The sequence below is a fragment of the Budorcas taxicolor genome, chromosome X (assembly GCF_023091745.1).
Source record: "Budorcas taxicolor isolate Tak-1 chromosome X, Takin1.1, whole genome shotgun sequence".
Classification (NCBI taxonomy): Eukaryota; Metazoa; Chordata; class Mammalia; order Artiodactyla; family Bovidae; genus Budorcas; species Budorcas taxicolor.
This window is the reverse complement of record NC_068935.1, coordinates 62,620,142-62,682,034: the sequence shown is the minus strand read 5'-3', so window position 1 is coordinate 62,682,034 and position 61,893 is coordinate 62,620,142. Positions and strand designations below refer to the sequence as shown.

General features: G+C 58.0%; 5 protein-coding genes across 15 annotated transcripts in view; 4 read left to right on the top strand and 1 right to left on the bottom strand.

The window, feature by feature from the left end:
* Window positions 1-1,736: 1,736 nt before the first annotated feature.
* Window positions 1,737-2,769, bottom strand: TMEM187 (transmembrane protein 187). The gene has a single exon (XM_052663865.1). The coding sequence runs from the start codon at window positions 2,767-2,769 to the stop codon at window positions 1,945-1,947; it is 825 nt and encodes a 274-aa protein (XP_052519825.1). The 3' UTR covers window positions 1,737-1,944.
* A 4,428-nt stretch (window positions 2,770-7,197) lies between these two features.
* HCFC1 (host cell factor C1) lies at window positions 7,198-29,943 on the top strand. Of its 9 annotated transcripts, XM_052663853.1 has the most exons (27): window positions 7,198-7,963; window positions 8,210-8,354; window positions 13,487-13,635; window positions 13,789-13,949; window positions 14,498-14,706; window positions 15,582-15,666; window positions 16,163-16,269; window positions 17,369-17,548; window positions 17,631-17,990; window positions 18,220-18,380; window positions 18,777-18,974; window positions 19,303-19,527; window positions 19,621-19,725; window positions 20,083-20,338; window positions 20,662-20,804; window positions 20,945-21,083; window positions 21,220-21,440; window positions 21,918-23,265; window positions 23,463-23,626; window positions 24,122-24,698; window positions 25,061-25,381; window positions 25,592-25,710; window positions 25,796-25,933; window positions 26,227-26,412; window positions 26,991-27,291; window positions 27,681-27,744; window positions 27,962-29,943. In XM_052663853.1, the coding sequence occupies exons 3-27, from the start codon at window positions 13,591-13,593 to the stop codon at window positions 27,999-28,001; spliced, it is 5,853 nt and encodes a 1,950-aa protein (XP_052519813.1). In that variant the 5' UTR covers window positions 7,198-7,963; window positions 8,210-8,354; window positions 13,487-13,590; the 3' UTR covers window positions 28,002-29,943. The 9 variants fall into 9 exon arrangements, with proteins under 9 accessions (XP_052519813.1, XP_052519812.1, XP_052519808.1 ...); XM_052663852.1 differs by having other exon boundaries at window positions 7,198-8,354; window positions 20,083-20,302; window positions 24,254-24,698; window positions 25,064-25,381; XM_052663848.1 differs by having other exon boundaries at window positions 7,198-8,354; window positions 20,083-20,302.
* Window positions 29,944-32,783: 2,840 nt separating this feature from the next.
* RENBP (renin binding protein) lies at window positions 32,784-39,648 on the top strand. 3 transcript variants are annotated; one of them, XM_052663393.1, is made up of 11 exons: window positions 32,784-32,868; window positions 33,174-33,283; window positions 33,451-33,526; window positions 33,699-33,774; window positions 33,973-34,061; window positions 35,463-35,687; window positions 36,381-36,462; window positions 36,690-36,865; window positions 37,386-37,517; window positions 39,336-39,423; window positions 39,513-39,648. In XM_052663393.1, exons 1-11 carry the CDS (start codon window positions 32,842-32,844, stop codon window positions 39,644-39,646), a joined length of 1,215 nt encoding a protein of 404 aa, XP_052519353.1. In that variant the 5' UTR covers window positions 32,784-32,841; the 3' UTR covers window positions 39,647-39,648. The 3 variants fall into 3 exon arrangements, with proteins under 3 accessions (XP_052519353.1, XP_052519352.1, XP_052519355.1); XM_052663392.1 differs by having other exon boundaries at window positions 33,973-34,145; XM_052663395.1 differs by lacking the exons at window positions 33,699-33,774; window positions 33,973-34,061.
* A 275-nt stretch (window positions 39,649-39,923) lies between these two features.
* On the top strand, window positions 39,924-44,612 carry NAA10 (N-alpha-acetyltransferase 10, NatA catalytic subunit). Its single transcript, XM_052663227.1, has 8 exons — window positions 39,924-40,107; window positions 40,581-40,679; window positions 41,096-41,154; window positions 42,062-42,107; window positions 42,190-42,305; window positions 42,499-42,543; window positions 43,633-43,717; window positions 44,265-44,612. Exons 1-8 carry the CDS (start codon window positions 40,087-40,089, stop codon window positions 44,499-44,501), a joined length of 708 nt encoding a protein of 235 aa, XP_052519187.1. The 5' UTR covers window positions 39,924-40,086; the 3' UTR covers window positions 44,502-44,612.
* A 4,301-nt stretch (window positions 44,613-48,913) lies between these two features.
* The window catches only part of ARHGAP4 (Rho GTPase activating protein 4), a 16,300-nt gene continuing 3,320 nt past the window's right edge, over window positions 48,914-61,893 (top strand). Inside the window, exons 1-17 of the mRNA XM_052663293.1 lie at window positions 48,914-48,980; window positions 52,832-53,039; window positions 53,146-53,308; window positions 53,520-53,582; window positions 53,836-54,015; window positions 54,631-54,759; window positions 54,848-55,069; window positions 59,027-59,128; window positions 59,281-59,472; window positions 59,573-59,657; window positions 59,902-59,929; window positions 60,150-60,252; window positions 60,786-60,846; window positions 60,958-61,035; window positions 61,117-61,251; window positions 61,360-61,465; window positions 61,570-61,803. Coding sequence (XP_052519253.1) covers window positions 48,914-48,980; window positions 52,832-53,039; window positions 53,146-53,308; window positions 53,520-53,582; window positions 53,836-54,015; window positions 54,631-54,759; window positions 54,848-55,069; window positions 59,027-59,128; window positions 59,281-59,472; window positions 59,573-59,657; window positions 59,902-59,929; window positions 60,150-60,252; window positions 60,786-60,846; window positions 60,958-61,035; window positions 61,117-61,251; window positions 61,360-61,465; window positions 61,570-61,803 — 2,156 coding nt within the window. The remainder of the gene's footprint in view (window positions 48,981-52,831; window positions 53,040-53,145; window positions 53,309-53,519; window positions 53,583-53,835; window positions 54,016-54,630; window positions 54,760-54,847; window positions 55,070-59,026; window positions 59,129-59,280; window positions 59,473-59,572; window positions 59,658-59,901; window positions 59,930-60,149; window positions 60,253-60,785; window positions 60,847-60,957; window positions 61,036-61,116; window positions 61,252-61,359; window positions 61,466-61,569; window positions 61,804-61,893) is intronic.

Genomic DNA, 61,893 nt, shown 5'->3' with positions numbered 1-61,893 from the left:
GGAGATGTCCTGGCCACTGTGCTCTTGTAGGACATATAGAGCCTTCGAGATAATCGTTGCAGAACAAAGTTGCTTCCTGAGGCAAATGCTGCCCAGTAGGCCCCGCCTCGGGCCCCATTCCTGGGGAGAGGGGCAGAGGTGACGGTTCTCGGCTGGATCCTTCAGGTAATGACTTGGTTGAGACCCACCACCCACTGGGGATGTGCCAGCTGGGACAGAACATCCAGCACCAGGTATCTGGTTTCAAAAGGACCTCGGTAGTTATGGCAACGGTCCACCGGCCAACCCTTGAGGCTCTAGGGACACTCAGGGGACACTGAACAGATGCATGTGGGCTGGCCATCACAAGGAGCCATTTGGCAGGGACAGGGTATCCTCTCCTCTCCACCTTCACCAGTGTCTTTAAAGACCAGATGCCTTTCAGGTGACAGGGGAATGAAACCAGTGTCTAAGGAACATGTTAACAAGCAGGAGAGAGTGCAGAGAGAGTTGGTCTCCACAGGGCAAGCCCAAAGCAGAGTCCTCAGCATCTGTCAGGGTCTCCCACCCCTGGGTGGGCCCGCTGGTTCAGACATCCTCATCTGCACAAAAAGCGTGTTTCAGGGCTCAGTTCAGTTCAGTTCAGTCGCTCAGTTGTGTCCGACTCTTTGCGACCCCATGAACTGCATGCAGTACGCCAGGCCTCCCTGTCCATCACCAACTCCCCGAGTTCAGTCAAACTCACGTCCATCAAGGCGGTGATGCCATCCAGCCATCTCATCCTCTGTCATCCCCCTTTTCCTCCTGCCACCAATCCCTCCCAGCATCAGAGTCTTTTCCAATGAGTCAACTCTTCGCATGAGGTGGCCAAAGTACTGGAGTTTCAGCTTTAGCATCATTCCTTCCAAAGAAATCCCAGGGCTGATCTCCTTCAGAATGGACTGGCTGGATCTCCTTGCGGTCCAAGGGACTCTCAAGAGTCTTCTCCAACACCACAGTTCAAAAGCATCAATTCTTTGGTGCTCAGCCTTCTTCACAGTCCAACTCTCACATCCATACATGACCACAGGAAAAACCATAGCCTTGACTAGATGAACCTTAGTTGGCAAAGTAATAAAAGAGGCCAACTCCAGGGCCCGTGAACCTGAGATCCCATCAAGGGAATCATGGTTCCTAAAGGCCCTGGGTTTATCCATGGGTGACAGACACTTGACACTTCAGTAACCCTAGCTGCTAAGGACATCTGAGCCATCCCCTGGCTCTCAGGGAAGAGCCACCAAACAACATTCTGTTGAGAACTCAACTTTTGTATTTCTTGTGGGTGTTTGTTCATCTAGACGCACCCTGCCTTGTTCCACAGAGGATCTGAAGGGGTGTGGCTTCCATGTGACCTGCTGTCAGCCTGGCAGTCACAGATGTCATGGTGAATTAGTGCTCTGGCCTTTGGATTTCCCCATCAGTCTGCTAGGTGTGTGTTTAATATGACTTTGTCTCCTTGAAGCCAGCTACCTCTGGGGACACTCACTGGTAACCCCAGTGCCTTGCCCGGCACACTGGGCAGAAGCTTGCCCTTCCCCCCAGTCGCCCGCCCATGCTTGGAGCCAACATCCCAAAGCAGACAACCATTCTCTGGCCAACTGTGAGTGTGATGGATTTCTTGGGGGTCACTTCCCCCCAACACTTTATTTTGAGTAGTTTCAAACCACAGAAAAATTACAAGACTAGTACAATGACCCCCACATCCCCAGCCCCTAGATATTTGCTCTAAGCCTTTGAAAGTAAGTTGCAGAAAGCATAACATTTCACAAAATTGAATACTCATGTTCATAATACTGAAGCCTGTAACTTCGAAGGCAGGGACAGTCTTCCGTGTCATCACCCTATGTCATCACACCAAGGACACTGAGCACTGATGACAGAATGCCATCAGTTAGTGCATGTAGACGCTGGGGAGAGGGTTAGTGGTCATAAGCCCCTTCTTCCCACACTTGAACGCATCTTCTCTGCAGGTGGGCACCTTCGGCAGGTATGTAAGCTGGTCAGGAACAGGAAGGCAAAGTGAAACTGAAGCACGTCACAGACTTTGGACCAGAAGTGCCCCGTGAGCTGCTGGAAGAGATGCCACTGTGCGAGCTCATGGTCACATAGCTTGAGGACCACAAAGCCCAGGCAGGAGAGCACGCCCAGAGCCAAGTACATTCCCGAGGAAGAGTTGCCGTGGCGCACCTGGGTGCGCAGGGCCTGGCCCACGGCAGCTGCAATGTGCAGGCCCAGCGCCAGCTCAAACCCACGGGGGTGCAGCAGGGCCAGGCTGTAACTGCACAGGGAGAGGCCCTCGACAGCCAGGAGAAGCCAGGGCTTCCAGCCCCCATCCAGGCAGAGGCACCAGGCCACCGGCCACGCGAAGATGGGTAAGGTGAGCCACTGGTCCAGTACGGCGGTGGGCCGTGTCTGCATCCCAATGCGCAGCCACTGGACCGGGCCATAGACCAGGGCCATGCCTGCGAAGACGTCCTTCAGGTAGCGAGCCCTCCACTTCTCTGCAGGGCCTCCTGGGGCACGGGCCTGGCTCCGCAGCCAGTACACCCCCAGGAACACATAGGCCATGTTAACAAGGGAGTTGAAGGGCATGGCCAGAAAGGCAGGGAGGCTGGTGACCGGGGCTTCCGCATAGTGCTCATAGCCCACTTGGACAGAGACACATTCGAAAATACCAGTGTGGACAGTGGCCACGCAGAAGCAGCTGGCCAGGGCCACATGGAAGAGGGCCTGCCCCGACTCAGGCTTCATCTGGAACCTTAGGTGTGGCCCCAGGATGGGGAGCTCCACAGAGCAGCCGCCTCGGCTATTATTTCAGAATTCGGATAAACGGTTTCTTTTTTTCTTTTTTGCAAAACACTCCTCAGCCTCCCAGCTGAGCCAGCAGGAAGAAGTCCCCGTGATTTCCGACGCAGATGCTGCGACCTTGCCCCAGTGGAGGTAGCGGCTCCGAGGAAGGCAGCGGTTCTGCTGATTGGTTGGCACCAGTGGAGGCCCGTTCTGCCTTCTTCCTTTGTGGTTACAAAAAGAGTGCGGGTAGAAAGAAAACCATCCAAAAAAGCGCCTTCATCTTCCCAATTCTCAGCCTCAGGCTCTGCCAAAGTTTTTATCATGACCCTCTCTCCTGACACCTATGCTGTTCTTCTTTCATCTGCGTATTATAAAAAATCCTGCTCCTCGTCTCCGCTCCCCTAGAACCACTGCATTTAGAGACTTAAATCTTTCCTAGGTCTGTTGTTAAAACCCAGGATATGCTTTCTCACCTCCATGGTACTACAAATGTGGAGTTTTCCAAGCCAGTCCCAAAGCCCTTTGAACTAAATTCCCAGTTAAATTAGAGACATTAGCTTTGGGCCAGATTCTGGAATCTAAGGCAAGGGAATGGTGGGGCGGGTTGGGGGTGGGCAGAGAGGAAGGGCTCAGCTGCTTTGTGGGTGTGAGGCCAGGTAGCAGAGGGAGCCATCCCCCAAGGCCTGCCAACCTGAGTCACCCCCTCTTCTGCCCTCCCCTGAAGTGCCACACCTTCCAAAATCACCTTCTGTCCTTGGCTCACAGGAAAACCTTCCATTTCCTGAAGTCACCGAAGCAGACAGATAATTTAAAAACAATGTGGACTTTTCATGGATTGTCAACTGTTCTGGGGCCAGCTGTGGTATGAGTGGGCCTCATTGCCAAGAAATGTATTAATATTAACAAGAGAAGAGGTTCGGTGCCCTGAAGATGACTCAAAGCCAAGCTGGCAGGCAAGCACACGGGCGTGGGGATGAGAAGAACTGTCTGTGGTCAAATCCAAGCTCCCCCACCTACTAACCCTGTGATCTTGGGCCTTAACCCTTCCAGGCCTCAGTTTGCATACCTGTAGAATGGGGATGTACATCCTAGCAGAGTTGTTGTGTGACCTACATGAGTTCTTAGGTATGCAGACCACTGTTTACTTTTGAGGCCCCTTGTCCCCTCCTGCAGTTTAGGCCCTGAAAGGGCAGGGCCCAGTCTGATCCTGGCGCCTCTCTCCCATGCTTAGCAAAGACCTGCTAATTTTGGTTCAAGCACAAAGTTAGCATCTCTCCTCTGTTGTCATCCTGTTTGCCATTTCATTGCTCTGACTGGCCCTAGGGCCCACCTGTAAGATCCAGGAAATGGCTGGCTGGGCCTCATGGTGACCCTCTCAATCCCCTCCCGCCTCCAGGGAGCCTGTTGTTAAGGGGAGCAGCATTTCCCCAAAGGAAGTGAAGCCCTTGTCCTGACCCTCATCTCAGCCCGTGCCACTGTCGTGCACCTCCCCGTTGCAGCCTCTGGTGAAGGAAGAGTCTTTTAAGTTAGAGGCTGTCCCTCCCCCAGGGTTCCCACTTCCAGGCTTGCCACCGCTCACGTGGTCTGCACACAGCAGCCCCCAGCAGCCCCCTCGAGGACTGCCCCTGTTTAACACCCTTCAGTGGCTGGTTCTCTGCTCACACGTGATCATGCCCCAGCCTTTTGGCCAGACACCAAAGTGCCATGCTCATGCAGTCCTGTGAGTTCCCAGGCATAGTCTGTCTTCCTGCCCTCCTCTGCCTGGCCTGCTGAAGCCCTCAAATCAGCTATCACTTCCTCTCCAGCACCAGCACTTCCCCACTCAGCTCCGAGTCCAGCGGGGACACCAGCTGAGGCCTCACCTGGTGTCTCCAGGTCCTTCCCTGACCCTACCCAGGGTCTGACTCCCTGGTGTGAAGAGCCAGGCTTCCGGGGCCCCAGGCTGCCAGTGCTAGCCTGATCCTCCTGTCTACCAGCCAAGCATGGAGAAGAGCTGCGGACAGGCAGTCTGACACTGTCCACTTGCTAAAGGAGGAGGTCCAGGAAGGGTGTAGAAAGGGACTCCTCTCTGGCCGCTGGGCAGAGGTTGCTCGAGCCCTTGCGCAAGCTGAAAGTGACATGTTACCTAACTAACTTCCCAAGTCCACTAGAAAGACCAGGGCAGGTCTCTTATGGCCTAAGTCCTAAGCTGCTGTGACCCTTGTGATGTGACTCTCAAAGTTCTTCCCAGTTTCCCCTGCTTGGCACATGAAGGTCCGAGGGCTCACCAGCATCACCCTTTCCCCTGCTCTGGTTCTGGGCTCGCTGCGGGGGGGAAGTCCTGCAAAACCCGACAATCCCCGGGCTAAGGGGTTAAGATGTGTTCCTTAAACTCTTCTGCTTTCTCAGTCTGTATGCAGAAGCTACTGTCGCCTGTCACAGTGGTGGCTTCTTTAACCTGTATCCCTTATAACAACTGTTTGCTGTGCCCGGGACTACCCTGACCACCATTGTTCCCTTTCTGCAGGTAAGGGGATGCCAGTCTGAAGGCTGTACCATGGGACACCAGCAGGAGAGCTCAATCTACGCCACCTGGATGCCAAAGGAGCTACCATAGCAATTCTTGAACTCTGAGAACAGAATCCCAGCATGTGGGCAAGGCTGCTGAGAACCCGCAGCTCAGTTTCCTTATTTGAGAGGGGAAGGACTTGGCCAGAGAGGTGACATGAATGGCCAAGGTCACTTAGGGCAGTTGGTGGCACAGAAACACAGGTGAGGGTTGTCCCTTGACTGTGTCACAGGACTCTTTGGCCTCTCCTCAAACAAATGCTTCCAAATCCATAAACTAAAACAGAATTAAAACACAAACTTAATATGTTCAAAGATAGTTATTAAAATGTTTTTTATAATGTATGATATAGTAATAAGTGTGCTTCCTTACTAACATGTTAAATTACACGATCTATGGGCAGGTTGAATAACTACAGTAATTTCAAATGAGTTATTCTGTAGTAACTTGCAGTTTAGTTAACTTTCAGGATATCTAAAAGAAAAGCTATATAATCTCAAATGATGTCATTTCCCTTGGTGACACAATCACCAGGTTAACGCTCTGTGCTTTGTTACCTACACTTTAGTGGCGGGAAAGGCCAAATTTTGGCTAGAGGCTAATGAATGTAAAGATCAAATAAAAATGAGAGAAACTGGAAAAACCGTCTGTTGTCATTCTAAGATCCTGGACAGCAGCGCATTGCACCCTGCATCGTCTGGGCGTGAGCTTGGAGCAGCGACCAGACAGGCTCCTGCAAGATTTGGAACATCAGGATGATGTACCCACCTCTCAAGATTGTCGTGAGAACTTACAGTATTGGCGCGAAAAGGCCAGCGATCACCATCCGGGTATTTTGCCTGTCTTGCTTTGCTGGGGGAAATTCAAATCTTGAAAAAGGGCGGACCCTAAAGGTGGTTGTGCGCCTGCGCGAGGGGCTGGGCCCAGGGCTCTGGGAAGCAGGCGGGGCGGGGTGACGCGAGGTGACGCGGGGCGACACGGACCTTTCCCGCGCCCGGCCGCTCGCCTCAAACACCGCCAGCCCGGCCGCTCGCCCGGCGGGCAAAGGGGCAGGGGCCGGCCCGGCGCGCCACAGCCCGGCTAGTTTCCTTGGGGCGCCGGCGGGGTCTTGGCGGCGCCACCACCTGGGGGCGGGGCGTGAGGCCTGGGAGCCTGGGAGGGCTCCGCCCCCGGCGTCGCGCGCCAGGCCGCGTTATCGCTCACGCTCGCCCCGCCCCCGGCTCCCCCGTGGCGGGCTTCGGGCTGCTTCCCTGGAGCCAGCTGCGTGTGGGGAGAGGGAAAATGTCCGCTCCCTGATCCGAAGCCTGATTTTAGTGTCTCCTGTCAGCCACTCTCTGCAACCTGTGCCCTGTCCCCACTGCTAGTTAAAACGATTCCTCTGGCGAGTGTCCCGTCAGCGACCCGGGGGGCAGTTCCAAAGGGGGCGGGGCCAACCGCGTCTGAGGCATCCTCATCCGGGCATTCCCCAGATGCCGCAGCCGCCATCTTTGTTTTGTGCTGAAAGTCGCTATTGACGCCCGCGGACGGCCGGGCGAGGGGAAGTGGCAAGATGGCGGCTCCCAGGACGGAGGCGTGGAGGCGCGCTTCGGCAGCAACAGAGCTGGGCGCGCCTGTGCCTGACCCGAGCGCAGCCTGACCTCAGGCCGAGCGTGCAGCGGCCCCAGTCTCTTGCCGCGAAGCAGCGCGGAGTTCCTTTAACGGGCCTCGGACGGGAGGAGAATCCTGCGAGGGCGGGGTGGGGGGGGGGGTGAAAAACAGTGACGTATACGACTCCGCCCCCTCGCCCGACCACCGCTGCCGCCATGTTTAGTTGTTACTTCTTCACACAAGATGGCGGCTCCCAGGGAGGAGGCATGAGCGCCCTGCCGTTACCGCTCCTCCTGCCGTACAGTTGCCACTTCGGGGCCTAACTCTGCCTTTTTGAAGCGGCTCCTGTGGAAAGGAGTCATAAAGAGGAAAGCGAGGATCGGACGCTGCCTTGCGTTTGGTTTGCAGTGGAAGAACTGACCCGGGAGGAAGAGAATAGGGGGGAAGGGGGAGCTAGTCTCAAGATGGCGGCTCCCAGGGCGGCAGGCGCAGCCTAAGCAGCAGAGGCGGACTAAGGGTAGACTCTCGAGACCTCACGAGCCATACGGGGCGAGTCTCTGAGCAGCCCTCAAAAACTCAAGCTCGTTTCACTGGCCTCTGGCGCGCCTCTATTCCTTACGAGTGTCGAGGCTGTTAAGGGAGCGGCCTCTACACTAAGCGCTGGGCGGGGAAGCGGGACGGTCTCAAGATGGCGGCTCCCACAATTGTGGTCTGAGCGCCGGCGGGGCTGAGACAACCGCTGCGCTTGTGGCTCCTTTCCACCCGCCCCGGAAGCCGGCCAGTACAGGGGACTCGGGGGGTGTGGGAACCGGGCCGGGGCTCCGCCATTTCCGGCAGGGGAGGGCTACGACTGAGGAAGGGAGGAGAGAGAGGCGGCTCAAGATGGCGGCTCCCAGGGCCTCCCGCTCGAGCTTGTAAGTGGGAGCTCCCAGGCAAGTAGTCAGGGCGGCGGGACTCGACGGCCTCCAGCTTCTCGGGTCCAGGCGCTTGACAGTTTCAAGAGGCTCTCGACAAGACGCGGTAAGCGAGAAGAAGGGGAAGAGGAGAAGGGAAGGAGAAAATAGTTAAGATGGCGGCCTCCATGGAGCCGTCCACCGCTGTGTGAGGATCAGTTTCTCAGTGAGAGCCACCTTAGACGAAGAGGGGTGTGTGTGAGCGGAATTGGGGGGCTCCCTTCCCACTTGGCGACTTTTCTCCACCGCGCCCTTTCCCGGAACTATGGCTTCGGCCGTGTCACCCGCCAACTCGCCAGCAGTGCTCTTACAGCCCCGCTGGAAGCGAGTGGTGGGCTGGTCGGGTCCAGTGCCCCGGCCCCGCCACGGCCACCGGGCCGTGGCCATCAAGGAGCTCATCGTGGTGTTTGGCGGCGGCAACGAGGGGATAGTGGACGAGCTGCACGTGTACAACACGGGTGAGTGCAAAGCCCGCTGGGTCCTTGGATCTTTCCCTCCCTCCATCTCCTCCCTCTCCCTCCTTTCCTCTTCTCCCTCCTCCTTCCCTCCTCCCTTTTTCTCCCTCCTTTTTCTCCCTCCTTTTTCTCCTCCCTTCCCCGGCTGCCTTCTTCCCCCCTCCTCCCATTCCTTCCTCCAGCCGCACGGGATTCCCCTCCGAGATCCTTTGCTCTGCATGGCTTGTCTGTTCTGCCCTGCTCTTGTCCCCATCCTGACACCCCTGCTTTTCCTGTCTCCGAAGGGGGTGCCTTTCAGTATTGGAGAGGAACCCTCTAGGCCGGCTGGTGAGGGAGCGGGGGCGGCGCCCGCGGTGGTGACTTCAGATAAGACACCGTTACCCCCGCCAACTAGGCGGGCGGATGCGTCCCTTTGGCGCAGAGTCCCACCCCCCCCCCCATTCCTGCTAGGCTCTTCCTCATCTCTGGTGCACTCTGGGAACAGTGGCAACTTTTCGATGACAGATGAGGTGGCCGTCTCGAGAAAAGGGGCAGAGTTGAGCGGCCTCAATCCTGCCCCAGGGACGGGGTGGGCGGGCGGTGTGCCACGCTGGGGAACTGTCGTCCTGGGGCCCCACAAATCCGACGACGCTGCCGTTCCCCACTTGCAGCGTCGACTCCTGCAGTGTTTCCCTTCCCATGGCCCGTGGTCTGGATCTGGGGCCTTTGGCTGGAAGAGAGAAGGATTAGTTGCAGTTATCCCACAGTGGACCGAGGAGGTTACTCTGCCCATTCCCAGGCTGCCCCTAAACCCGAGGCTGGGTTCTTCAGGAGGAGTGAGGTGCAGTCGCCTTGGGTCTGTTGTCTGGTACCCCTGCTCAGTCTCTAGAGCTTCCCGGCATCCTCCTGCGGCCCCCTCCCCCATGGTGGCCAGTTGGTACACCTGGTGCCTTCGTGGGCCCCAGCTGCCTGTTGAATGGAGGCTGGCCTGGGGAGAGGGACTGAGCGTTCTCACTGGGTGCAATGGGCCTGGGCGCGTTCCGTTCCAGAGCCTGAGCGGCGGAGGTGGAGCTGCTGCAAACCCCCTCCTGGCTCATAGTGTGCTTTTAGGAAGCTCTTCTCTGCAGTTCCAGGTCACTTTGGGGTCAGCCGCAGCCAGGGGCTGGCTTCTAACCCTTTCCCCCCACGCCAGCTCATCTGCCAAATGCCTTTTGCCCCCAAGCTGTCCTGTCCCAGGGTTCTGGCGGGCCAGGGTCCTTGGGTCTGGGCACCCCGTGTCCCCCCACCCACCCCCCCTGCCTCTGCCCCCAGCTCCGTGGTTGCTCTGAGCTAGGCTGTTGGTCCGTGCGCTGAGGGTTGGAGCCAAGGTTTCTCTCAGTTGAGTGCTCCCGGCCCGTGCCTCCCCTGAGGCACAGAGTTCAATATGCTTGCGTCTTATAAGTGGTTGATCCTACAGAGTTGACTTTCCGAGGCTGGTGGGTTGCCGGTGACCCTTCACATTCTGGGTCGGAGCACCTGTTGCTTCTGGGGAGGCTGGGCTGGCTGCTGAGGCTGGGCTGGCTGCTGGAGCTTGGTGCCAGCTTGGACAGCTGCGGCGGCAGCGATTAGCCCAGTAAGGGAAGGCTGAGGGGCAGGGTTGTTTTTAGAGAGGCCAGTGCGCTCAGCAGAACCTCCTCAACCCCTTGGACCACCTTCCTTCTTGTAAGGCCTGGAGCAGGTTCCTTGGCAGGGAATGCCAATTTTAGAAAGTAGGCCAGGGGCCTAATTACCATCAGCTCCAAAGGCCACTGCTTCCTGGGGCCTCCGTGTCAACATGCGTTGACCATTTCGGCATTCACTTGTTCCCCTTCTGGAAGGGTACGTTGTGTAGTAGTGGGAGCCAGCCTTCCAAAGGGCCACAGCCCTGGATTCCTCCAGGGTACCAATTCGGAAAGTGCCCCACGAACTCCCTTGGCGACTTCTCACTGCTAGTAGACGCGGCTCCCCAGTCCTCACCGCATGTTAGTGTTTCCTGTTTGACGGAGCCTCGAGCTTCTGCTGTTTTCAGAGAGCCGGGCTTGGTGTGGCCTATCTCCCACCAGCCGAGGCACAGATGCCCAGCATCCTTAGGGCATCTTTAGTGCTGCCTTGACAGCTGGCCTCCTGTTTACTTTGTGTCTTGTGTCTTGTGTCTTAAATGAGGTCAGAGCATATTCTCTAGCTTCTCCTTCTGTAATAGGAATGCTCAGAGAGACTCATCGTTGAGAGAGAGTTCCCCGTTGCTAAGACAAAAGACCCTAGGGGGCACGTGCCTGCTTTGCCATCTCAGGCAGCTCAGAGATCGGGGGTGACAGGGCTAGGGGTGGCAGGTGTGCACTGAACTGGAAGGGGGTGCATGAGGAAGTGTGTGTCCTTCCTCCCCAGTGGCCGTGGAACACTTCCCGGGCTTTTGGGAGACCCATCCTTGACCTCAGGGAAGTTTCTGGCAACACCAAAGTGGATCACCCAGGGGCCCTGGCCCTGACACAGTGGGGTGCGCCCTGGTGTGGGGAGGCTGTGGCTGTTGGGCGAGGCAGCGGTCGAGGCGAGTCTGCCTCAGTGGTTCTCCAACGTCCTCAGCTGATGACGCCAGTTCTCCAATGTCCTCAGCTGATGACGCCGGAAGGAGCCTTGGAAAGCGGCTAGTGAAACTTCCTTGTTTTTGCACACGTGGACCCTGGGGTCTCAGGCGGGACGTGCTGGGTCCAGGGTCACCCTGTTGGCTGTCTCGGCCTTCGGTTTGGTTATCAGGCGCAGGCCCCCGCTTTGGGGACACCTCCCGGGTGTGCTCTCCCTGGAGCTAATTGGTTACTAAGTTGAGCTTATCTCCAACCTGTTCACCCTCTGTTCTGGGCCTTTCGCATTCTCACAGGCACTTCCTGCCTGACCCCACCGGTTTCACTTGTTGGGAAGTCCTGTTCAGCCTTCAAGGCTCTGGGTCCCACGTCACCTCTTCTGAGAATCATCTCCCCCACTCCGTGCCTCCTGGCACCTGCCACCGCCTCCACCATGCAGGAAGCGGGGCGGGGGGGTTGGGGGCGCTGGGCCACCTCTTCCGGGGTATAGGCGTCTCTTCCTAGCCCCCCTCCCAGCCGAGAGTGGTGACAAGCCAGAACTGAGGGGGGAGGAGGGTCCCGCAGGGGTCGTGCACCACCCACCCCCCTAGATAAGTGAGTGAGGGGTGATAGGATTAGGGGACAGCTGCCATCTCAGGGCAGAACCAGGCTTCGGCCCAGAAACTGTGCTGCCTGACAGCCTTCTCCTGCCTGGAGTGTTCTAGATCGAGGTCAGCCCCTCCTGGGTGCTGCAGAATGAGCTCTTGGGATGTCACCAGTCCCTCTCGCCCAGTCCTTGAATCAGGTGGCAGGTGACCTGACACCTGTGGGCCTGTCCCTTTCCTGTGTAGCCTCCCCCGGCCCTCAGGGAGGCACCTGGCGGTCCCTTTTACTCAGGGACAGGGTTCTCGTCTCATGTGTTTGTTTGACCCTGTGACCTCTGGTCAGTTACTTCCCCTTTCGGCCTCTGTTCCTGTGTCCAGTTTTTAAAAGTTTGGTGGCTCAGATGGTCAAGCATCTGCCTGCCATGCGGGAGACCCAGGTTCGATCCCTGGGTTGGGAAGATTCCCCCGGAGAAGGAAATGGCAACTACTCTAGTACCCTTGCCTGGAAAATCGCATGATAGAGGAGCCTGGTAGGCTACAGTCCATGGGGTCACAAAGAGTCGGACGCTACTGAGCGACTTCACTTTCTTTTCTTTCCCGTGTCCATGGAGGGAGATTCAGAGATCTGTGTCAGCATTTATCCTGGGAACTTGGATGTAGCTCCTTAGGGCACTGCATGAGCCATCTCCCCCCAGTTTGTGTAGGGCCGAGGGCTCAAGCCTGGAAAGCTGCTGCTCTTCTCAGTTTGTTTTTGTACCTCGAGAAAGGGTAAGGCGGACCTCCGGACTCTGGGGCCAGGGTGCACGTTGCAGGCAGGGGAGACGGAGGGGAGTGCTGGGCGTCCCTGAGGCCTAGTGACTCCCCTGAACCGAGGGTGGGACCCACGGCCCGTTCCAAGGATGTGTCCACCTGGGAAGTGGCCAGCCAGGGTGCCTTTATGCCGGGAGGTGGAATGTGCTTTGGGGTGTGGGGGCAGGCCTCTCCCCCCTTGAGGGTGACGCCGTGGGAGTCCGGTTACCCAGCATGGAGAGGGTGGTAGGGACCGGTCCCTGTCATGCCCTGGGAGGGGCTCCATTGACGCTCAGGTCCTTGTCCTGTCCACTGTCTCCTCAGTCCCGATTTGGTCGCCCATGTTTGACCAAAACTGATGGAGGGGCGTGGAGTCAGGTTTGCAGCTGGCTGCTGGTTTGAAGTGTCTGGTGAGAGTTCAGTGTGTGTTTCAGGAGATAGCCCTTCAAATAACACAGGACAGGAGGAGTCCCTCCAAAAAGGGCAGTGTTTTCTCCGTGACTTTGCCAGGAAGCCCTGGCAAGGCAGGCAAGGGACTGGTTGCCTGGGAGGGACGGGGTGCCAGGCGGAGCAAGGGCAGTTGAGGAGCTCCACCCTGGCTTGAGGCGGCAGTCTTGAGGCGGCTTCCAGGGCTGGGAGGCTGCCCGCCACCGCCTCTGCCTGTGTTCTGGAGGAGGGAGCTGTGGACCGTCGCCGGGGAAACTGCAGCAGAGCGCGAGCGTGCCCCCACAGCTTTCCTTGGCCTGTACTCGGATTGTTGCCCCTGGCCTGCAGCATTCGCTCTTTCAGCCACTGAGATGTGCAGCCAGCTGTGGGCCTCCGGGAGGGTAGCTTGGGTGTTAGATGTTTCTTTCCAAGTCCCCATAGAGTGGCGGGAGGTGGTCCCATCCCCAGAAGCTGATGGATTCTCTTGTCAGTGACTTCCTGCTTATTAAGATGACTGTGATGAGAAGCAGGGTGACTTTGGGGTGGTCTCTGAGGCCAGAGGGTTTGGAAAATGGCTTAGAGGGTTAGCAGTTGGATGCTCAAAGGAAGAAGTCCCACATCCTTGGGAAAAGAGGCGCTGTCTTAGCCTGTCCTTTCTTGGACTATATTTGAAGGTTGGTGGGTTTAGGAAGGCAGAGGGGTGGTGGTTTTGGTTCTGGTGGCTCCCAGGGTGTTCTGACTTCTGCTAACTTTTGTCCGCCAGCGACCAACCAGTGGTTCATCCCGGCTGTGAGAGGGGACATCCCTCCTGGGTGTGCAGCCTATGGCTTCGTGTGCGATGGGACACGCCTGCTCGTGTTCGGAGGGATGGTGGAATACGGGAAGTACAGCAACGACCTCTACGAGCTCCAGGTAGTGTCCTGCTTGTCAGAGCGGGGGCAGGCCCTGCACCACCCAGACCTTCTTACTCCAGTCAGGCGCCCCCTCCCACCCCCAGCAGCCCCTCCGTATATGACAAACGACCCAGCTCACCCTCGAGTTAATCACTGAGCCTTGATTTTGCAGGCAAGCCGGTGGGAATGGAAGAGACTGAAAGCAAAGACACCTAAAAATGGGCCTCCTCCGTGTCCTCGGCTTGGGCACAGCTTCTCCCTTGTGGGCAACAAATGTTACCTGTTTGGGGGTCTGGCCAATGATAGCGAGGACCCCAAGAACAACATTCCGAGGTGAGGCTTTGTCCTGTTCATGTGGAATCCCATGAAGGCCGGGGTGTTCGCCCACACAGCAGTCAATTTTGCAGTACCAGGTCCCTTTCATTTGTGAAACAGGAGAGTGGGCCTAGACGCCATCTAAAGAGCTTTCCAGAGCTGAGGGGTCTAACCCCCAGGAGGCGTTGTGGGAGGACGGTTGGTTCCTCCAACCTTGCCTTGTGCTGGTTCCTGCTCCTCAGACCCAGTTTAGAGCTGGTCCTTCTCAGTGCTTACAGGCTTCGTGATGGGTATTTTCCAAGGGCCTTTCTAGAGTTAGCAGGTAGTCCCAAGCTGGTGCTCCCTTTTCACCTCAGAGGTCCTCATGTCATGTTCAGCTTCGTGCAGGGCAGCTGAGCACACCCCATCCTGCTGCTCCCCTTCCACTCGCACCCCTCCTCAGGGGTGAGGACAGAGGTAGAAGGATTTGGAGTCCGTGTAGCCTTAGCCCTGGCTTTGTCTCCCCAGGAGTCTGCCATTCCCCTGTCAAAGTGGGTGGCCTGCCCTAACCTGACATTTTTATTCAGGTACCTGAATGACTTATACATCCTGGAACTGCGGCCGGGCTCTGGAGTGGTAGCCTGGGACATTCCCATCACGTACGGTGTCCTGCCTCCACCCCGAGAGTCTCACACTGCAGTGGTCTATACTGAGAAAGACAACAAGAAGTCCAAACTGGTGATCTATGGAGGGATGAGTGGCTGCAGGCTGGGGGACCTCTGGACCCTGGATATCGGTATGACATGGGTGTGGCTGCTCCTATGGTCTAGGAGTGCAGTTGGTCTGCGGGGCAGCTGGCGTGGGGTGTTGTGGTGGGGCTCTCACAGAGGAGGCATGTCCTGCCTAGCACCCTACTTGTGACTGGGTCAGGATAGGACCTATCTGGGGCTGTTCTCTTTGCCCTGAGCTTGCAGTGTTTAAGAAAGAGCAAGGCTCTGTTGGCCAAGTCTGTCTGCTAGCTTGCAGTAGAGTGAGGGGAGAAGAAATGGCCTTTCTAGAATGACATTGTGTGGGTAAGGTAGCACAAGTCCCTGTCAACTCGTCAGTGGTCATGGTGTGCTGGGAGCAGGGCCCCCTGGTCTGTCCCAGCCAGAGGGGTTGCCGAGACGCAGTGAGAACCCTGGGGGCTATATGGGCAGGTCGACAGGCAAGGAATCAGGAGTTCAGGCTTTTCACCTGGAGAAGGTGGCCGACTGCACAACTATAGAGGGTTAGGTGGTCCTGTAGCATTGCATCAGCGTTCCAAAGAGAGTGTATTGGGCACAGAATTCCTAGTAGCCCTGGGTCTGTAGATGACGGAGCTGACGGTGGGTGAGTGCCTCTTGAGGAGTGGGAGGTGCTATGGCGCATCTGGAGGGTATGGCGACAGCTCCTACCCCCAGCCCCAGCCCTGGTTCATAGCAGGTGCTCGGGAAAGACCACTTGGGAAGTGCCAGAGCCTGGTGATCAGGGGGTCTCTCAAGGCCTGTTGAGAGGCCAGGCGTGCAGTTCTTGTGCTGTGTTAATAGTTGCTTTCCAGAGCCTTCCCCACATCTGGGACACAGCCTCTGGGTCAGAGGGCATGTGTCCCACCTGGTGTGAGTAACCTTCTCTTCCCACCCCTCCACACAGAGACTTTGACGTGGAATAAGCCCAGCCTCAGTGGGGTGGCACCTCTTCCTCGAAGTCTCCACTCGGCCACTACCATAGGAAACAAGTGAGTAGCCAGCCGTGGCTTTTTTCTCTTTGTAGCCCCCATCTCCCACCCCCATGGGCTCACAATTTCGTTCCAGCAATCCCTGAGGCCTGAGGAGACCTCTCTTTGGCTGGGCTGGCGTTCAGCAGCCTTGTCTTCCCCTTATGACCCTGGGGGACCAGGAAAAAAAAGAGGGTAGAGGGACACAGATTGTTCTAGATCCTCTGCAGCAGCAGCTGAGTGTCTTTGTCAATGCCAAGGTCCCAAAGTGAACGTAAGGATGATGGGGACAGAGTGGAGCTTTGGGTGAGCTACACCGAAGCTCCGTGCGCTGGAGGTGACACAGTTCTTGTGAGGGCTGAGCCACCGAGGCAGAGAGGGCCACGTTCAGAGCTTTGTGCATCCCGGGGAGAGCTTAGAGGACCCAGTGTGTTCAGGACGTTCTGGATGGAAGAGGTGGCCTCGAGCTTGGCACCTCGTCCACAATCGTCTCCTACTCTTCCCTCCCTCGTCCCAGAATGTACGTGTTTGGTGGCTGGGTGCCTCTCGTCATGGATGACGTCAAAGTGGCCACACACGAGAAGGAGTGGAAGTGTACCAACACCCTGGCTTGTCTCAACCTGGGTATGGCCTCCTTGGGCTCAGCGCGGCCTGCAGAGGGCTGCGGGAGGCCGGCCCACCTCGGCCTGCGGGCTGTGTTGGGGGCGCAGGGGGCCAAGCTGCTTCTAGGCCGTGCCTCTAGAACTCTGCGAGGCGTAGCCAGTGGTCCAGGCGCCCTGAGGGACGCTCCTTGGCGTGTTTTGAATAGGCTATTCCTCACCGGCGTAACCACGCAGTGCCTCCCTCTCGTCTCCTGTTGGTGGTTTCTCACCCACCCTGCAGGGACCGTGCCATAGATGTGAGCGTTGCCTATAGGTTCCTTAAAAACGGAGCACACAGGATGGCGGCCTGCTCTACGCAGCGCAGTGCCTGACCCTTGTGTTTCCTCTGTCCCGGAGACCATCCCATCCCCGCAGGGCGAGTGGCTCATTCTTTTGAATTGCGCTCGTGGTGTCAAAACTTGCACCGACGCTGCTCCGTGAGTATCCTCGCACCGTTCTTGCCACGTGCAGGTGTATCCGAAGGGGAACAACCTAGAGGTAGCCTTGCCGGCAGGGGGATGTTACCGGACATGCAGATGTCCCTAGTGGTGTTCACCAGGCCGGCAAAAGCATACACTCTTCACCAAGCCCCGTAGGTGCTTGACTTCCCATGGGCCAGCCCCAGGTCCCCTCCCCTGGCTCACCCTCAACCCTGGCTGCAGCGAAAGGAACATCAAGCTGCCAGGCACCTTCTGGGTTAAGTTTGCCTTTCTCTTATCTTGAGTGAGGGTATGTATTTTTCTTTTCTGAGATCTTTTGTCACGTTTTCCATAACTTGCGTTCCTCTTTGCCCATCTCTTTCTAGAGGCTTTTGTGTTGCTCCATGTGCAAGAAGGGGAACCTTTGACTGTCTTTCATGTAGTTTTCCCAGTTTATAGTTCGTGGTTTCTAATTTTGTACGGTCTTTTTGCCATACGGAATTGTATTTTTTTGTTTGTTTGTTTTTGTCTTCATCTTACTTTAGTAATCTTGGATGACTTCCTGGTTTTAATTCCCCATCCCTGACAGCAAAAGGCCAAAGAGCCCCTGAGGGTTGTCGGTTCCTCTGTCCCCCGCTGACCTTCACATCCTGTCCTCCCCAGATACCATGGCTTGGGAGACCATCCTGATGGATACGCTGGAAGACAATATTCCCAGGGCCCGTGCCGGCCACTGTGCAGTAGCCATCAATACCCGCCTTTACATTTGGAGTGGGCGTGACGGCTACCGAAAGGCCTGGAACAACCAGGTCTGCTGCAAGGACCTCTGGTACCTGGAAACGGGTAAGGCTAACTGGACGAGAGCTGCCACACCCGCCCCCGAAGTGTCTGCCTCTTCCTCCTCACCAGTGATGCTCTCTTACAGAAAAGCCGCCACCTCCAGCCCGGGTACAGCTGGTGCGAGCCAACACTAACTCCCTGGAGGTGAGCTGGGGGGCCGTGGCGACAGCCGACAGTTACCTTCTGCAGCTCCAGAAATATGACATTCCTGCCACGGCTGCCACTGCCACCTCCCCCACACCCAATCCAGTCCCGTCTGTGCCTGCCAATCCTCCCAAGAGCCCTGCCCCAGCAGCAGCCGCACCTGCCGTGCAGCCGCTGACCCAAGTAGGCATCACGCTCCTGCCCCAGGCTGCTGCCGCGCCCCCGACCACCACCACCATCCAGGTCTTGCCGACGGTGCCTGGCAGCTCAATCTCCGTGCCCGCCGCAGCCAGGACTCAAGGTGAGCCGGGCGCTCGAGGGCAGGAACTGGCTCACCCGGAGGTGGCATGCCTGAGCGGGGGCTGCTAGACCGCACGCCTGGAGGCCGTTAGTGCAGACCGGAGGCTGAGTGTTGCTGCGGGTGCCTGGTCCTGACCCGCGGAGACTGTCCCCGAGCAGTACTGGAAGGGCGGGAGCTGAAGCCCAAGCAGGTCCCGGAAGTCGCTTACTTCGGCCCCTTCTCTGAGCAGGTGTCCCGGCTGTGCTGAAAGTGACCGGTCCTCAGGCTACCACGGGAACCCCATTGGTCACCATGCGACCTGCCAGCCAGGCTGGGAAAGCCCCCGTGACTGTGACCTCCCTTCCCGCAGGCGTGCGGATGGTTGTGCCTACACAGAGTGCCCAGGGGACGGTAAGGAGCCAGGGCAGGGCGCGGTGGGACTTTGCTGGTAGTGGCGCACTGGAGGGGTTTGACTCCCACCCTGTGCTAACACCTTTCATCCAAGGCCTGGAAAGTGCTGATGAGGCAACCTCTCATCACTAACTTCAGGATTAGTAAGCTGACAGCTCAGAATGGTCTCCTCGCCGTCTGATCTCAAGGGCATTTTAAATGTGTATTTTCTGAGGGGAGAAGCTAGCCAGCTGGGGTTTGACACGGGCCTGGTCTATGGTGGGAGTACAGGTCTGGGGCCAGTAGAGCAGCGCTTGGCCGTCCTCAAAGCCAAGAGGTGCTGCTCCAGGAAGCAGGGATTGGGGCCACCTCAGGTCTGGTGCTCCCTGTGGGCTTAAGCTCCTGTGTCCCTTGCAGGTCATTGGCAGCAGCCCACAGATGAGTGGCATGGCTGCATTGGCAGCCGCGGCTGCTGCCACCCAGAAGATCCCTCCTTCCTCGGCACCCACAGTCCTGAGTGTCCCGGCTGGCACTACCATCGTCAAAACCGTGGCCGTGACGCCAGGCACCACCACGCTCCCAGCCACTGTGAAGGTGGCCTCTTCGCCAGTCATGGTGAGCATCCCTTGGGGCTGGTTCTGAGCCCACAGCCTTGGGGCCAGGAGCTTCTGGGCACCGTCATTAGACAGTGGTCACTGCTTCTGGCCTTTGGACCAACCATAGAGGATGGGGGTCCGTGGTTGGTGCTTAAGTGGTGGCTGGGGAATAAACTGGCAGCCATGGGGGTGTGGCAGCCTTGTGGCCAGATCTGTGGCCCAGTGACCTCCCTTGTTTCGCTAAAGGAGAGGTGAACGAAACTGAGCTTGGTGGACATACACAAATGCACAGGGGCCAGCTCTCCTCCCCCCCACCCCCACCCACCACTCTTCTTTGTGATCTCCAGGTGAGCAACCCAGCCACTCGCATGCTGAAGACTGCAGCTGCCCAGGTGGGGACCTCCGTCTCTTCTGCCGCCAACACATCTACCCGTCCCATCATCACTGTACACAAGTCCGGGACCGTGACAGTGGCCCAGCAAGCCCAGGTGGTGACCACAGTGGTGGGTGGGGTCACCAAGACCATCACCCTGGTGAAGAGCCCCATCTCGGTCCCAGGAGGCAGTGCTCTGGTGAGTGACCAGCACCAGGAGCGCCCAGCCCAGTCCATGCCCTTGACCGGTCTCTGGATCACTTATTTTGGTGCGCTGTCGTTTCATTTTTAGATTTCCAATCTGGGCAAAGTGATGTCAGTGGTGCAGACCAAACCGGTTCAGACTTCGGCAGTCACAGGCCAGGCATCTACAGGCCCGGTGACTCAGATTATCCAGGTGAGCTCGTGGACCCTAGACTGGGACCCTGCCTAGACAAGATCCCATGAGTTTGAGTGGCTCAGAAGGTCCTGTTGCTTGGTTCTGTCACTTGCAGTCTTCAGAATAGTCCAAGCTGTTTGGGCTGGCAGTGAATCTGGCCAGACCAGACTCACCATTAAACTTGCAGTTCTTTTAAAAAATGACAGATACATATGTGTATCACTGACTGACTCTGTTAAACACCTGAAGCTAACACAGTATTGTAGAGCAACCAGACTTCATTTAAAATTCAACGACGACAACAAAGCCACACTTTGTATCCCGGTAGTGATGCCCATTCATCTCAGCCTTCCCCCATGCATTTTCCCCTTACAGACCAAAGGACCCCTGCCAGCCGGGACCATCCTGAAGCTGGTGACGTCTGCAGATGGCAAGCCCACTACCATCATCACAACCACGCAGGCCAGCGGGGCAGGGACTAAGCCTACCATCCTGGGCATCAGCAGTGTGTCCCCCAGCACCACCAAGCCCGGCACCACCACTATCATTAAGACCATCCCCATGTCGGCCATCATCACACAGGCGGGCGCCACGGGTAGGGGCCTTCCCCGGTGTGCTGGGGAGAAAGCAGGTGAGGGGGTAGCCAGTGTGCAACATCTTTCCGTTGAGGTTTTTCACTCTCCACTGCCCTCTCTGCCTCTTAAGATTTTCCTCTCTGCTGTGCCCTCTCTTTGCCTCTTGTGTAAGATTTTTCCATCTGCTCTGCCCTTGCCTCTTGTTTACGATTTGTCAGGAGGTAGCAAGGGTATGGCTGCAGTTTGTACGTCTTTGTTTTAATTGAGGGGTAACAGGCATAACTGTTTGAAAAGAGGGTCCGAGAGAAGCGGGCCTGGGTGGGAGGCCAGCACTGTTGCCTGGCCCTTCCTGAAGCCAGGATGCCCCCCTCTCCTCTAGGCGTGACTAGCAGTGCCGGCATCAAGTCGCCCATCACCATTATCACCACCAAGGTGATGACTTCTGGAACTGGAGCCCCCGCCAAAATCATCACGGCTGTTCCCAAAATCGCTACAGGCCACGGGCAGCAAGGAGTGACCCAGGTGAGGTGTGCCTGGCCCTATCCTCCCCGAGGGTCCAGCCTGGGACCTCAGCAGGCCACGTAGGGCCTGGGAGAGGCAACACAGGGTCTGCTCTGGCCAGCCCCCAAGTGACATGGGGGCCCTTTTCTCCGGTTTTCCAGGTGGTGCTGAAGGGCGCACCTGGCCAGCCAGGCACCATCCTGCGCACCGTGCCTATGGGGGGCGTCCGCCTGGTTACCCCCGTTACTGTCTCTGCTGTCAAGCCGGCCGTCACCACACTGGTTGTCAAGGGCACCACAGGTATGGAGGCCTCGGGGTACGGGGCCGCGAGGGCAGGGTCGGGGTGTGCCCCGGTCCCACTCACCTGGGGAGAACAGCCGCACCAGCTGCTGACCTCCTCCCACACCCGCCCGACCCCCCCCTTCCCCGCCTCCAGGCGTCACGACCCTGGGCACGGTGACAGGCACCGTCTCTACCAGCCTGGCCGGAGCCGGGGGCCATAGCACCAGCGCCTCACTGGCCACGCCCATCACCACGTTGGGCACCATCGCCACCCTCTCAAGTCAGGTGATCAACCCCACTGCCATCACTGTGTCGGCGGCGCAGACGACGCTAACGGCGGCCGCTGGGCTCACCACGCCCACCATCACCATGCAGGTAGGGCAGTCGGAGCTGCAGTGTGCCGCCAGGCCCTTGGTTTCCTTCCTGCATGTGGCACCTGTAGGTGCATAATTGCGATTCTTAGTCACTGCCTGCTAGCCTGTCGGGTTGAGACGATATATCTCAGCCATGTTTAGCATTTGAGCACTAGGTTCTTGCATCTTGAGCTGAATTTCTGGTGAAGTGGTGAAGCTGGCCTTGGCACAGCACGGGGTCAGCCAGGTTTTCCCCTACCCCTGCTTGACCAAGGGCTTGCCCCAGCCTAGGCCCTGCTCCTCCACCTCTTCCTGGTTCCTTTTTTCTGGTCCCTGAGCCAGTCAGTGTCTTGGAGTGAGGGTGAGCAGGTCCTAGACTTGCCAGGGTTTTTGCTTTAGGTGCTAAGTCGCTGGTCCCAGGGGGTACTGCAGGTAGGTGGCAGGGGCAGACACAGGAGGATGGGCAGCAGCACTAACTCCCTGTGTGCCCTCTCCCCAGCCTGTCTCCCAGCCTACCCAGGTGACTCTGATAACGGCACCCAGCGGGGTGGAGGCCCAGCCTGTGCACGACCTCCCAGTGTCCATTCTGGCCTCCCCTACTACAGAACAGCCCACGGCCACGGTCACCATCGCTGATTCGGGCCAGGGTGACGTGCAGCCCGGCACCGTGACCCTGGTGTGCTCCAACCCGCCGTGCGAGACCCATGAGACGGGCACCACCAACACAGCCACCACCACCGTCGTCGCTAATCTCGGGGGGCACCCCCAGCCCACCCAAGTGCAGTTTGTCTGCGACAGACAGGAGGCCACTGCTGCTCTCGTGACCTCCACGGTGGGCCAGCCGAATGGCAGTGTCGTTCGTGTCTGCTCCAACCCGCCGTGTGAAACTCACGAGACTGGCACCACCAGCACAGCCACCACCGCCATGTCTGGCATCGGAGGTGGGCCGCGGCGAGACATCCGGCTCGCCTGCGCAGCCACCACCATTCCCACCGTGGTCCGGGTCAGCGTGACTGCCGGGGCGTCAGAGGGAGCCCAGGTTTCCATCAAGCCCGCGTGCCAAACCCGTCAGACCAGCGCGACCAGCACCACCATGACTGTGATGGCCACCGGGGCCCCGTGCTCAGCCGGCCCGCTCCTCAGACCAAGCGTGGCCCTCGAGGCCGCTGGCCGCGGTGCCACTCTCTTACAGCTGGGGCCGCTGAGTGCCCAGGTCAGGCCCGGTGGTGAGGAAAGGTCCCTTGCTGGCCTGGGCCCGCTGGTGTCCATGGGGCGCCAGCTGGAGGTGCATCACACGCACACGACCAACACAGCCACTGTGGCCTGCTCTGCCATGGGTGCCGGGGAGCCCCATGAGCTGCTGGGGGCCCCCACACTTGTGTACGAGAGTTCAGCCAGTGCCTCTGTGACTGCCGCGGCCTTGGAAGCACTGCTGTGCCCCTCGGCCACCGTGACCCAGGTCTGCTCCAACCCCCCGTGTGAGACCCACGAGACGGGCACCACCCACACACCCACCACGGCCACATCCGGAGGGCCTGCAGGCCAGCCAGAGGGCGGGCAGCAGCCTCCTGCCAGCCGGCCCTGTGAGACGCACCAGACCGCTTCCACTGGCACGACCATGTCTGTCAGCTTGGGCGCCCTGCTCCCGGATGCCGCCCCCTCCCACAGGACCCTGGAGTCCAGCCTGGAGGTGGCAGTGCCACCCGTAGTTGCCCCTCAGGCCGGCGCTTCGTTACTCACTCCTTTCCCAACGCAAAGGGTGTGCTCCAACCCGCCCTGTGAGACGCACGAGACAGGCACTACGCACACAGCCACCACTGTCACCTCCAACATGAGTTCCAACCAAGGTAAGTGGAGGCAACCAGCTAGGTCCCCACAGGCTCCTGGGCTCAGGGCTCACCGAGAGGCCCGCAGTTCAGTTCTGTGGAGCCCAGTTGCCCGGTACGGGCAGGTCTTCCAGGCAACCGTGTTTCTTGGTGGCAGAGTTGGATGATAGCCCTGCTGGAAGAGGGCCTGTCACCCTACTCTCTGCTTGCCCCACCAGACCCCCCACCGCCTGCTGGTGACCAGGGAGAGGTGGAGAGCACCCAGGGCGACAGTGTGAATATCGCCAGTTCCAGTCCCATCACGACAACAGTGTCCTCCACGCTGACGCGGGCCGTGACCACCGTGACGCAGTCCACGCCAGTCCCAGGCCCTTCGGTGCCGGTAAGAACCAAGGAGGGTCCCTGTGACCTGGCGCGCCTAGGCCCATGTTCCTGAACTGGACACCAGGTGGTGCTGTTGCTCCAGGCATGCGCTGCTCCCGGCTCCTTTTCCAGACCATAAAAGGGCAGTTTCTCGCCTGACAGGGCAGGGCGCAGTAGGCCCCAGTCCTTGGTGGGTGTCCTTTGGGTGATTTTATTGTTGTAGCTGGTTCCTGTGGCTCATCACTAGGCTATGGTGTGGCACAGCAGGAGTTGGGCCCCTTTCGTGAGACCAAGGGGTCTCTATCGGGATGGGTTAAAATGGGCTGGCAGGTCAGAGGTCTCGCCTTCTCTTGCCATGCGCCCTGCTGCTCAGTGACCTACTGTTCCTGTCTGTCAGGCAGGGTTGTGGCCACCCATTGAGAATGCAGATCCCGGCCCACAGGGAGAGATGAAGGCCTGCCTGGTTTCGGTCTTCCTCTCCTCCCCTCTGACGGGGGCTTCTCTCCCTTTCTAGAAGATCTCATCTGTGACTGAGACTGCCCCAGGGGCTCTGACCACCGAAGTCCCCATCCCGGCCACGATTACAGTGACCATAGCCAACACAGAAACTTCTGACATGCCCTTCTCTGCTGTTGACATCCTGCAGCCCCCAGAGGAGCTCCAGGCCTCTCCAGGGCCGCGCCAGCAGCTTCCACCACGGCAGCTCCTGCAGCCTGCCTCCGCGCCCCTGGTGGGGGACTCCACCGAGGTCCTGTCAGCCTCCCAGAGCCCTGAGCTCCAGGCCGCCGTGGATCTGAGCAGTACAGGGGACCCGTCTTCAGGCCAGGAGCCTGCCAGCTCGGCTGTGGTGGCCACCGTGGTGGTCCAGCCACCGCCACCCACCCAGTCCGAAGTAGACCAGTTGTCCCTCCCCCAAGAGCTGATGGCCGAGGCCCAGGCGGGCACCACCACCCTCATGGTGACAGGGCTCACCCCAGAGGAGCTGGCAGTGACTGCTGCTGCTGAAGCAGCCGCGCAGGCTGCAGCCACAGAGGAGGCCCAGGCCCTGGCCATCCAGGCCGTGCTCCAGGCCGCACAGCAGGCTGTCATGGGTAGGTGCTGCGCATAGGCCAGCTGGCTCAGCAGGCTGTCCTCGCTTGAGGCCAGGGGTAGCCCTGAGGGAGGGACAGGCTGCTCAGGGGTAATGAACCACGCTTCGGGTGCCTCCCTTCAGGCAGCTTGAGCAAAGGGAACTTGTTTGCCACCAGGATGGCACGGTATGGCCTAACTGGGATGGGGGCTGACTTTGGTACGCAGGCAGGAAGCAGGTCTCGCCAGGGGGAGGGCAGAGGAGAGGTCTGGGGGACAGGCTCTGAGAGCTGGCATCCACAGATCCTGCCTGTCGCTCTGAGAGGGCAGTGGTGGTGGGAAGCTGGGGCTGGCATCCCTCTTGAGTCATCTTCTGCCCCTGGAGCAGGCACTGGGGAGCCCATGGATACTTCAGAGGCGGCCGCGGCGGTGACGCAGGCAGAGCTGAGCCACCTGTCAGCTGAGGGCCAGGAAGGCCAGGCGACCACTATCCCCATTGTGCTAACGCAACAGGAGCTGGCCGCCCTGGTCCAGCAGCAGCAGCTCCAGGAGGCGCAGGCCCAGCAGCAGCAGCACCACTTGCCCACGGAAGCTCTGGCCCCTGCCGACAGCCTCAATGACCCGACCATCGAGAGCAACTGCCTCAATGAGCTGGCCGGGGCTGTGCCCAGCACCGTGGGCCTACTGCCCCCCACGGCCACCGAGAGTACGTGGGGCCCTGCCTGGCCACGGGCGGGTTGGCCTACAGCTTTGCTCCCCTAGGGAAGTCAGTTGACTGGGGAAGAAAGTCTTGTGAGTGGGGTCCCAGGTCCCTTGGGGTAGAAATGGGCTCGGTCGTATAGCCTGAGGCAGGGGCTCCTGTGCAGAAGCCTGGTCTCTGGAGCCTTTCCTGCTGACACCTTGTTTTACTTCCCAGGCCTGGCCCCGTCCAACACATTTGTGGCCCCCCAGCCGGTCGTCGTGGCCAGCCCCGCGAAGCTGCAGGCCGCGGCCACCCTGACAGAAGTGGCCAACGGCATTGAGTCCCTGGGTGTGGTGAGTCTGGAGTGACGAGGTGAAGCGGGCTAATGGATCCGGACTCTGAGGGTGTCCTGATCTCTTCTCCCTCTCTGCCTGCCAGAAGCCAGACCTGCCACCGCCACCTAGCAAAGCCCCTGTAAAGAAGGAGAACCAGTGGTTTGACGTGGGGGTTATTAAGGGCACCAATGTGATGGTGACACACTATTTCCTGCCACCCGAAGACGCTGTCCCGACTGATGTATGTATCCCTGGGGGCCAGCACCCTCAGGTGGGCAGGGGCTTGTGAATCTCCTAAGGGGTGCGCTCTCCGTCTCAGGGCTGACCCCTCCTCACCCTATCCCCCTTGCAGCCTTTGAAGCAGTGGCAAAGCTCAGCCCTGGCCCCCCTAGTCATGACAGGGCTGCCATGGCCGCCCTTTGCCCACCCCATTGTCCCCATAGTGGAAAAGTGCTCCACTGACTCCTGCAGCCCTGTCAGTGGTGGGATTCGTGTCACTCTGATCTCTCCTGTTCGCCTGATCTGTCCCTGTAGGATGACTCGGGCACCATGCCCGACTACAACCAGCTAAAGAAGCAGGAGCTGCAGCCAGGCACTGCCTATAAGTTCCGCGTTGCCGGGATCAATGCCTGTGGCCGGGGCCCCTTCAGTGAGATCTCAGCCTTTAAAACATGTCTGCCTGGCTTCCCAGGGGCCCCGTGTGCCATTAAAATCAGCAAAGTGAGTCTTGTGAGATCAGCCTCTGTCCTTAGCTAAGCCCGTGCTTGTGGGGCTTTCTTCTTTGCTGGGCTGGGCGGGGGTGATTTGGGAGGGGCCCCTGAGATGTAGGCAGAGTCCGGTGGGTCTGGGCTGAAGCTTCTGGTTCTCTCCATCTCTGACACTGCGTGAGCCATGAGTAACATGCTCATTTACCTAATCCTCTAATGCCTAAACTCCCTGATGAGGTCTGGGCCTGTGGTTCTCTCCATTTTTCTGATGGGGAGACTGAGGCACCAAGAGGCTAAATGACAAGCCATTTGTTAGGTGACAGAACAGGTCTAGGAAAGTGTTTGGAGTCCTGGTTCATTTTGCCATTGTGTCAGGCTGCCTTCCTGGTGTGGGCAGATGAAGCCATCTCTTTGGAGCTCCTTGAGCTCTGTTGTGAAATAGGTTTGTTGTGTTGGGAGGGGGGTGAAGAAGGAGCTGTCAGTTCTGAAAGCTTTGACTCGGTCTAGGTTGTCTGTTCTCCGATGGGCAGGGGAGGAATAAGTCACAGAGGCTGAAGATGGCCCCCTCGGTCTCTGCTTCCTCTGTTCCAGAGTCCAGACGGTGCTCACCTCACCTGGGAGCCGCCCTCTGTGACCTCCGGCAAGATCATCGAGTACTCAGTGTACCTGGCCATCCAGAGCGCACAGGCCGGCGGTGAGACCAAGAGCTCGACCCCAGCGCAGCTGGCCTTCATGCGGGTGTACTGCGGGCCCAGCCCCTCCTGCCTCGTGCAGTCCTCCAGCCTCTCCAACGCCCACATCGACTACACCACCAAGCCCGCCATCATCTTCCGCATCGCCGCCCGCAACGAGAAGGGCTATGGCCCAGCCACCCAAGTCAGGTGGTTGCAAGGTGGGTGTGTGTGGGGCTCCCTTTGGGGAGGGAGAGCTCTTGCCAGCTGCTGGCCTGGTGAGCTTGACCCTCTGGGGTGGGTGGATTCCTCACCCACTGTGGAGACAGCTCCTTGGGGGACTGTTGGAGGGGGGTGGGCACGGGAAGGGCCAACAGGACCTGCAGCCAGAGGTGGGGGGTGGGCGCCCAGGCTTCGGGCTGCTCTGTCAGTCAGGGGGACAACAGCAGAGGCCTCTAAGCTGTGTCCAGAATGGCCCTGGGGGTTGGCGTGCAGGTGGCTGGGACCCTGGGGCACACGCCCACGGGAGGGGCCGGCACACTTGGTACCTGGCTGCGCTGTGCTGGGTGGCGTCAGGGCTGCCCGCCCACTCCCCCCTCTCTGCTTTTAGAAACCAGTAAAGACAGCTCTGGCGCCAAGCCGGCCAGCAAGCGGCCCATGTCGTCTCCAGAAATGTAAGCAGAGGGTGCCTTTCCAAGAGCCTTCTGGGGCCGGGAGTAGGCGGACCCCGAGAGCAAGGAGCAGTGGGGATAGCCGGGCCCTGCTTCTCCAGAAACGTGGGGGGCCGCCCAGCCTAGGGGGCAGCCGGAGCCCTGGCCGAGTCCCACTCGCTTCGCCACGCAGACCCACGCTGACCCTGTCTTTTTTTGCCTTTGCCTCTCATCTTCCAAGGAAATCCGCGCCAAAGAAATCGAAGGCAGACGGTCAGTGAGAGGCAGCTGCCCAGCGCCTGGCTTCTTCTCCAGCTTCCCCTCTGCTTCAGGACCGCCGCCTGCCCCGCCCCGCCTGCCCCACCCGCCTGGCGCACACTCCACCCTCACGAGCCAGCAGCTGCCCTCCTCCCCCCTTCCCCTCTCTCTGTTTTTACAAGAATCTTGAGAAAGCACATTTTACCATGCCTGCGGGGATGGGGGCGGGGGGCGGGGAGCAGAAGGCAGATGCTAAAGAGAGAGTGAGGGAGCGGGTGCACCCCCTTCCTCCAGGAAGCCCTCGAGCGAGAGACCTAAACGCACCGGAGCAGACGGAAAGCCCACCTCCTCCAAAGTCTGCACACCTCTCGCTGTTGCCCTTGGCTCCAGGGATCAGCCAAGGCCCGAGGAGTTGGTGGGGGGAGCTTGTAGAAGTACCCCTGGCCCCCTTCCCCACCTCTAGTCTCAGAGTCTTGGGGGGCGCGCCCCCCCCCCCCAACCGGGTATCTGGTTCTGTTTTCTTTTGTGACCTTAGCATTTCTTGCCACGTGACCCCCGCCTGCCCATTTGGTTTATCCAACCCTGCCCTGCCTGGCAGTCCCATGGGAAGCTGACACGTTTTCTCAGAGGCCTTCGTTCTCCCATCCCGTCCTCCCTCCCCTCCTCTTACCGTTCAGAGAAGAAAAAGTGAACGAAAAAGCAAGGGGCGGAGAAGGAGCCCCGTGGTGGCCTGAGCAGTGTTCTGTGAAAACCTCCCGACGCCCACCTGGGGCCTCGAGGAGCCCTCCCACCGAGCCCGGCTTCGGCCTCTCTGGGGTCGGGGTTAGGGGCCACATCACCAACTGCTGCATTTGTTGTATTTTTTTTAAGTTGAAATGGATGAAGTTAACAGTTTTATTGTAATTTTAGTCTTAGCGTGTGGGGTTTTGTCCCTTTTTTTGTTGTTATTAGTTGTGTACAGAATGTGTATCTTTTTGTTTTGTTTTTGTTTTTTTTTTCTTTTTTAACCTTTTATCCTTGGCGAAGCCTTGGCAGGGATCTTTCTGGACGAAAAAGTGAGGGGTGGCCAGGGCAGGAGGAGTATGGCATTTTCCCTGTGGGCCTGGTGTCTGCTGCCCAGTGTGATTTTCTTTCTGGCCCCTGTCATGTGCCCTGCTCCCTGTCCCCAGGTCTCTGGGATGACGGAGGGTGAGCGGTCAAATCTTGCCCCCCTCGTGGCCCATGGCTCCAACACTTAGAGGCTTGAGCTTGAGAGTCCTCTAGAACCCAGAGTCAGGCTTCCTGAGGACGATGGTGCAAAGGCGTGGGCACGACCCGATACCCAGCCCTGGGTCCATGGCCCTCTCCACGACCCCCAGGCTCCCTCCCTGGCATGAGTGCTTAGAGCATCCAACACACACAGCCGCCACTTCCCGCGGCCACCCTCTCTGGGCAGGGATGGCACACGTTGGACAGAAACCCAGCCTCTGAGGCTGCCTGGGATGACAAGTCGTGGTACCATCAATGCTATGAAGTTGGGCTCTGGGCTCTGCTGGGAGCGGCTAGTCCAGTGCCAGCTCTGCTCCATGTCCAAGGTTTTTAGCAAGGAGTAAGACTTGCGAGCAAGTCGCACCGAAGGATTTGAACCGAACAGCCGATGTCGTCAAAGCCCCTTCCTCTGCCCTGGAGATGCAGCTGGGGCTGGGAAGACCCCAGCCTCTGCAGACCCCTGCCCCTAGCCCCCACCCTCTGGGGCCTCTGTTGTATTATAGTATATTTCGCTGTGGAAAACGTCACGTTTAGTCACCTTGGAGCCCACCGCCTGATCCCATTGTCTTCCCCCCAGCCCGATTCCTGAGCGCCCTCTGATCTCTCTGTTTCTGGAAACAGTACGCCCATTCATTATTGTAGAGTAACCCTTGTGACTCAATATTACCATAGTGCGATGTCGTTTTGTGCTATTTTGAACAATTAAAAGACTTTTTGAAATAACGACCTGCGGTGTCCGCTGTGTCCGGGACTCATGGGAGGAGGCAGGAAGCTGGGCCCTGCAGGGCTCACAAACCACCCTCCTCCGTCCAGGAGATTTTTGCTCCCAGAATTGTGCTTCCCATCACCTCCGACAGCTCAAAAGTTGTGCTATGAGCTGTGGCCTTGGCAGCGAGCTAGTCTAGGACTGGGTTGCCCCTGGAAGATCCCACGATGGCAGCCAGAATGCAGGGCACAGGCCAAAGGGGCTCACTGAACAGCTGCTGCTGACTCCCTGTGTGGAGGCCATGTCACCTCCCTCCTCTCACTAGAGGACGGGACAACCACCACACTCCTTGGACTGAGAGCTCACAGCCCCCAGGACAGACCAGCATCACTGGAGGGATGCCCCTGTGGTCAGGGGATGCTGCTGGAGTAACTCCCAGCCTGGCTTTTTGTGCACATGGGCCAGGGTCCCCAACTAAACAATCGCACTGTTGGGTTGCGGTGCCAAGGCTAAGATGGTGGTGTACCCAGGGGCAGGCAGGAAGCATCAGTCCTCAGTGCCAACCAGGACAAAGGGCCAAAAAAACCAAGTGGGGTGGCCAGGGTGTCTGGCCACCTTGGTGCCAGACGGTACAGAGAGGACCCGTGAGGGTACTGCCCCGCTGACACGGATGGGTCTCGGACACTCCTTTGGTACCAAAATCCAGCAGGTAGGGATGGAAAGTGGTCGACGCAGTTTGGGAAAAAAACTAGAGACAGAATTCAAGTTTTCAAGATGGGACTGGGGGACTCAAGACCTCAGATCAAGTGCCCTGTTCCTCGGAGCCACATCACGTTTATTTAGTGTCTTGGCAAACAAATTTGTTGTGCTCCAATGAAGTCAGCCTCCTGAGTCCCCGGTCATGTCTCCCATTTTATTACCTTAAACTATTTCTGTTATTTTCTTGTACAAGGGGTATCACCTAGCTGGAGGTCACAGACCCGCATATGCCTCGGGAAAACATCTTGGTGTGTGCACAAGCAGCCTTGTGAACTTGCGCTGACCCAGCATTCCAAGGTCCACTCTATGTTTCTCCTTAGCTTAGCAGGGCATGACGACCCCAACTCATCAACCCAATGTACTTTTATTTGGATTATGCTGTATTGCTATATTTTATTCTTTGCCCATGGGGTTTTCCTCATGACTTAGAGCAACAGGCGGCTATTAACCCCTGCACCTCTCCACTCAGGGCACACCATGGCACCTCACCCCAGCACATGCTCCTCTGTTGGAATCATGGAGTCTTGTGAGTATGGGGTCCTGTCAGTCCCTCGCCATGCCAACTCTGACCTGACTCAGAGCCCAGGCACCTCATGCCTTTGGGGGGCCCGTGGGGGGTGGTGGTGGCAGGCAGGCCCAGGCACATGTCCTTCAGGCTACAGCAGGGGGGGCAATGTCCAGGGGTGGGAGGACATGGGCCAACTGTGGGGTGGAGAGTCCACCTGAGGGACTCCAGAGAGAAGTCACGGGGTGAGGAGCACCACCCGCTTTTACCTCAGGGTTGGCCCATGACTCGACGGCCATATCTGAGGCAGGAACCTCAGAACCTTCCCCGGAGCAAGGCTAATCCTTGGCTAGGCATGTTACAGGAAGGCAGGGGAAGGCTGGGTGGAAGGGACATGCCAGGAATAATGACAGGCATCTGCAGCTGGGTGTCTGATACCAAGCCAGCTGGGCCCCCAGCCGGGAAAACCCCCCCCCAAGCATGAGGTTATATGGGGGACACACAGCGGCTGCAGGGCGCACTTACCTGCAGGGCGCCCACGGTCTCGTCGGGACAAGCACACAGCATGCCAGGCTCCTGTCCCTGGGCTGTACAGATGAGGCAGAGGCCCAGTTACATCTTCGGCAAACAGGGCGCCCCCCCCTCTGAAGCCCAAGCTTCCCCAAGCCCCCAGTGGGAGCTCAGGGTCCCGGAAACGGTCCCTCCACATAATTCTTCCATTGGCTGGGCAAGAAGAGGAAGTTTGACCCGCCTTCTTCGGAGCACCCAACGTAATCTGACAGTCCAGAAAGGCAGACTGGGTGCTGGAAGACCTGGAGAACTCCGACTCTGAGGACCTTGCTCTTCACTTGCACGGTTCCCGCCTGACTGTCGAGTGGCACCTCTGGGGTGAAGAGGTCAGGGGCTGTGGATTCCACAGAGAGAGGACTTGCCCGCCCTGTGGTGTCACAGGTCAGCGGGGCCTCAGCGTTCAGCCATTTCCAGCTATCTCTTCTCTTGGACTTCCCTGGTGGTTCAGATGGTAAAGAGTCTGCCTGCGATGCTGGAGACCTGGGTTTGATCCCTGGGTTGGGAAGATGCCCTGGAGAAGGGAATGGCAACCCACTCCAGTGTTCTGGCCTGGAGATTCCCATAGATGTAGGAGCCTGGCGGGCTACAGTCCATGGGGTCCCCAAGAGTCAGAAGCGACTTCACTGTCACTTTTTCTTCTCCTGGACACTTGGGCTCATGCTCTGCCCTACCCTGCCCTGCCCCGGAGGGGCCCCCCTCAGGCGGGGAGACGTGGCTGGAGGAGGGAAGACGACCCTGAGTTCACTCTTTCCTCGCCCCTTCTACCCCAATCCCAGAACGTCCTGCCAACTCACCCAGCACTTCCCACCAGGAGGGCATTGAATGGAGGGCGCCCAGCAGCGGAGCTCCAGCGGCCTCACCCTCCCTGCGGGAGTAGGGGGTGGGGTCCGCCCGGGGGCGTGGCCTGAGGGTGGGCGTGGCCGTGAGCCAGCCAAGCCCCGCCCCCGCTGCAGGCTCGGCCCCCGGGCCGGGCGGAACCTGGGGGGTAGAGGTGGGTGGTGCTAGGCTGGGTCAGCTGAGTGACAGTCACGCGACAGCACTCCGCTCCGTGTGGCTTCCTGGAAGACAAGGAGTGATGAGCCGGGGTCTCCGAGTGTGGCAGGCCAGTGCTCGGCGGCCCGGGGAAGGGGCGCGGGCTGGGGGTGGTCGGTGTTGTCCTGGAGAAGGCCGTCCAGGATGGGGGGCGGGGACGGGGGGTTCAGTCCCGGGGCCCATCTTGGTCAGGAGGGCAGATCTGCCCCGGGGGGACGTGGGGGGGGGGGTTTCCCGAGGCTCCGAGTCAGGCAGCCCTAGGGGGCCACTCGAGCCTGGGGTGACCTGCGGCCCGGGGAGTCCACCGATGGGACGGGCACCCGAGAAGACGGGACGGCCTCTGGGGGAGCCGTGTCTCCAAGTCTCTCTCCACAGGACATGGAGAAGGAGCAAGAGAAGCTGCGGGCCTGGAAGGAGCGCGTGGCGCGCGAGCTGGATCGCGTGGTGGCTTTCTGGCTGGATCATTCCCACGACCAGGAGCAGGGGTGCGCGCCTCGCCCTTCTGGGGGCCTTGGACTGGGTTTTTCTCTCCTCTGGAGCCCCTGCACCTCACTCTGGGCTGACTGCCATCTGTGGGGGACCACCCCCAGCCCCTAGGCCCCCTCACCACCCCCCCTACCGCGAACTCGGCTAACGCCAGCGTGTCCCGCAGGGGCTTCTTCACGTGCCTTGGCCGCGACGGGCGGGTGTACGATGACCTCAAGTACGTCTGGCTGCAGGGGAGGCAGGTATGGACGAGGCGTTCCCCGGGGCGCCCAGGACTGGAACCGGCGCGCTGGGTCCTGCCTGAGTTTGCACACTGGGCAGGGATCGCAGCTCACCGCCCTCCTTCCCAAGGCCCTGAGGACGGCGGTCCCCCACTTGAGCCACGACCCCTCCGCTCCCTCGCCCCCCACCTAGGTGTGGATGTACTGTCGCTTGTACCGCCAGTTTGAGCGCTTCCGCCGCCCGGAGCTTTTGAATGCAGCTAAAGCAGGTGCCCTCCCCTCCCAGTCCTCGTCTCCCCAGAAGCCACTCCCGGTGATCCCGGTAGCCGCGCGGTGCTCCCAGTTGCCTGCTTGCCAGCCGGCTCTGGAAGCCCCCCAAGGACGCTGGGTGCCCACCGATGGGGAGGTAGGCGCCGGCTGGGGCACCCCCAACGCGCCTTCCAGCGTGACACCTTCCTGACCACCAGGTGGCGAGTTTTTGCTGCGTTATGCCCAAGTGGCACCTCCTGCAAAGAAATGTGCCTTTGTGCTGACCAGGGATGGCCGCCCAGTCAAGGTGCAGCGGACCATCTTCAGCGAGTGTTTTTACACCATGGCCATGAACGAGCTGTGGAGGGTGACTGGGGATGCGCGGTACCAGGTGCGGGGGAGGATGGGCACACTGTACATCTCCGTGCCCTCACTTTCGCTGGCTCCTGGTGCCTGGGTGCGGGCCAGATCTGTCCTTAACATCAGTCCTTTCTCTGGGCCCGCAGGGCCCGGGGCTGCCAGTCACACCCACTGTTACTGCTGTTATTGTCACTATGTGTCCTCCCTCCCCTAGAGGCCCTCCCCCAACAACCCCCACAGGGGCCCTGGGCACCATTCAGTTCAGTTAAGTCACTCAGTTGTGTCCAACTCTTTGCAACCCCATGGACTGCAGCACGCCAGGCCTCCCTGTCCATCACCAACTTCCAGAGTTTACTCAAACTCATGTCCATCGAGTCAGTGATGCCATCCAACCATCCCCTCCTGTGTCGTCCCCCTCTCCTCCCGCCTTCAATCTTTCCCAGCATCAGGGTATTTTCCGATGGGTCAGTTCTTCGCATCAGGTGGCCAAAAGTACTGGAGTTTCAGCTTCAGGATCAGTCCTTCTAATGAATATTCAGGACTGATTTTCTTTAGGATGGGCACCGAGATGTTACCAAACCAGACTTGGGCCCATGTGCGGTGAAGGCAATCCACTGACACCAGGTGGTGGGGAAGGAAAGTGCAGCATTTATTCCAAAGGGACAGGGTAGGTCCTACTCAAAACACCTTTCAGAGAAGGGTTTAGGGCAAAATCAAGGAGGAGGTCACAGAGCTTAGGAACATTCTTCTGATTGGCTGGTGGTGAGATAACCAGGAGGGAGTTACATGATCTACTTTCTGGTTCCAGTGGTCTGGGCTCTGTGTGCCAGTGGGCAGCATGTACTTAAGTTCTTCCCCATGGTGGGTGTTTTAGTTATGTGCAAAACAGCTCGAGGATACAACTCAGGATTTTATTTATGGCTCTTGTAGTCTAAACTTATTGTTTTGTCTTGCTTATCTGTTTTCCTTTGTTTCTGCATTTCCTCACTTATTTTATTAAATGTGCTCCTTGGAACTTGGAAGGGCCTAGGAGGCTAACGCTTTTCAACAAACAAGAGGTGGGGGGCCCTGGGGGATCAACTGCCCTCGCCCATCCCGGCTCTGCAGGGTCTTGTTCAGAGGGACCAGCCCGGCTGGGAGGGTGCTCCTCCCTGGCCCCCTCATCTTTCAAAGCTGACCTCACTGCCTGGGCACGGTCTGTAGCCCCCAGCCTGGGAGCCCTAGCACCCAGCCCAGGGCCAGGCCTTGGCAGGAGTATCCTAGGAGCTCAGCCCAAGGGACCTGGGTGGACCAGACTGGATGGGGTGCAGCCTCAGCTTGGGTCTCCCCTCACCACCCCCACTCCCAGAACGAAGCCATGGAGATGATGGATCAGATCGTGAGCTGGGTGCGGGAGGACCCCTCTGGGCTGGGCCGGCCCCAGCTCCCTGGGGCCCCGGCCTCGGAGTCCATGGCGGTGCCCATGATGCTGCTTAACCTGGTGGAGCAGCTCGGGGAGGCGGACGAGGAGTTGGCAGGCATCTCCGCGGAGCTGGGGGACTGGTGCGCTCAGAGGATTCTGCAACATGTGCAGGTGGGGGCAGGAGGCAGATGCTGGCTGCCAGACCAGTCCTGGGGGGCTGGGGCACAGAGTGACCCCCATTCCCCACCCCCAGGCCCACACCCACCCCCAAGCTTAGTCGTCTCCAATTCTTTGTGACCCTATGGACTATAGCCCGCCAGGCTCCTTGGTCCATGGGGATTCTCCCAGGCCAGAATACTGGAGTGGGTTGCTATGCCCTCCTCCAGGGGATCTTCCCCACCCAGGGATCGAACCCAGGTCTGCTGTGCTTTGCAGGCAGATTCTTTACCATCTGAGCCACCAGGGAAGCCCACTCATGAGCTGGGGGTCTATTTTACAGATGGGGAGATACAGGGAAGTGTGGCCCAGAACCCTTGGAAAGGGTGGGGGAGGCCCCCGGGGAGCCAGGTTGGGGTGAGGGCAGGAGGGTGGGGTCCAGACACCCAGGCCCATCAGGGAGCACGAAACCCAGACCCAGCTTCCTCCCAGGCCTCTGGACAGCCAGGTCGGCCCAATCTCAGTCCCGCCCCCGTTCAGTGTCTTCTGGGGCCCAGGCCCAAAGCAAGTTCCAGACCCTTGGGAGTGAATCAGCTCCTCCTCAAAATCCCCTTGCCCACTCCCGCCAGCCCACCCAAGCCTGCAGATGAGGAGGGAGGGGATGGAGGGGGTTGCTGAGTGCTGAACCCCCTTCTACACCTCCTGCAGAGGGGTGGGCAGGCTGTGCTGGAGAACGTGTCAGAGGATGGTGAGGAACTCTCAGGCTGCTTGGGGAGACACCAGAACCCAGGTGAGGGGTGGGGTGGGCTTCAGATGTGGGGACTGCCTGCCTCCCTCCACACTGGGCACTGAGGACCAGGCAGAGAAGCAGGGATGGGCCTGCCATGCTGGGGGGCATGGCTCAGAGCAGCCCCCACTGCTGGCAAGAGAGGAAGGGAGTCAGCACAGAGTGCAGGGGGCTGGAGCCCCCTACCTGGGGGAGACCACGCTACCTGCCTTACCCTGAGCCCTCACCAGGCCACGCGCTGGAGGCTGGCTGGTTCCTGCTCCGTTATGCCATCCGGAGAGGTGATGCCAAACTTCAAGCCCACGTGATTGACAAGTTCCTACTGTTGCCTTTCCACTCTGGATGGGACCCTGAGCATGGTGGCCTCTTCTACTTCCAGGATGCTGATGGCCTCTGCCCCACCCAGGTGGGAATGTGCCCAGGGCTGTCCTCAACCCATTTCACAGAGTGGGGGGCCCAGGAGACCCCAGTGGTCCTCAAGCTCATGCACACAAGGAGACACGTGTCCCTCTGTCTTGGAAAGGCTCGCTGGGTGATTCTAAGCCATCAGCAGCAGGGGCAGATTTGGTCCCTTATGCCTGTGTGATTATGCCTTGATCCCACTGAGGTCCACAGAAGGTGGCTGAGTTGGCCACTGGCAGGAGCTGACTGTCCAAGGGGCTCTAGACAGACCGATGAGACAGCCAGGGTTTGGATTCCAGGGCTTAAGGGGAGCCTGGCCCAGCCCTGCCCTTCTGGCTCAAGAAGCTAGTGCCAATCTGCCAGGCGGTCAAGGCCTCCATAGACGTCCATGTCACAATGAAGCTCCAAGTGCCTGGGCCAGATGGAGTCTTAGCCAGGGCCTGAGTGATGGGGGTGACCTTCCTGCTGAGAGGGGTGGTGGAGGGTGGGACACAGGCTTCCAGATGCCTCCTCTCTGCTCCCAGCTGGAGTGGGCCATGAAGCTCTGGTGGCCACACAGTGAAGCCATGATCGCCTTCCTCATGGGCTACAGTGAGACTGGGGACCCTGCCTTGCTGCGCATCTTCTACCAGGTGGCCGAGTACACCTTCCACCGGGTAAGTTCTGCTTCCTGGTCTCAGCAAAGGTGTGGAGACTGCAGACTGGGTGGGGAGGGCAAGTCTTCTTGCACATCCCCCGCTTGCCCCTCAGCAGACATGGAGGTCCCGGCCCCAATACCCTCTGTTGAGTCAACAGAGCAGCCCCTTCCCCACTGGAGCTCACATTTTGCTGGCAGTGACTGACCGTAAACAAGTAAACAAGCAAATGGGGATGGGGATGAGAGCTCTGGGAAATACAGCAAAGTCAGGGGGCTGCAGGCGGGGCTGATGGGAAGGAAAAAAGCTAGAAGGGGTGCTCAGCAAAGAGGGGTCAACCTGACTCTGGGGTTCACAGGTGCCGGGGCTTCGGAAGGGGAGGCCATAGGGCCCCGGGCCAAGGCAGGGAGGTGGCGTGGTGGCTGTCATCCTGGCCAGTGAGTGGGGGCCTGACCCGGGGTGGAAGATGCAACAGGAGCAGGGCTCAGAGTCTGGTTGAGTGGGAGGAGTCTGGACTGGCCACAAGTGTTTGGGTGTCATAAGGATATAGATGATATATACTGCGAGCCACAAGGCAAGGTGAGCTTTGAGGACAGAAAGAAAAGAGAAGAGGGAATAGGAGGGCCCAGCAAAGGAGACAAGAATCAGTTGTGAGGCAGGAGGGGAGCCAGGGACCCCCCTCCACTAGAGGCCCGAGTGCAGTGAGTGGAGTGATGACCTGTGCCAGCCATGGCTGAGAGGCACCTTGGGGGTTGAGCCTGAATGAAGGAAAATTCCCAATGTGTTTTGAAAGCCACAACTCTCTCCATCAGTAAACCCCAGTATAGGAGGGGTTACAACAGGGGGTCTTACTTGGTGGTCTGTGGGTTTTGCGACCTGGGAGAAAATTCTGTCTTTCTTTAGGCTGACCTCTAACTGAAATCCAGTATTCGCTTCCATCATGAATGAAAGCACAGTGGTATTAGCAGTGTCTGACTTCGTCACCAGTAGACATCCCAAATGTGTTCACATTATATTGTAGTTCGAGGGGCATCTCCCAGTATCGCACTCACTCATCATCACTTCCAAACACAACAGTCACAAGACCCGGGGTGATATATGTTAATATTAAATGCATTCAAAAGAACCTGTGTTCGAGGCCATTGGTGTTAACTGCATAAAGTGAAATTTAAGGAATAAATTGTCAAGAAAGAGAGATGGCCATCGAACAATCAGGAAACTCATAAACAGATCAGTCATTATGCACTGATCATCATAACAGAAGACAGGAAATTCAGACATCCACAGAAACAGTTCAATCTGTCCATGTCAGATCAAATAGTTGAATAATGTGAGGACATGAGCAGTGTCACTGGAAAGATAGAATGAATAGATATAGAACTAGTGTTACCTGCTATGAAGAGGAGTAGACCTATTCACAGGTCAACATTTAAAAAGACATTTTGATAGTGGACTTCAGTGTCACTGACTTCTTCCACAGTTCTTCTGAGAAGGGATTCCACTCAGGTCTTTATCTGGGGAGGAAAGAGAAGGGTCTAGGCCAGGGCTCCGGAGTCTACCTTGGAGGATCTGCAAGGAACTGTGGGCAAGAGAGAAGAAAGGAATTTGGAATGGGTCAACACAGCTGCTGGGCAGGGTCAGGCTTCAAGGGGCTCCAAGGGAGAGGGAGATGTGTTTGGGACCTGTGACAAGCAAGGCTGGAGTCCGTTCAGTGCTAGATATCTACAATCTCATCAACTGGAAGACAGGCCTGTGAAGCAGAGAACAGGAACTCAAAGGGAATCATCTGTTAGAAAGTTACATGACCTGCCGGCGCTGCCTGTCACTGCCTTATTGCAGTTTCGCGATCCAGAGTACGGGGAATGGTTTGGCTACTTAAACCGAGACGGGAAGGTCGCCCTCACTATCAAGGGGGGTCCTTTCAAAGGTGAGTGGGGGACAGGGCGAGGCCTCAGGGGCTCAGGGCACTTCGCTGCCCCTAGCCCTCCCAAACCGCTGTCCCGCCTCTCCCCGTAGGCTGCTTCCACGTGCCGCGGTGCCTGGCCATGTGCGAGGAGATGCTGAACGACCTGCTGAGTCGCCTCGCTCCGGCCTCGGCCCTCAGCGCCCGGTCTCCGCTCGCCGGTCCCGCCCGCCCAGGCGCAGAATAAAACGAAACCCGTTACACTGTCTGTGTGTGTGAGCTTCCGTGGGGTCGCGGGAGGTGGGGAACGCCCGCCGCCTTCGGCTGGAGGGCACCTGCTCGCCCGGCCAGTGACCCATCCGGAGCGCTGGAACCTCCCACCTTGCCAAGAGGCCCGCCCCGCGCCCGGGCTTGCCCAGCCATTGGCCCGCCCCACATAGAGACCCCGCCCCGCCCTTGGAGCTCCCTGCGCATTAGCCGAGCACCCAGGAGGGTGGGTCCGGCAGCGCGCCACTTCCGTCCGGTGGACGGGCCAGGCGCGCACCGCCTCTTCCGCCACCGCCCCCGCGATCCCGGACCTAGCTCCAGCCTTAGCCGTGGCCTGGTAGCCCCGGTGTCGCTCTGAAGCGCGGCGGCAGCTGACTGCGCGTTCACGACCCGCTGGGAGCTGCGAGTCCCGCCGCCGTTATGAACATCCGCAATGCGAGGGTGAGGAGCCGGGGCCGGAGACGGTCCGCGCCGCGTGGGAGCGAGGCCCAGTGGCCGCGTGCGCATGCTCCCGAGGGGCCCGGCCGAGCCCCAGGGCCGGCCGCCTGGAGCGCCTGCGGCCGCCCGGCACAAAGCAGTGAAGGCTACCGTTCCCGTGGGGTTGGCCCTCCCCACAGATGAGGCCAGGGGTTCAAAGCCGGGGCTGCGAACCCCTTCTTTTGGGGATGTCGGGGCTCTGTGGGATGGTGTTGGGGAGCTTCCTAGCGCTCACGTCCGTTCCTGGAACAGTCAAGTTTTTGCCTGGCGGCCCTGGGCCAGGACTGTGCAGAGACAGATAGTCCCAGCTCCCGCCCAGGTCTGGGGGTGGGGATGGGGGTTCGGTGAGTAGACAACGAGCAGCGCTCCAACAGAACCGAGGCCTACTTAGTGCAGCCCCAGGCTTGACCGCGTTCCACTGCCCTCCTCCCTCGCAGCCAGAGGACCTGATGAACATGCAACATTGTAACCTCCTGTGCCTGCCTGAGAACTACCAGATGAAATACTATTTCTACCATGGCCTCTCCTGGCCCCAGGTGGGCGGCTGTTGAATTTGGGGACTGGGTCAAGGAAGTCAGAGAATTCCCACCCTGGGTTGGCTGAGACCATGAAGAGTCCCAGGGGGGCGCCTGGGTGAAGGAGGCCCTGGGTGTTGGCTTCATCTGGGGTGGCTGGGGGTGGAAAGGAGGTGCCTGAAGATGGGAGATGAACAGGGCCAACCTAGGAGCAGAATTACCACCTGTCTGCCCACCTCTTCCTGGTTAAGAACAAGGGGCATGGGAAAACAAGGCCACCTTGCCTGGAGGTCAGGAGCTGTCACTGAACTCCACCCTGGGCTGCTGTCCATCATGGCCAGGGCGAGAGACAGGCGGTGGGGCCAGATGTCCGCTAAGGGCTCCTCCAGCTCTGATAGAAACTTGTTTTCTGCCTCCTCTTTCCTCCTGTCTTCCAGCTCTCGTACATCGCTGAGGATGAGAATGGGAAGATCGTGGGGTACGTCCTGGCCAAAATGTGAGTCACCAGAGGCAGAGAGACGAGACTGGTGCCTGACCTGTGGGTTGGGGAGGAGGGACACCAACATTTGCACATGCCTGATGGAGGCTGCCTGGGTTGGGTTTTTTTTTTTTCTTTTTGAAGTGAATAGACTGTTCTTTAGTTCAGTTTGAGCTTTAAAGGAAATGTGAGTTTAAAATACACACCCCTCTCACATAACTCCTTCCCTGTCTTCCCTGGTTGCCTCTCTTACTAATATCTCCTGGTACATCTGTTACAATATTGCTACATCATTATTAAAGTCCATAGTTCACAGTAAGTTTCATTCTTGGAGTCATATGGGCAAATGTATAACAACATGTGTTCACTACTATAGTATCACAGAGTAGTCTTACTGCCTGCTGAGTTTTCCGTACTCCACCTGTTCATCCCTCCTCTCTCCCCAGGGAACCACTGATCTCTTTACTGTCTCCATAGTTTTACCTTTTCCAGAACATCCCATGATTAGAATCATACAGTGTGTGGGCTTCCCAGGTGGCTCAGTGGTAAAGAATCTGCCTGCCAGTGCAAGAGAAACAGGTTCAATCCCTGGGTGGGGAAGATCCCCTGGAGGAGGAAATGGCAACCCACTCCAGTACTCTTGCCTGGAGAATCTCCATGGACAAAGGAGCCTGGCGGGCTTCTGTCCATGGGGTCGCAAAGAAAGCCATTTCAGACTGCCTCTCAGTTATATGCATTGAGGTTTCCTCCATGTCTTTTCCTGGCTTGGTAACTCCCTTCTTTTTAGCACTGAATAGTGTTCCATTGATACTGCACATGTTTTTTGTTTGCTGTCTGGGGTCTGGAGAGCCCTGACTCTCTCCCCTACCCTGGGTCTGGGGGCATTGTGAGGTTCGCTCCTAGCCTCTCTTTCTTCTTGATCTAGGGAAGAAGACCCAGACGACGTGCCCCATGGACATATCACCTCGCTGGTGCGTAGGACCTCCCCCCAGGCTCTGGTGGGTGTGGAAGTTAGTTGGAGCTGCCTCTGAGGTCCCACTTTTCTGCCCCTAGGCTGTTAAGCGTTCCCACCGGCGTCTTGGCCTGGCTCAAAAGCTGATGGATCAGGCCTCCCGAGCCATGATCGAGAACTTCAATGCCAAATATGTCTCCCTGCATGTCAGGAAGAGGTGGAAGCCGGGGTCAAAGGAAGGGGGGTGGGGGCTACTGTCTTGATACGGGTCCTGGGCTGCCTTGGCTTTTGGAGAAGACTCCAGAGGTGGGATTCGTGGGGAGGGGGGCTGGGAGGATGGGCAGGGCCTGGACGTGTTGTCCCTGTCTGGCCTGGTCTGTAGAGCTCAGCACTGCCTTGTTCCCCTACAGTAACCGGGCAGCTCTGCACCTCTATTCCAACACGCTCAACTTTCAGTAAGTAAATCTAGATGCTTCTAATGGGACAGTCCCCAGGTCTGGCTTGCCCAGGTGGCTGAGATGGGCTGAGCTACCTTCTAGGCATGAGGGTGGGCAGCAGCTGGAGCTAGGGACAGGCTTTGGCTTCCACTCGGAGACAGTGACACCCATCTGTTACCGTCTGTTTGAGACGTGTTGTGGGCCTAGAGGACATTTAATGTTTCTTGCTGGGCAGAAGAGGACTACCTGCTGCTGGTGGGGGCCAGGTGAAGGGCAGCATGGTGAAGGGATTCAGAAGTAGAGACAAGGACCCAGGACAGGAACAGGACTGAGAGTGACCAGGCACCTAGAAGCATCTCAGCAGAACCAGAAGAAAGGGTAAACCTAAGCATATTGGCGCAGGAAGGGTGCAGCAGAGGGGTCTAGAGCCCTGGGTGTCCTAGTGGGTGAGAGCAGTCCGCTCAGTGTGCCCAGCACTGGACACAGAGAGCCTGGCCAGGAACTGCCCTGCGTTGTGGTGAAAGCTGCTGGGATGGGCTGTTTGTGGAGAGGCCACTGAGACAGCCTTAGCTTCAGCTTGCTTAAGGAAGGGAAGGACCTACGGGCTGGGCATCTGAGGATCTTTGACCTGGATGCAGACGCCCCTGCTGGTTGACAGTTCCCGGGTCTGAAGGCTGGCAGGGCCTTTCTGGGCCATCCAAGAACACCAAGAACAGAGGCCACAGCACCACCACCCCCCCCCCCCCGCCGTTTCCAACTGTTCGGCATGGGAGCCAGCCAGCCATGCATGCCCAGGAAATGACAGGGAACCGGGCAAGGAGGGGAGGGTACTGCCACATGCAGGACCCGCGGTTCCCAGGAAACCACAGAAACAGATCCTTGGGAGCCAGGTTAGAGATGAGGTGGGGGGTGGCAGAATGCCAAGGGTGGGAGGGAGTCCAGCTTAGTGTCCGAGAAAGCAGACAGAAGGCCACGTCGGAAATGTCTCCAAAGGGCCTCTGGGGGGCACTGACACCCCGTCCCACTGGCAGATGGCACCAGAGGGTGGAGGAGAATTGCCCCCAACTCGGTTTCTTCTCCTCCTCTCCACCCCCCCCCCGCCCCCAGGATCAGTGAAGTGGAACCCAAATACTACGCTGACGGGGAAGATGCATACGCCATGAAGCGGGACCTCACCCAGATGGCCGATGAGGTGAGTCCAGTGGTGCCAGGTCCACCGGCCCCAAGCAGGCTGAGTAGGGTGGCCTGAGGGAGTTGGAGATGTCCTGGTCCTCTTCACCTCAGCTGACAGGTGGGGAGCCAGACCTTGGCAGGGCTCTAAAGAAGGCTCTCATTGGGCCAAGGCTCCATTTTCTGAGGAGAAGCCTATCCTGACCAGAGGCAGCTGTGACAGGACAGTCTGGACGTGCTGAGGCGTGGGGCTGGGGATGGCTGCAGCCGGCTCCAAGGCTGAGGAGACGGGGTTCTGCCCAAGGCTCCATGGGGGCTGGGGCCATTCAGAGGGCTCCACAGCAGCCGTGTGAGGGTGTGTGAACACCTCCACTTTACTGCAGAGGAAACAGGCCCAGAGGGGGCAGTTGCCAGGACTAGCCCTGGGTCTCCCAATGCAGTCCTGTGTTTTCTGCCCTGCCTGCCCCCACAACAAGGGACCAGAAATGGGCAGTGGGAGCAGGCCCTCATGGTCTAGAGACTTAGGCCCTGTCTCCTTCCTCCTGCCTCTCCCGGGCTTCTGGTGGCAGCTGAGGCGGCACCTGGAGCTGAAGGAGAAGGGCAGGCACGTGGTGCTGGGCTCCATCGAGAACAAGATGGAAGGCAAGGGCAACTCGCTTCCAAGCTCAGGGGAGGCCTGTCGTGAGGAAAAGGGCCTGGTTGCGGAGGACAGCGGTGGCGACAGCAAGGACCTAAGCGAGGTCAGCGAGACCACAGAGAGCACTGATGTTAAGGACAGCTCAGAGGCCTCTGACTCGGCTTCCTAGAGCCCGCACCTGCTCCCCTCCCTGTCCTGGCCCACCCATCCCATCCTCACAGCAAGAGGTTTCACAATAAACTTCACCCAGTGGCCTTGGGGAGTTCACGTGTGCGAGTGTGCACCTTCTGGGTGATGTGTGGATGCCCTGCTCCGGCTCTTGTGTTCCTCTGGATGTGGACCTCACAGCCTTTTGGCACAGTGCGTCCTGCAAGCCCTCCTAGAAGGGAAGAGCTTTGTCAGGGCTTTGGAGAGGTCTGATGGCTTGGAGCTGTCTTTGGGTCTCCGGTGGTTGGGGAAAGAAACCCTGGAGTTCTGGAAGGCTTCTGAGCCTTGCTGTGCTGCTGCCCTGCCACGCTCCAGATGTGGGAGTCCAGCTGTTCCATTGACCTTATCTACCATCTCAGTAGTGGCCCAACCAGCTCCCTAGTTCCCCAAGCCCTGGCAAGTGTCCTTGATTCCTCCCTCCCCTGCAAACTAACAGATCCACCAATTCTGTGCGTTTGATCACCGTGATACCCCTTGAATCTCCTTCCTAACGGTTTTAGATTCACAGAGGTGAGCAGATAGTACAGGGTTTCCGTGGATGCACGCCTCACCCCTCCAGTTTCAACTATTAATAACATTTTGACCTTTTTTCTTTTTATTTTAATTGGAGGGTAATTACTTCATTAGTAATAACTTTGTATTCTTACATTTGACCCAATACTGATACATTATTAACTATAGTCCTGCTGCTGCTGCTGCTGCTGCTGCTGCTAAGTCGCTTCAGCCGTGTCCGACTCTGTGCGACCCCATAGACGGCAGCCCACCAGGCTCCGCCGCCCGTGGGATTCTCCAGGCAAGAACACTGGAGTGGGTTGCCATTTCCTTCTCCAATGCATGAAAGTGAACCATGGAAGTGAAGTCGCTCAGTCGTGTCCGACTCTAGTCCAGGGTTTACATTTCCTTCTGCGTTGTACACTCTGGATTTTGACAAATAACATCATGTCATTTCATGCAGAATAGAAGCCTAAAATTTGCTCTAGTACCTTTCATCCCTACCATTCCCTCCGACTGCATCACCATTGTTTGCTGCCCCTCCTCCCTGGGCGGGCTGCCTGGGCCGCCCACCTCCCAGCGGAGCTCAACACTCCTTAGCTGTCACTACCTTATGCCCCTGCTACCGCAGATGGCACATTGCTCTCCTGCTACGCTGAATAATTCGCTACCAAGGGTTGGAGCTCCTGTCTCTCTGGCTGGCGCCTGCCACGTGATCAACAGGCAGCCGGGTAGGCGGAGACCAGTGGGCGGGTCGGGAATTGGAAAACGCGCCTGCGCGGGCCTGTGCGCCGCCGCCGGCTCCTGGGCCCGCGAGGGGAAGGGAGGCCGTGTTCTGATTGACTCAAATTTCTGCCTCGCCCCACCTTCCGCGCCCGGCGTCAGTCCCTTTAGATTCACCTACGGAGCCGGCTTCGTTCCCAGGCTCTGATTGGTCCGGCGGCGGCTGGGCCGGGCTCCGCTCGGAGGGCGGGGCGGGGCGAGCGGTGGAGCATGCGCACTACCTCGACCGCGCCCCAGTGCAGGCTGGCGGGAGCCGGCAGAGGCTCTCACGGCGCTTACGGGCCCTTTACTTCCTGCCTCTTCCGACCCGCGCTCTGCCCCTCCTCCAGCGCCCTGCGGCCCAGGGGGCAGGTTGAAGCTCGGCCGCCCTTAGGCGGTCGGGTTTCCTGAGCGGAGGCGGGAGCTGCGGCGAGGGCGGAGGGCAAAGAGGGAAGCCGCAGGCCCGGGTGACCCTTGGGGCCCAGCACTTCCTCCGCCTCTGCAGGGCTCGCCTCTGGAGCAGCCCCTTCAGGGCCATCGTGCCGACCTGAGGCCAGAAGGCTGGGGGTGGAAAAGCAGGAACGCTTGCCCTGTAGCCTTGGGACTGTGGATGGGTTCCGGGGACGTTTTCCCTGGCATGAGCCTATACACCGAGGTGCACAACCTGACATGGGCACCTGGTAACAGCCTCGGCACCGATCTCATCTCCCTCTGGTCCATTCTCCGCGTAGCAGACCTGACCCCGCCTCCGCCCGGACCAAGTATTTACTCGCCAACCGGTTTAGCAAGCTCTCGCAGATCTGGTCCTGCATAGATCTGGTCCTGCCCTTCTGAGCAGCTTAGAACCTCCGAAGTGGAGAAATAGAGCTGAGGATAGAGCAGGCAGTACGGCGTTAAATGCCAAAGAAAAGTTTGGCCAGTACTAGTGACCATCACTTCATGGGAAATAGATGGGGAAACAGTGTCAGACTTTATTTTTGGGGGCTCCAAAATCACTGCAGATGGTGATCGCACCCATGAAATTAAAAGACGCTTACTCCTTGGAAGGAAAGGTATGACCCACCTAGACAGCATATTCAAAAGCAGAGACATTACTTTGCCAACAAAGGTCCGTCTAGTCAAGGCTATGGTTTTTCCAGTGGTCATGTATGGATGTGAGAGTTGGACTGTGAAGAAAGCTGAGCGCCGAAGAATTGATGCTTTTAAACTGTGGTGTTGGAGAAGACTCTTGCAAGTCCCTTGGACTGCAAGGAGATCCAACCAGTCCATCCTAAAGGAGACCAGTCCTGGGTGTTCATTGGAAGGACTGATGCTGAGGCTGAAACTCCAATACTTTGGCCACCTCATGCGAAGAGTTGACTCATTGGAAAAGACCCTGATGCTGGGAGGGATTAGGGGCAGGAGGAGAAGGGGACGACAGAGGATGAGATGGCTGGATGGCATCACTGACTCAGTGCACATGAGTTTGGGTGAACTCTGGAAGTTGGTGATGGATAGGGAGGCCTGGCATGCTGCGATTCTTGGGTTCACAAAGAGTTGGACACGACTGAGCGACTGAACTGAAATGAGTGACTCAAAAGTTTTACACCAGTGGCTGAATGGGGCATCACGTGGGTATTTCTGGAGTGATAAAGCAAAAGGACAGAAGGAGAGTAGGGGCTGAGGCCAGTTCAGCAGCCGTTTCTTGTGGGCTTGAGCCCTGTGCCTGGCTCTGCTGAATGGGGGAGGGACTTTGGGGAACCAGTCAGGGCTCAGATAGAGGGAAAGGGGCAAGATGTGCTCCATCTAGCTCCCAGGTCCAAAAGCCCCAGTCCCCGGTACACACACTTTACCTTAGAGAAGGGCCTAGACATGGAGGTGGGGGGCAGGGAGCTGAGAAGGTATGTTTTCCCCTTCTGGGCAAGAGAACTGCACAGTTGAAAGCCAGGAAGTACCTGTGCAAAGTCCTCTCCCTTGCAGAGCTGCAGGTCAAGGTCACATGTGCTCACATTTGCACAGAGCCTGACTTTGACTTCCATGCAAACACATGCCTGGACCCCTTGCACAAGTGCCCACAGGTTCCCCTTGCCTGGGCACCACCCCAAAGCTTAAATACCTTTGCCACCCTTGTCACCATCTGTGTACCCCAGGGATTTCTCTAACACGGTTGTCTACTCCGCCTTGTCTACCTGCTAACTGCATCCTGCCTTAGTATACCAGAGAAAAGCTGTTGCCCTCTGACTTTGAGTTGCTAGAGAGATGTGAAGCATCCCTAGATAAGAGAAGCCACAAGCTGCCCCCCGGGCTCAGTAAGGCACTGTTCTAAGGGTGCAGGAAGAGGGCTACCCCTCCCCAGCCCCCCAGGCTTAAGACAGAGCAGGTGTGAGGTGCAGGGGAAAGGAGACAGAAGAGTGTCTTCCGGTAGCAGGAAGTGGTAACCACCTATGGGGAAACAAGGCTGGTTCCTCTCTATGGGGCTGAACAGAAGGGGAACCTTAGCCTAGCCCTGCCCTCTGTCCCTGCCTCCACCCCACCATGCGGCCTGGAGGGCCCAAGGGCAGGTTCTGGTCTCCCCTGCTGATCTTCCTTCCCCCCTGGCTCTCCTAATGTTGGGAAGGGTGGGCCCCATCGGATGTCCTGGAGGTCTGGGGAAGGCAGCTGACCCAGGGGAGCCTGGCGGTCAGGAGCAGCTATGGCGTTGCTGCACACTGGCATTGATGGCTGATGGCCACGATGTGAGGGGTGCAGTCTGGCAACGGGGACCACAAAGCCCTCTGGAGTTAGGGAGGGAGTGGCAGCCAGAGGGTGCCAGCTTGTCGGGCACCTTGAGGCTCTCACAGCGACCCTGGCTGCTTGGCAGCTGAACCTGGGGCACAAGGCTGCCTGGGGGCGTGCCCCATGTGCCCGGAGTTGGGGTGGGGGGACGGCAAGGTCCAGCCACTGTGAGAACCACACCGGCCCGAGACCCTCGTGGGCAGTGCCAGGCCCAGGGCGCCCCGCCCCAGGAGCCGCGTTGGGGGCGGGACGGGGCAGGGCGGGGCCGGCGCAGGGTGCTGGCTGCCGGCCCGCAGGCCCCCGTGCCTGGCCCGCTCACGGCCGCGTGGGAGCAGCCGGGCTCAACAGTGCGGCCGCCCAGCGGCCATGGCCACTCATGGGAAGCTACGCCGAGAGCGAGGGCCGCAGGCTGACTATGAGGCGCAGGTCAAAGGTGAGAGGGCACTGGGCGCTCCTGGCCCTTTTCCCCCCGGAGACCCCAAAGGTCGTGGGAGAGCTTGCAGTGTGCCGGCTGCTGGCCCGGGGCTCGAGGCCCACCCCCAGCAACCTCCGGAGCGGGCTGAGGGAGGGAACCTGAGCCCCCTGCCCGCCTCTTCACGCCCCTTCGGCCTCAACCGCCACTGGTCCTGCTTCCTTCCTCCTTCGCTCCATTCCTGTCCTAGTAGCTCTGCTCTCCTAGGTTCTCCCTGCTCTTCAGGAGCCCGAGGAGGAAAGGGGGGCACCTGGTTTCCCTCAAAAAGTGGCATTCTAGCCACCAGAAAGTGGAACACCTTGACTTCCCGAAGGGGGCTGGGTAAGGGGGTCCGGGGGCTTCAGTGGGTGGATTAGTGATGGCTTTACCCTAAGACCACTCCAGTCCTATAGCCCAGCCCTGGTTGCCCTTTCTTGGGCCTTGAGGTGGTTCCGAATTGAAGGCCACTCTGGGTCCAGCTGGCACAGCGAATGGTGGACTGCAGAGCAGACCTGTTTGTGTTCTGATAAACACTCTGTGCAAGTCGCATGCAAATGAGCCTTGCAAACTCTTAGTCAACAGCTTGTCTCCGGGTCTTATTCAGGGTGTGGTGGCTCTTGCAAAGGGAAGAAAGCCACATCCAAGCACCAGCAGTTTCCTGGTGTTTCAATCATTCGATTTTACTGATGAAGGAGACGCAGCTCAGAGTGTGCTCATGGTCACACAGCACCATAGGTCCTAGGAGGTGTAAGAAAATGAACCTCGAATGTCCTTCCAGTCCAGAGGTGGAGAGTCCAATGTAATTCTGCGATGCAAGCAATTTGCACTAAAGTGTGCACGAGTCCTTACCATCTGGTAAAGGTGGGCTGCTGTCCAGACCCAGCTTGATGTGACTGTGCATGGCGAGACAGCTCTCCAGGCCTTGCTGCATCATCCCTCAGATGGAGAGAGCGATCCCAGCCTGTATCCCCCAAACGTCATGAGGCTGAAGAACTTTGGAAACCCTTCAGTCGGCAGATATGTGTCAGTTCATTCACACCAAAAAGATTGGGCTTTGAGCAAGGCTGTCTTTAGATGTTCGTCGCCTGCTGTGGGCGTCTAATGACTTGAGCTTCTGTTTCCCATCTCCTCCGCCCTCCAGCCCCCGCCAAAGAAACTTCCTACTATGCTACAAAAAGAGGATCAGTATCTCAACACCCGAAATTCTGAAAGGTCAGCACAGTCATGGTTTGGGAGGCTGTCTTTTCTGCTTTGCTTGTCAGCAGAAGTGAGACTGAATGCCTCGCTCACAGGAAGTGTTGTTGGGGCCCAGTCCCAGCTCTGCAATGCAAGCAGACATGGATTCCATCCTTTTGACAGATGTTTTGTACACATCGGTTCTCTGCCAGGCCCTGAAGATACAGTGAGGAGCACACGAGAAGCCGTCCTTGCTCTCATACGGCTCACAGTGGAGGAGACATATAGTAAACAACTTATCACACAACTTGTTTCAATTATGATGAAAACCACTGTAAAGGAAAAGCGCAGATGTCCAAAAAGGGCATGGGAAGAGGGCCAGACCTAGTTTATGGGGAGGCGGGAAGGGTTCCCTGATGAGTACACCTCAGCTAAGATCTGAGAGCTGGATGCTGCTGCGGCCTAGAGCCTGGGGATTTAGGTAGGTGCCAGCTGTGCTCAGACCCTGCTGACTCATGTCTGCTTGATACCAGGTCTGCTGGATCTCAGCCAAGGCTTGGTTGCACTGAAGAAGAAATGAACATTTTGGTGTGCTGGCCCGTCGAGCACTACTCACTTATGATAGGTTCCCAGGGAACTTTGTTCCAGGAGGGTGACCAGATGCCAGTGGACAGCGAGGCAAGCCAGGACACCTCCGCTCTTTCTTGGAATGAAATGAAATTGACTTTTATCTGAAAAAATGTTACCGTGATTCAGTGAATAGTCTCATGATAGCAAGTGGCTGAGAGCCCACTCCAGCTGGCCCATGGAGTTGAGTCAGCCCCTGGGGCCAGGCCTCAGACAGTGTAAGGAGATGGTGTCAGTTTCACCATCAGGAAGCAGTCCCGCCCACCCGGGCTTCCATTAACCCAGCTTGACTCTTCCATGGAAAGAGAGTGCTCCCATTCAGTGTTTGCAGTGAAAGCATGGGCTTGGTGGCCCCCGGGCCTATCACTGACCTAGTCCCAGCAGTGGAGGTGGGTGAAGGGGCCACAGCTGGGGTGCCTGGAGCCAGGGAGACAGACCCAGGGGCTGAGAGTAGGAAAGGGACCTTCTCCAATGGGAAATGAGAAGAGGAGACAGGAGTGCTGGGCAGGCAGGACCCATGGAGACTGCTGCAGGCCCTACAGACCCCCCTGGGATGGCACTGATGGGACAGAAGTCCCAAGTGTACCAGTACGGAGTCCTTACCCACAGCCACCCTGGATCCTGCCACTTCCTGCCTCCTCTCATTCTGGCTCCTGGTTGAAACCCCCAATTTTCTATTGCCTAGATGGGTGCAGTAGTGGCCACTGGGGCTGGGCACTTTTCCTTTGTCACTTGACCCCTGCCCAGGCTCTGAGGGCCCAAGTGGGCCCTGAGAGCAAAGCAGGACCCTTTGGCTCCACTGCTGTGGCTGCCCTCTCTCTTGCCGTCTTCCCCCTGCCACCCTCCACTGGCGCGGCTCTCTTCAGCCATGCTGCCTGCAACACCCCTCACAGTGCCATCTGCCTGAACATTCTTCCCCTGGATGTCTCCACGGCCCCTCTGTCACTTCCTTCAGCTCTGTGTTCCAAAGCTGCTTGTTCTTGACCACCTTCCTCTAAAAGAACCCCTCCCTGATGCCACCTCCTGCTCTGCGTTGTTGCCCCTTGTTCCCCCGCTGTTCCCCCCACCCACACTGTTCCTATCCCAGCTCCAGGAGGGCAGGAAGTGTGTCTCTGAGTCTAGACCCACTAGGTGTATAATCAACATTCTGCTGAATGAAGACATCAGTTAATGCCCCCTCCCCACCCCTGGCATCTGGACAGCTGTTAGTAGAGGGGTGACCCACTTGCCAGAAGCCAAGATACAGGGCTTCTCTCCCTGGGATGCCCAGGGCTTGCCAGTGGCTTACTCAAGCTTGTCATTCTCATTGAGGCGGTTCTTTGCTTTGGGTCTCTGTGGGGAAAGCAGCATTGCTAAATCAAGCCAGCGATAAGATGTCACAAGCCAGCAGTGTGGGGACCCTGGGTGTGGCTCTCTGCTGAGAGGTGGTGTTGGGGTGCCCTGGAGTTGGGTCATCGGGAGTTAGTACTGGGAACAGAAATCAGCCCCGCTGCCTCAGTTCTGTCACCGGTCAGCCCCTGCTGGCCGGCCTGGCCCTTGCAGTGAGGCCGCCCTTTCTCCTGGGGGCCGAGGCCCAGGTTTCCAGCTCCTGAGGCCGCAAGTTTTTGACAAGAATGCCGTGGCCGCCCCAGCCCTGTGCAGCCCCGTGCGTCCCTGAGTTTATCGAGGAGGCTGCCCTGCCTGGAGTCCTGGGCACCCCAGCAGCCGGAAGTGGCAGGGGAAGCCACTGGGGGCTTTCCAGGAAGCAGGGAATCATGGGAAGGCCACATGACTGGTGCCTGGCAGGGATGGGCCCCACTCCTTCTCAGCCCTGGCCCATGGTCCCAGGAATGGCCTTTCTGTTCCTCGGGCCCTGGCCCACCTGGCTGGTTCCCCTTAGCTTCCGCTAGGAGGTCCATTTCCTCAGGCCCGCCCGGAGCCCAGCTGGACTGCCGAGCCCGGAACTGGCCCCTCTCCCCCCGGGGCCAGCATCACCTCCCCAGACTCAGGGGGCCCGCAGCTCCAGCCTCAGCTGCCCTCCCACCCTGCAGAGATGCGCTGGCAGCTGGGCGAGCAACTGCGCTGCCTGGAGCTGCAGGGTGAGCTGCGGCGGGAGCTGCTGCAGGAGCTGGCTGAGTTCATGCGGCGCCGTGCTGAGGTTGAGCTCGAGTACTCCCGGGGTCTTGACAAGCTGGTGGAGCGCTTCTCCGGCCGCGGAGGCCGCCTCGGGGGCAGCAGTCGGGAGCACCAGAGCTTCCGGTGGGTCCTGGGGCCTGGCAGCTGGGATGGCCAAGGTGGGGGGAGGGGAGGCCCGATGCCCGCTCCTGGTCGGTCTGAGCCCCCATCTCCACCCCTCCACCCCCAGGAAGGAGCCGTCCCTGCTGTCGCCCTTGCACTGCTGGGCTGTGTTGTTGCAGCAGACTCGGCAGCAGAGCCGGGAGAGCACGGCCCTCAGCGAGGTGCTGGGCGGGCCCCTGGCCCAGCGCCTGAGCTACATTGCCGAGGATGTGGGGCGCCTGGTCAAGAAGGCAAGACCCCTGCCCTGGGCCTGGGAGGCGGGCAGACCCCAGGATCCAGCGAGGGCAGCCCGTGGGTGCTCAAAGCCCAAGTGTCAAGGACGGGAAGGCCCTGGAGGCCGGGGGGAGCCAGTGGGAGCCTGGAGTGCTGAGCTGAGGGCTGGCAGGATGGACGTGGGTGTTGCCCTGGGGCCGGGTGGCACTCAGCTCGCCTCCTCCCCAGAGTAAGGATCTGGAGCAACAGCTGCAAGAGGAGCTCCTGGAGGTGGTGTCAGAGCTTCAGATGGTGAGAGCCCGCGATTACAGGGAGGCCGTCACCTCACCTCTCCCGGGGCCAGGCTCAGGGAGGAGGATCAGGTGCCTGGGAGAGACCTGGGTTTTGGGGATCGCAAGCCGGGCCCTTTCTCCCTGCCCCGGGTGCTGAGGGCTTGGGTCAAGTGCTCAAGGCTCAAGTCCCAGATGGGCTGGGAGGAGGACGGGGCGGGCTGACTGTGGCCATGGCCTTGAGCAGGGCTGCCTAGCCTCGGGCCTCCCTGCAGGCCAAGAAGACCTATCAGGTCTACCACACAGAGAGCCTGAGTGCTGAGGCCAAACTCCGTGAAGCAGAGCGGCAGGAGGAGAAGCGGGCAGGCCGAAGCGCCACTGCCACCACCACCAGCACCGAGTCCGGGCCCCTCCGCAAGGGTTCCATCAAGAAGGGAGGGCGGCTGGTGGAGAAGGTGGGCCTGGGGGGAACCTGTCTGTGTCCAAAGGCTCTGGCTCCTGGCCTTTGTCCTGTCATGTCCTCGACCCTCACTGGGCCCTGCAGGGAGGTGGTGTGTGGATCAGGAAAGCAGGGCTGGCTCTGGCCAGAGGGGGGAGGTGCCGGGGGGGGGCTCCCCGGTCTCGGTTGGTAGACACAGGGGGCAGGAGAACGGTCTCTAGGTCTGGGACAGCCCACACACTCCCCTCCCTGCAAACCCAGCTGGCAAAATAGTGATCCCAAGCCTGGGGTTCCTTCCTCCCACCCATCCTCACCTCATACAGTGCTGGGAGATCTCAGAGGAGTGAGGGGACACGTTGGATGGGGGGCTGAGTGATCAGCAGGGAGGACGCATGTTCTAGGTGGTCCCTGAAGGAAGGATGGGGAAGTGGAGGCTGGCAGGGTTTAGGAACGAAGAACCTTTCAACTTCTGGGCTACATAGTTTGAGGGGCCCAGTGGGATAGTGGGAGAGCTGTCCAAATGGGGAAGAGAGGGGTGGGAAGTATGTGTCGAGGGTGGTGGGTACACGGGAGGCAGGGTTGGGGGATTCGGCCATGTGGATGACCTGGGGGCTCATGTGATCCTGAGCAGCGTCATGCCAAGTTCTTGGAGCACAAACTCAAGTGCACAAAGGCTCGCAATGAGTACCTGCTAAGCCTGGCCAGCGTCAACGCCGCCGTCAGCAACTACTACCTGCGAGATGTCATGGACCTGATGGATGTGAGTGCGGGGTGTGGGGAGGGATCCGGGGGGGTCCGGGTGCCTGCGCCCCAAGCCCTCCCAAGCCGTGTCCTTGCTTGTCTCCCAGTGTTGTGACACAGGATTCCACCTGGCCCTGGGCCAAGTGCTCCGGAGCTACACGGCTGCAGAGAGCCGCATCCAAGCCTCCCAGATGCAGGGCCTGGGCAGCCTGGAGGAGGCTGTGGATGCCCTGGATCCCGTAGGTGACAAGGCCAAGGTGCTAGAGGTGCACGCCATCGCCTTCTGTCCCCCACTGCGTTTCGACTACCAGCCCCACGAGGGGGATGAGGTGAGGGTCTCTGCCCAGCCTTCAGGAAAATGGTTCTTTGTGTTCTTATCTTCACTGTGATGGCAGCTGAGTGGAATGGATTTCCTTCCCTTTGCCAAGACCTCAAACCTCTTGAATGCCACTTCTCAGAAGTGGCCTCAAGGCAAATGGGGAGTTTCTGCACTTGCACTGAAGCAAGCAGACCTCCCCAACCCACTTATGTGGTACGACTAGTGAACACAGCATCCCCCACAAGGGCAAACATAGCCAGCATGGCAGCAATTTTGAGGCCAGCTTGTTGGTGGTAGACAGCTGCCCGTATACTGTTCTTTTGGTGGTTCTGTGTGCTTTAGACATTTCACAATGCAAACTTGGGAGGGAAAGAAACCATGCAAACACTAGCATATAACTAGGCATCTTCTTTTTTGGTCACACCGTGTGGCATGGGGGACACTAATTCCCTAACCAGGAATAGAACCTGTGCCCCCTGAAGTGGACCTCTAGGGAATTCCTCACTAGGGTACCTTTTTATGCATTTCTGAGCTGTACTCTCCTTTACCAGTTTATCCTCATGAGCATGGACTGGGATTACACTGGATTGTGCATGGACTGGGGTTCCACTGACCTTTTTCTTTTTTTTTTTGCTTATTTCATTTGTATTTTGACCAAAGTCATATCTGATAAAGTCAAAGGTTACTCAAGGCGTTCAAGGGCACACCGCCCTTCTCTGACCCACCCTTCCTGTTCCTGATTCCCACTCCCCAGATGCAGCCACTTCCAGTCTTCTAGCTGCTGCTGCAGACAATGCATCAGGTGCTGCTTGTGCTTTGCAGCTTGCCAGAGGCCCTACAATCCCCTTCCATGGACGATTAGGGCTCCACCCCACATCACCACCGTCTGTCTCCACCACACCAGGCAATCTTTTCTCTTCAGAGCCCTGCTGTGGAGCCATGCAGTCCCAGCTTGTAGGCCTTGATTGACTTCTAGACCGGCACAGTCCAGGACCTTTCTTTCCCCATTGTCCTGAGCATCCCTGCATTAGACCCTCTGCATCCCAGATCGTGTGTCTTCCTCTGTTTTGGTTTATTACATTGTTTTCACGGACATCTTCCCCCATACTTTCCTGACTTAGACTGTCTGGAAAAAAATGCCTGTATTCTGTTCTTGAAATTGGTTGATAGTTTACCTGGGTGTAGAAGTCAAGGTTGAAAAGCGTTTTCTTTTTGGAATGTTCAAAGTATCCCTCCAAGCTTTCAGTAGTATTGTGGGTGAGAAGTTCAGCCGCTGTTCAGATTTCTGCACTGTTGTCTGTCACCTGTAATTTTTCTCGTTGAAGCTTTTAGGATAGTCCCTTTCCCTCATGTACAATTTTATAATGATACGCCTTAGGGATCCTTTTGCCTTCATGGTGCTGGGCCACCCATGGGCTTTGTCGGTACAGAAACTTAAGTCTTAAGGTTTTGAGCTCATATTGTTCCTTTGGTAATTTCCGTCCCTTAATTTAATTTGTGCTTGCTTTCAAGAATTCTTGTAATTGGATATTGAACCTCATGGGTTGTCTAATTTCGTTATCTTTTATCTTTCCTATTTCTCATCACTACAACTTTTATGTTTATTAATACTATTTAGGTATATTTAAAAACTTTATTTGGCTGCATTGTGTCTTTAGTTGTGGCATGAAAGAGCTCTCTCTACTTGTGGCATGTGGACTCCAGAGCTCGAGGACTCAGCACTGAGGTGCATAGCATACATGTGAGATCTTAGTTCCCAGACCAGGGATTGAACCCAAATCCTCTGCGTTGGAAGGCAGATTCTTAACCACTGGGCCACCAGGGAAGTCCCATCACTATGCCTTTTAATTCTGTTCTGTTAGAGATCTTTTTGACTTATCTCTGCCCACCCCTTTTTAATTTTTCTTAAAAATTTACTTTCATAAGTTTTTTAAAACAGTTTTGGTTTGTTTTATATGTTCTTATTTAAAATAGTCCTTTGTTCTTGTTTCATGGATACAGTATATTCTCAAATTTTTCTGAAATGTTTATCATTTTTCTTGATATCCCCGTGTCCCCTACATTTTTTCTGTTTTCTTGCATTGATCTCTGTCTTCCACTTAATTTTTTTAGATTTTTTTTTGGACCATTTTTAAAGTCTTTATGAAATTTGTTAGAGTATTGCTTGTTTTGTATTTTGTTTGTTGGCCTTGAGGCATGTGGGATCTTAGCCCCCTGACCAGGGATTGAACCTGCATCCTGTGCATTGGAAGGCAAAGTCTTAATCACTGGACCACCATGGAAGTCCCTATATCTTCTACTTTAGAGCTGTCCCTCAAATTGCTGCCAGTTCTTGGCTGTCAGTTCCTATTCCCGAGGAGGCACTGAGAGATAGATTAGGTATTTGGTGTGTGTGAGAAGAGCTTGTCAACAGTGGTTTTCCCCACAGGGTGGCTGGGTAGAGACTTGGAATGTTTTGTGATGCTCGCCTTCAGCACGGGGAACTGGAGGTGTCTCAGCTGCTGGAAAGAACTTCAAGGACTTGGGGGAGGGGCTCGGCTCTTACTTGGATGCTGTCAGGAGGCAGGGGTGCCTCTGATTCTGTGTCTTAATAAATCTTCTCAAGAAGATGGGGTGAAAGTGAGTAGAAAGAGGCTAGAGCAGTCATTAGCGAGGAGGGAAATGCAGCGGGAGGTTTGGTAATTTTTGTGGCTTGGACAAAGTTCTTGTTTTGGTTCATGCTCGGACATGCTGATGATGTGATCTTGTTTTTATCTTTAGCCACCATGGCCAGAGAGTGGCTTTGTGTGATGCTGATGCTCTGTGACGTTCCTTATGTCTGACAGGTTCATGCCGAGGCACAGATGGTGGTGGCTGCTGTGCCTGCTCATCAGGACTAGTCTCTGATTTATCCTTTCCAAAGAGTCAGTTTCTCGTGATCTGCCCATTATGTGGGCTTGAGGGGGGTGGGTCTTCTCACGTCAGCGTTTCCTAGAGCCTGGATAGAAATTTTATAATTGTGGGCAAACATACATGGGACTTACCATTTGGACCTTCACATGGTTGGGCAGCCATCCCCACCAGCCATCCCCCCAACATTTTCCATCTTCCTCAATGGAAACTCTGTCCCTGTTAGACATTTTAACTCCCCATTCACCCTCCCCTAGCCCGAGGCCCCCACCATCTGATTTTCTGTCTCTATGAACTTGACTGCGCTGCTGCTACTGCTGCTGCTAAGTTGCTTCAGTCGTGTCCGACTCTGTGTGACACCATAGATGGCAGCCCACCAGGCTCCCCCATCCCTGGGATTCTCTAGGCAAGAATACTGGAGTGGGTTGCCGTTTCCTTCTCCAATGCATGGAAGTGAAAAGTCAGAGTGAAGTTGCTCAGTTGTGTCTGACTCTTAGTGACCCCATGGACTGCAGCCTACCAGGCTCCACCGTCCATGGGATTTTCCAGGCAAGAGTACTGGAGTGGGGTGCCATTGCCTTCTCCATGACTGCTCTAGACACCTCATATAAGTAGAATCTTATACTATTTGTCCTTTTTTCTTTTTTCTTTCTTTTTTACAAAAGGCTTATTTCACTGAGTATAATGTCCTCAGGGTTCACCAGTGTTGAAACATGTATGAGAATTTCCTCCCTTTTTACTGCTGAATAATATTCTACTCTATGGAGACACCACCCTTTGCTTATCCACCCATCAGCTGCTGGACACTTGGGGTGCTTCCACCTTTGAGCTATTATGAGCAGCGCTGCAAGGACATCCATGCAGAAGTCTCAGTGCTCATGAGTGTATGCTGCCTTCCTCTCAGAAGGGGTCCATGCTTCAGATCTGGCGGGACTGGGTGTCAAGGCTGGTGACCCTCTGCAGTAGCCCCCAAGGCAGTGAAAATCAGCCCCAGAAACCTCTGAGCCTGCTGCACAGCCCACCCCGGTGTTTCAGGTGTGGCCCTAACTGCCCCCCTACCCAATGCTGCACCCTGCAGGTTGCTGATATTCAGGTTGAGACGGAGCTGCGGGATGAGATTCTGCCCAGAGCCCAGAATATCCAGAGCCGCCTGGACCGCCAGACCATCGAGACAGAGGAGGTACAGGATGGCCTGGTCCAGGTGTGGGGACAGGGACCTGGACACACGGAGCTGGATGGCCATGATCTCCCTTTCCCCTTCCTTCTGACTCGACCTCTCTGTTCTTCATCTCTCCCCCATTTCTTTCTGCCCGGGTGCCATCCCCTCCCAAGGTGAATAAGACGCTGAAGGCCACAGTGCAGGCCCTGCTGGAGGTGGTGGCATCGGAAGACAGTGACATGCTCGACTCCTTCCAGGCCAGCCTGTCCACCGAGTCCCTCAAGTCCACCAGCTCGGACCCGGGGGCTCGGCAGGCTGGCCGGCGGCGGGGCCAACAGCAGGAGACCGAGACCTTCTACATCACGGTGGGGAGGTGGTGCTGGACCAGGAGGGCGGGTGGGTGGTGGGGGCCAGGGAGGGCCGGGGCTAGGACTAAAGCCTTGGGCTCTTCTGGGGGTTTGGCAGAAACTCCAGGAGTACCTGAGTGGACGGAGTATCCTTGCCAAGCTGCAGGCTAAGCATGAGAAACTGCAGGACGCCATCCAGCGAGGTGAGCCCTCTGCTTCGCTACCCCCAGGGCCGGGAGCAGCCCAGCCATGGTGTGGCTCTCCTCCTGCGGCCTCTCCCTGGCCAGAGAGGGTGCTGGGCACACAGGAAGGAAGACAGCTAGGGTCCCGGCCCCCATCCTGCTCTTTGTCCTGCGGCCGCCCTCACCTGTAGGCTGCCCTGTTCCTCTGCCATGTGCTGAGAAACTTCCTGGCCCAAGAGGCACACCAACCCTTTCTCCTTCCCAGGTGACAAGGAAGACCGGGAGGTGACTTGGTGAGTCCTTTGAGAGGGACCAGTTTGTCCTGAGGACCCATCCTTGTTCATGGGTCCCCTCTGCTTGTTCCTCGGTGGCCTTAGTTTCCTACTTATTTTGCCCAGAGGGTTCTGGAATAACTTGCGAGCCCCAGCGTCCAGTTGGGCTGGGCTGAGGGGTCCAGGCAGCCTAGTGTCCAGGCCTGCTCCCCTCAGAGGCAGCTCCTGTTCACCGTGACAGGACCCAGTACACACAGAGAAAACTCCAGAAGAGCCGCGCCCCCCGCCCCAGCTCCCAGTATAACCAGAAACTCTTCGGGGGAGACATGGAGAAGTTTATCCAGGTACTTGCCTTACCCTTCAACCGAGTGCAGGCCCCTTCCTGCTTCAGCTGTGCCTCCAGCCCTGGGGCCCCCGTGAACCCGAATGAGTTACCACGAACTGAGGACTTACCAGGAGCATGGGTACCTGCAGGCCCCACTTCTGGGATGCTTGCTAGAGAGGGAAGTCAGGAAAGCACCAGAGATCAGAAAAGGAGAAATGACACTATTGTTTGCAGCGATGTGATTCAGTCTCTCACCGTTCAGAAGAATCGGCAGGTTATTTAAGTGAACAAACCCGAGATTCATGATGTTGCTTGATTCAAGGTCAGCAGAGAGAGTTGGGTGGCATTTCCACTCCGTAGCAGGAAACAGATAAAATGTCAGGCACGGCACCAGGGATCAGACACCGCCCCCCCACCCCCACCTGCACTGGGCGTACATCTCCCTAGCCTTGTTGCTGACCACAGAATGCATTAAGACAAAAGGAAAACAAGCGAGTGACAAGGTGGGCTGTGCCATATCCACCATGGAGGGCACTCTGTCCTTGTCTGCAGAGCTCAGGCCAGCCCGTGCCCCTGGTGGTGGAGAGCTGTGTCCGCTTCATTAACCTCAATGGTGAGTGAGATCTGGGCCCTCCCACCCCTGGCCTGTCCCTGCCCCCTGCAAGATTGGAGGGGCTGGGGTGGGGAGGAGGCTTGGTGCCCACCAGTTTTCATCCTCCCACAGGCCTGCAGCATGAGGGCATCTTTCGGGTGTCGGGCGCCCAGCCTCAGATCTCGGAGATCCGTGATGCTTTTGAGAGAGGTGGGGACCGGCGAGGTGGGGTCAGGGGTGGGGAGGCTAGGAGAGCCGGTGTCACGGGCCTCTCTCCTCACCCCCTCCCAGGAGAGGACCCACTGGTGGAGGGCTGCACTGCCCATGACCTGGACTCGGTGGCGGGCGTGCTGAAACTCTACTTCCGGAGCTTGCAGCCCCCCATATTCCCACCAGACCTGTTTAGAGAGCTGCTGGCTTCTGCAGGTGAGCCAGGAGCCTGGGGGTGGGGTGGGGGTGGGGGGCTCCCCACTCCCTAGTGGCTACCTTGCCCAGGCTCACAGCTTCTCCCTGGGGTGATGGCTTTGTCTGCAGAGCTGGAGGCCGTGGCAGAGCGGGTGGAGCACGTGGCTGGCCTCCTGGCCCGGCTGCCTGGACCCGTGCTGGTGGTCTTGCGGTACCTCTTCACCTTCCTCAACCAGTGAGTGCTTCTAGGGGTCGGGGGGGAGCTCGGGGGCAACCCAGGTTGGGGCGCGGGGATGCCGAGCCAGGAGCTCTGTGCCTATGACCTGTCTGTACCCCCAGCCTGGCCCAGTACAGTGACGAGAACATGATGGACCCCTACAACCTGGCTGTGTGCTTTGGGCCGACGCTGCTGCCCATCCCTGCTGGGCAGGACCCAGTGGCTTTGCAAGGCCGTGTCAACCAGCTGGTGCAGACCCTCATCATCCAGCCTGCACGGGTCTTTCCGGCCCCGGCCCAGCTGCCCGGCCCCATCTATGAGAAGTGCATGGCACCGCCTTCTGCCAGCTGCTTGGGGTAGGCTCTTGGCACTGCCAGGAGAGAGAGGCTGGCTGCAGGGGGCACCCTGAGGATGCTCAGCCACCTCGCTCTTCTCTGGACTACAGG

What these genes read in the sequence shown, in the direction of transcription:
- TMEM187 (XM_052663865.1), bottom strand. Translation starts at nt 2,769, where the DNA reads ATGAAGCCTGAGTCGGGGCAGGCCCTCTTCCATGTGGCCCTGGCCAGC.
- HCFC1 (XM_052663845.1), top strand. Translation starts at nt 8,162, where the DNA reads ATGGCTTCGGCCGTGTCACCCGCCAACTCGCCAGCAGTGCTCTTACAG. An exon ending in CCTCTGGACCCTGGATATCG is followed by an intron (nt 14,707 to 15,581) that starts GTATGACATGGG and finishes CCCTCCACACAG; the next exon opens with AGACTTTGACGTGGAATAAG. An exon ending in CGGTGACTCAGATTATCCAG is followed by an intron (nt 19,726 to 20,082) that starts GTGAGCTCGTGG and finishes TTCCCCTTACAG; the next exon opens with ACCAAAGGACCCCTGCCAGC.
- RENBP (XM_052663392.1), top strand. Translation starts at nt 32,842, where the DNA reads ATGAGCCGGGGTCTCCGAGTGTGGCAG. An exon ending in GGGGAGACACCAGAACCCAG is followed by an intron (nt 36,463 to 36,689) that starts GTGAGGGGTGGG and finishes AGCCCTCACCAG; the next exon opens with GCCACGCGCTGGAGGCTGGC. An exon ending in CCGAGTACACCTTCCACCGG is followed by an intron (nt 37,518 to 39,335) that starts GTAAGTTCTGCT and finishes GCCTTATTGCAG; the next exon opens with TTTCGCGATCCAGAGTACGG.
- NAA10 (XM_052663227.1), top strand. Translation starts at nt 40,087, where the DNA reads ATGAACATCCGCAATGCGAGG. An exon ending in GGGTACGTCCTGGCCAAAAT is followed by an intron (nt 41,155 to 42,061) that starts GTGAGTCACCAG and finishes TTCTTGATCTAG; the next exon opens with GGAAGAAGACCCAGACGACG. An exon ending in TCCAACACGCTCAACTTTCA is followed by an intron (nt 42,544 to 43,632) that starts GTAAGTAAATCT and finishes CCCCGCCCCCAG; the next exon opens with GATCAGTGAAGTGGAACCCA.